Source organism: Neolamprologus brichardi, chromosome 23 (assembly GCF_056152115.1).
Source record: "Neolamprologus brichardi isolate AB-2024 chromosome 23, ASM5615211v1, whole genome shotgun sequence".
NCBI lineage: Eukaryota > Metazoa > Chordata > Actinopteri > Cichliformes > Cichlidae > Neolamprologus > Neolamprologus brichardi.
Window position 1 is genome coordinate 44,006,498 of NC_142125.1, and position 71,548 is coordinate 44,078,045.

The 71,548-nt window shown below is 41.8% G+C and overlaps 4 protein-coding genes across 5 annotated transcripts; 1 reads left to right on the forward strand and 3 right to left on the reverse strand.

The window, feature by feature from the left end:
- Positions 1-1,862: 1,862 nt before the first annotated feature.
- Positions 1,863-19,998, reverse strand: carm1l (coactivator-associated arginine methyltransferase 1, like). Its single transcript, XM_006802634.3, has 14 exons — positions 19,868-19,998; positions 16,190-16,316; positions 15,013-15,141; positions 14,771-14,925; positions 14,602-14,706; positions 14,210-14,320; positions 11,043-11,220; positions 10,484-10,574; positions 7,042-7,123; positions 4,085-4,170; positions 3,514-3,603; positions 3,155-3,292; positions 2,672-2,761; positions 1,863-2,569 (listed from the first exon to the last, which is right to left on the reverse strand). Exons 1-14 carry the CDS (start codon positions 19,928-19,930, stop codon positions 2,527-2,529), a joined length of 1,488 nt encoding a protein of 495 aa, XP_006802697.1. The 5' UTR covers positions 19,931-19,998; the 3' UTR covers positions 1,863-2,526.
- A 5,717-nt stretch (positions 19,999-25,715) lies between these two features.
- On the reverse strand, positions 25,716-42,412 carry rcan1b (regulator of calcineurin 1b). Of its 2 annotated transcripts, XM_087836859.1 has the most exons (5): positions 42,277-42,412; positions 41,985-42,117; positions 33,056-33,229; positions 31,142-31,301; positions 25,716-28,367 (listed from the first exon to the last, which is right to left on the reverse strand). In XM_087836859.1, exons 2-5 carry the CDS (start codon positions 42,105-42,107, stop codon positions 28,183-28,185), a joined length of 642 nt encoding a protein of 213 aa, XP_087692985.1. In that variant the 5' UTR covers positions 42,108-42,117; positions 42,277-42,412; the 3' UTR covers positions 25,716-28,182. The 2 variants fall into 2 exon arrangements, with proteins under 2 accessions (XP_087692985.1, XP_087692986.1); XM_087836860.1 differs by lacking the exons at positions 41,985-42,117; positions 42,277-42,412 and adding an exon at positions 33,824-34,401.
- Positions 42,413-48,802: 6,390 nt separating this feature from the next.
- On the forward strand, positions 48,803-59,164 carry LOC102799458 (uncharacterized). The gene is made up of 6 exons (XM_087836858.1): positions 48,803-51,200; positions 55,539-55,648; positions 55,732-55,857; positions 55,943-56,049; positions 57,881-58,062; positions 58,149-59,164. The coding sequence occupies exons 1-6, from the start codon at positions 48,840-48,842 to the stop codon at positions 58,299-58,301; spliced, it is 3,039 nt and encodes a 1,012-aa protein (XP_087692984.1). The 5' UTR covers positions 48,803-48,839; the 3' UTR covers positions 58,302-59,164.
- A 3,244-nt stretch (positions 59,165-62,408) lies between these two features.
- urp2 (urotensin II-related peptide) lies at positions 62,409-65,214 on the reverse strand. Its single transcript, XM_087836861.1, has 6 exons — positions 65,083-65,214; positions 64,720-64,821; positions 64,131-64,451; positions 63,598-63,632; positions 62,714-62,870; positions 62,409-62,440 (listed from the first exon to the last, which is right to left on the reverse strand). The coding sequence occupies exons 2-6, from the start codon at positions 64,814-64,816 to the stop codon at positions 62,409-62,411; spliced, it is 642 nt and encodes a 213-aa protein (XP_087692987.1). The 5' UTR covers positions 64,817-64,821; positions 65,083-65,214.
- Between the last annotated feature and the right edge of the window lie 6,334 nt (positions 65,215-71,548).

Consider the following 71,548-nt stretch of genomic DNA (forward strand, 5'->3'; position numbering starts at 1 on the left):
GTGTCAATAATTAATTAATTACATGTGTCATAACTATTTATTTAATTAATTATTTCCCATTTTAATTAATTATTGACACATTTAATTAATTATTTAATGGTGTATTTAATTAATTCATTATGGCAGTCCTGGCGTTCCATAGGGAGAAGTGCTTTTGTTTTAATTAAATGTAATTTCATACACAAACAAAAAATATCTTATTTATTTATAAACAGAAGGGGTCTCCCAAGGCAAATTGGTCCTGGGTGAGGGGCCAGACAAAGAGCAATTCAGTTGACCCCTAAGGAAAGAATAAAATCAAGGGACCAGTGTATCCTGCCTTGCAAAGCATTACCAGGGCCCTACCCTGGAGCCAGGCCTTGGGATGGAGCTCAAGGGAGAGTGTCTGGTGGTCAGGCCTTAGCCCATGGGTCCTGGCTGGGCACAGCCTGAAGAAACATCCTACCGGGAGACTTCAACACTAAACATGGACAGCAACAGTGAAGATGGTGGAGAAGACCTCCCTGATCTGAACCCGAGTGATTTTCTGACTTTTGTGAATAACAAGGACCATGTTCAAACACAGGGATGTCCATAAGGGCATGAGACACCAGCTGATGGGTAGAACAAGTGCAACATGGCGCAGGTGGGGAAAGCAGTGCTGCCCTTACATGGTTGTGCAGTAGAGGTGGGGTGGTGCTGACTTCAACTGGGGATATAGTTGGGCAGTGGAAGGAATATTTCAAGGACCTCCTCAATCTCACAGACAGCCTTCTGTAGAGGAAGCAGAGTCTAGTGACAAGGGGAAGACCCGCCCATCACTGGGGACGTGATCACTGAGGTAGTTAAACAGCTCCTTGGTAGCTGGGTTTGACAAGGTTCCCCCTGAGTTCCCCAAAACCTCTGGATGTTGTAGGGCTGTCTTGGTTGACATGTCTCTGCAACATCACATAGAGATCTGGGGTGGTCATGGTCTTCAGCCAGAAAAGAGTATATAGTGCTCACTTCAGGTCAGGAATGACTTGCTGCCCCAAGTAGAGGAGTTTAACCCTCTGAGGTCCAGGGTATACTTGGCTGTTTAAACTACTTTGATTTTACCTCTATATTTCACCTTTAAAAACTATTTATCTTGCCTTGTTTGGTATCAACGCAACCTCACATGTCTGAATTTACAGGAATTTTTTCAATTTTGACAAATTTTATTAACACAGTTGATCTAAAATCAGACATAAAACATAAAGTCAGTGTAAAAAATGTATATATTTTACTGTAAAAACCACAAACATGTTTAATGAATTATTTTTTGTTAAAAATGAAAATAGAAATTGTACATTTTAAAAACCTATGCACAAGTTTTGCAGACAACAAAGTTATATGCAACTATTTTCCTAAAAATGAAACCAAGGCATCAGGCGTTATTTTTTTTTTGTAACCATTTAAAACAATTTACAGAACAATCAGGTGTTTTGTATCAAATAAGACAAATTATTTGTGCCACTCCAAAAAAATCATTTCTGTCCACCATAAGACAGAGGAGCACATAACCAGCCTGATACCTGCAGGCCTGGAAGCAGGAGGTATTTTGACACACAAAACAAAACAGACAACTACACTAAATACTAACTACACAAGACAACAGACTACCTTCACACTCCAAACACACTAAACGTCACAAACCTCTCACATTTCAAAACTCGCTGTCTCGCTCTTTCTTATGCTCTTCTTCCTGCAGTAAACATTATGATAGTATTCAGGAAAAAACATTGCATATTTATTTTTATCATAACTCTGGTTTTACCTGGTTTATCAACACAATTTAAAAACTGGTATATAGTTTGAAGTCCACATTTTCAACACAAGTTGAAATGGAGACTCAAGGTGGCTGCAACTTATTGCTCTGTCATCTTAAATTGGTCATGTGATTTGGATGCGCTGGTTAAATATCTTAGGGTCTTGTTCCTGAGTGAGGGGAGAGGGAAACAAGAGGCTGACAGAGCGATTGGGGCTATACCAGTTTGTCATAGTGTAGAAGGCTAAGCTGTCGCTTTGCTGGTCCATCTACATCCCTATCCACACCTATGGTCACAAGCTCTGGATGGTGACTGAAAGAAAAACAAGAACGCAGAAACAAGTGCCAGAAATTATTTTTTTCCAAAGGGTAGCTGGCCTCTCCTTAGAGAGAGTGTGAGGAGTTCAGTCTTTTGAAAGGGACACAGAGTAGAAGCATGGAGCCAATTGAGGTGGTTCTGGCATCTGATTAGGATGCCTCCTTGGTGAGGTGTTTGGGCATGTCCCAGCAGAAGGAGGCCCCAAGAAGACCCAGGACATGCTGGGGGAGATTACATCTCTCAGCTGGCCTGGGAAAGCTTGGTGTTCCCCTGGATAAGCTGAAGGAGGTGGCTGGGAAGTGGGAGGTCTTGGAGTCTCTGCTTAGGATGCTGCCCACGTGACCCATGCCCAGACAAACAGAAGATGATGGATGGATGGATATTTATGAACATAGAACTTACATGAACTGTACAAATTGTACTCATGTTTAAATTTGGTCTACTGACAAAATGAACTTTGAAGATTTCCACTTGGGTAACTTCTGAAGTTGAAAGCAAACAAAAAGAAACAAATCAAGGTTTCATGGGCAAATTTTATAGCAAAATAATGAGCATGTATGCATTAAAGAGTAGAGAGAAGTGACCTGAAGAAAGGATTCTTGAGATCCAGGATGTTCCCAGATCTGAAGCCTGATTGGTCCACTGTAGCTGTGATGTGGATGTCATAGCTTTGTCTGGAGTGAGAAAGATAAGGGTTGAAGTTGAAATCTGTAACCTGGGAAAAACTTGTTGTTGAACCTTTCTTGATCCCCAACCCCACTGACTTGTCTGCGATAAGTGCCTTTATGCCCACAAAGGTACATAAAAAGTGATTAGGAAGGCACCTGACAGATAATTCACGGGCAAATATTGTATCATTTATATTTGTAAGTAACAAGACAGTCTGAATTTGCTGATTATGTATTTTTCTGTGAGTTTCTCTCTTTTCTTGTGAAAACTTGTCCACCTGGCAACTCGAGCACTTTAAGCACCTAACTCATGTGGAACTAAAGCAGGGTATTAAGGCTCCTTTGCTTTTCCCTCTTTGCCCTATTGGTAATGCAGTCCTATGGTCAGCACAGCTATACCTGCTGTTAGCAGCCAGTTGGACTGTCCCAGACAAAGTCTGTCCAAGCTTGGCAAAGAGCGGCGTCTGAAGTAGACATCTGACCTGGAACCAGCGGGTCAGAGGCTCTGTGGGAGCAGTGGAGAACCAAACTGTGGCCCTACGAAGAGAGTGAGAGAGATCACCTCCATACTGAACGACTTCAGGTGAATATACCTACTGAGGGGGACATAATCTTTTGTTTGTCAGATCCAAATTTTCTGTGTGTTTGAATAATCAAAGTTTTTCTGTTGCTATAACATATTTTCGTTCCATGCATCCTTCCATTTGGTCTGCATTGAAAATCCTTCTTTAAATCTTAGAAAGCATTGGATTACTCACTTGGATCCCAGGTAGGCCACATCAAACCAGAAGGCAAGTCCATGGATCAGACCCGACTGGAGCAGAGTAAACACAAAGGGAATCTCTATTCTGTAAACACAGATTTTGTTTTTCAATTTTCATCAAATAGTTAAAAACATTATAAGAAAAGTGTTTTTGCATCCAGTGTTCGTTAATATGTCATTAACTTGTGTTTTTGTCAAACTGTTTGGACTATCTAGCATTAAAAACATTAAGTAGTAACATATGTAAAGTTTAATAAAGTATTAAATCATAAAGTAAGTCAATGATTCAACTTTGAACATTAAAAAATAAAATGGCAAAGCTATCATTTATAGCACACTATAACAAAACCAACATAAAGGAATTCTTAGAGTTAATTGATGTACGCTGTGTGTTTACTCAGGTATGATTCTTTTATTTATGTAACCACTTATCTGTTTTCTGCCTATAAGTCCATTCCAGTCACATCTTAAATCATCAATAATGTGACATAATCACTGCATAGATGAGGTGTAGATACAATGTTCCTGATCAGGCATTAGCAATCAAATATGATTCAGTGTATAACCTGAGTAAATCCTCTTCTTTAGCTTCCATGAAGTTGATGCAGTGCTTGACAGACCTGGCCATCAGGATATGAACATCGAATGTGTCCTGGAACAAACATTTACATTTATTACAATCTTTTCATGAGAGTATAACATTTAGGAGGAAAAAGAAACTACCCAAGCAACAATTATCACACAGAGTGATGACAAATTAAAAGAGAACACATTAATAATGTCACAGTAAGTGTTCGTCCACACGGGGCTCCTTTGATTCTCTTTGTGCCTTCAGGCTTGAACTTGAACTTCTGGCTCTGTGGACGCATTCGTCCAATAGACGTTTCCTTGTTTTCCTGTTTTGATGTCATGCACAGAGAGTGCTCAGTTATGTTGAGGAACATATTATTCATGGTCCTGGGTGAGTTCAGCATTTTGCATCACTTTGATGTTTTTGTTTTAAATTGAAAAGCTTATTGTGGTTGCTGCTTTGTGTAATGTTTATACTTCAGGAAGTCCTCAGTGTGTTTAGTTCTCAGTTCCTAGTTTCCTTAGCTTTATTCCTTGTTTTGTGTCCTTCCCTCTGGTGACAGTTCTCTTGTATTAAGTTTATGAATATGTGTTTTCCCTCTTCAGGTTTCACTCTTCCTGCTTTATTTTGTGTTTGTTTTGTGCACCTTGCCTTCAGCTCCCTTTGTCAGACCGCCAGTTCACCTTCCCCTCATGCAAAGTTCCCTCTAATGTTTCACGTGTCTGAACACACAAACTCCCTGAGCTTGGACCACTGTGAGCGACAGCAGACGTGTGCACTGTGGTCATGCCAGCATCTAATCATCCAAGTTACATGTTTATTAAAGTAATCAGATTACAGCATTTATGTTAGACTACTTTTAATTAACTGCTTTAGCCCACTTACAATGAATATTAAAATAATCTTGTTCATGACCTGCAGCATGTTCACACTATTGGAAGGAAAAATAACTTCAACTCCAATAAAGCTCTGACTGTATGATGAGTCTGTGGTCTGGGAGAGAGTCTGTAACTCTGTCTGCAAAATACAGTAAATAATGACCAATGTTGGGCAATTAATTATATAGTTACTTCTTCAAAAAGTTACTGAGTTATGCAAACTAAGTTTTTTGCAGCTGTTTACCTAAAAATGCAGCCAAGGCGTTTTTAAACAAACATTTCAAACTATTTCCAGAACAATCAGCTGTTCTGCATCAAATCTGATGCCACACAAATTATTTGTGCCACTCCAAAAAATAATTTCTGTCCACTCTGAAATGAAGGAGAACAACAGCCTGATACCTGCAGGCCTGACAGCAGCAGATGTGTCACTGCTGTAACACCTGTAACACTCAGCAGTCGCCTCATTGTTCTGACACACAACAAAACTATTGACTACTCTACACACTAACTACACACTAACTACACGCTAACTACACACTCACTACACAAGATTTGCGCTGAACGTCTCAAATCTCTCACGTCTCAAACACGCCGTCACTCCTAAAACTTTTAAACTCTAATTTAAAAACTGGTACAAAGTCCACACTTTTCCCGTCAGTTGTTCGTCTGTCCTGCTCACGTCTCCAATGGTTGTACACGTTGTCATTAACTTCACTCCACATCAGCCGCTTTGCTAAAACACCGGTGTTGCACATAAGGACGCTGTCAGTCAACCACGTTGATCAGCTGCGTATATACGAATGTGAATCGCATCATTGGCTGGACTTTGGGATAAGGTGGCATCGTTCTGATCCCATACAGGAGCAGCCAGTCACTGACTAACACTGCAGAACAGGATTGTTGAAGTTTTTATTTTAATTTCAATTCAGGTTAGATTTTTTATCTGTGCGCAGAGACCGTGCCCACAATTGTGCACGTGTGCAGCTTAGAGGGAACATTGCTCTGATGTCTCCCAGCTTCAGTTCTCCCATCCAATCGTGTTCACTCCCAGTTTAGGTTTCTGTTTGTAGAGGTTTTTAAGTCCCCTTTAATATTTTGCATTTCACCTTTTATTTAGTATTTTTCCATCAGTCTAACAAATGGCTTGCTTTGTGTTCAACACAATCTACCTGCTTTTGTCTGCTTTTGGGTCCTCACACTCTTTGGACTCCACGATTCTGACAATATTATCCAATGAGCCCTCAAAAAAACAGCTTTGTCTTTTGTTTTTATCATAACATGACGAGGAAGACAATCAAAACAACTGGGAATTGATCTGCAGTCAATTGAAAAAGCTAATCACATGCTGACCATATTATTCCCTGCCTGGTTCAGCCTGTTCAGTAAAACTCATGATGGTCTCTGGGTTCAAGCCAATGACCCATCTGTGAGAACGATTTTCATTGCTCAAAGTGGAGTGAGTTTAACACAGCATTTGGCATTGATGACCATAAAACCCTGAGCATGATTGATCTCGTCCAAACTCAATGCTAAATACGATCAGGCCTGGTTAGGACTCGAATCGAAGAGCACTTTGACGCCATGATCCAACCGCCACAGGCAGAATCTGGACTCAGTGCTCATGGACTGTCTCTGACACCTCCCATTATATGAAACTTCACCTTCAATTTAGAGATGGTGCTAGGGCTCACTTGAAATAATGCTGCAACTTGATTTTGCAGAAGACCAAATTGTAGTTGCCAAATCAGCCAAATGTGTCGTGCTTGGATAAGATATCTACTGACTGTTGAAACGGGTCCATGCTAGCAGGTCCTGATAATCAGGCACCAGTCAGCCACCTGTTAGCATGGACCAGAAGCTCAAAACAAGAGTCAATCATACAACAAGCTGACTGGACATGGTAGCGCAGATTTGGCACGTTTTTCATGGGTGCAACCCACTAATGCATTTTCCTTACATATGTGGCACCATCTAAGATCACAAATATCCTTACTTTTTGTGCTAATTTAATGTTTATTACACATTTTCTATTCATCTATGTGTCTGTTTTGTATCATACAGTGCACCATACCACTATAGGCTGCCTGAATAACTCCTCCACCGCAGCATTGTGAAGAGCACTCAGGTTCACGCCGTAGAAGCTCCTCTGCTGCCTAAAGGGAAACACGTAAAGAGCAGACATCAAGTTATGTGCAGTCAACTGATTGGCACAACTGGTGGTTACACTGTACCTGTAAGTTTACCCCTCAGTTTCTAAATGCAGCTCAATTAGTCTGAGCAAAATATTTAACAATAGCTTATATATACTGTGGTGTAGAAAAGGTTTGCCCTCTTCCTTTTTTCCCATTTAGATAAAACAAAAGTAAACACAACATGCAGTTTCTGAATGAAGGTGTAAAACAATCTACATCTACAACCTACAAAAGTAATTACCCCCCCCCAACCTAATGACTGGTTGGGCCACGCTGAGCACCAACAACAGCAGTCGAATGTTTGTCATAACTGGCAATGAATGTTTTAGAGTGGAATTTAGACCCACTCTTTGCAGAATGGTTGTGGTTCAGCCACGTTGCGGGGTATTTTTAAGGTCATGACAACATGTCAGTCGGACTCAGGATTTTGGATGGTTGAAGAAAAACAGAATGAAGACTTTGGAGGGTCTAGTCAGAGGTGGGCTTGCTGATGTGTTTGGATCATTATCCTGCTGTAGAGTCAGGGTCACGAACAGATGTCGGACTCCTTCAGTATGTTTTGGCAGAATTCATGGTTCCAGTTACCACAGCCAGTCCTCCAGACCAGACCCTCAGGGCCATGAAGGCTTCGATTTTTTCCCCTTAATAATAAACGCCTTCATTTTGTGTTCACTTGTGTTAACTTTGTCTAATATTTCAGTTTGTTGGATCAGAAATGAGAAATACACAACCCCACCCCCCAAAAAACAGGAAATCATGCAGAACTTCAGAGAATAATTAAAGTTGTTGTAAATGTGATTACAAAGATTAAAATTGTCAAATGTGTTTCTTCTACTGCTGAAAAGTGAGGGAAGTAGAAACTGATGGAAAACGTTTACAGTCATTCCTCAGTACTGACGGAGCCTGACCGGCACATAGTGGTGAAGCAGTGAGGGGAAGCACAGCAGCACTCACACACACACATGGTGGTGTGCATGCATGCACATGCAAACTCCAAAACAGAGGTGGTATTGTTTGCAGGCTGAACACATCAAAGGCACGATCGTCACCAGAGCTTTAAATGACGTCAGAAATCTTAAAAACGTGTTCTGTGAACTGGCCAAAGCACGCTGGTACATACGAGCAATGATCAGGCCTGAGGGCCCAGTAATGAGGGCTGTATCCACATGAGTCAGGTGCTCAGAGTCTCCTGTATGACCTCTGGTATTCATGTCGTTTTCCACTTTGTCCAATATCACATCAAACAAATGAATCACAAATGTTATAAAAACAAGAAAGGCATGCTGTCTCATCATAAAAGTTCTTTCTGTTCCTTTTTTGTTTCTTCAAAGTATATTTCTCCCTGTGTTAAGATGAAATGATGGCTCTAGGTCAGCGGTCTCCAACCGTTTTTGTGCCACAGACCGGTTTATGCCCGACAATATTTTCATGGACCGGCCTTTAAGGTGTCGCGGATAAATACAACACAATAAAACTAGTACCGGTACCAAAAAAAAGAAGATTTATTCATAAACAGTGTTGGGGAGTAACGGAATACATGTAGCGCCGTTACGTATTTAAAATACAAAATATGAGTAACTGTATTCTGTTACAGTTACCGTTTAAAAAGGTGGTATTTAGAATACAGTTACTTTGTTGAAATAAATGGATTACACGGCGGTACTTCCCTGTTTCATATTGTGGCGGGTCAGGACTGTTTGGGTTTTGTTTGACAGCTACGTTCTGTTGTTCCAGGCAGCGTTACGGTTGCCATGGTTACAGGGTGACGCTCTCTCTCTGCGTGTTTCCTGGGTGAGAGAGGCCTTTTTGTTGTTGTTGTGCTAAGCTAACAGGCAGAATCGGGAGCTGGAAGCATGTAAATATAATAATAACCACTGCAGCCAAGAAGAGAGCCTGACGAGCCCAGCTGTAAGTAAGCTATTAAGACTCGACTGTACACCGTGTTCGTGTTTTCCTCTGAAACAATAAGTTCTGTTGGAGCAGCCTTTCAACGCCTCTCTCTGTCTCTGCTAGCAAAGTTGACCCAGACAACAAAGTAAAGCTAGTTTTCAGCTACGAGCCGACACAGAACCCACCGTATTAGCCAGAGGTCCCTTTACTACGGTTCGGAGCCGCGGACCTTCAGTAACAGTAATAAATCACAGCAATAGTACATTCATGTAGTTGTAAACAGCATGATAATATATTAAGTAATCCAAAGTATTCAGAATACGTTACTCTCATTGAGTAACGTAACGGAATACGTTACAGAATACATTTTGGGGCATGTAATCTGTAATCTGTAATGGAATACATTTTAAAAGTAACCTTCCCAACACTGTTCATAACACACGTGAAAAGACCCAGGAAAACCGAGTTAGCGATAAAAACGATAACAAAATAACGCTGAAAACCGATAAAAACCCTGAAAACTAAACATTTCACACCTGAGCCTCAACTCTCATGGACCGGTACCAAACGACTCACAGACCGGTACCGGTCCGAGGCCCGGGGGTTGGGGACCGCTGGTCTAGGTGATCAGAAATATTCCTGCGTTAGCTTAAATGTTTGTGGTTTGGGGTTAAAAGACAAAATAAATCAGAAGGTCAAGACTAGGGTCCAGTTGTGTTTCAGAGAATAAGGTTTAAATACTGTTTTGAGAAAACAATTCTATTTGGGAATTTGTGCTAATACGCAGATTACAGTTGTTGTTTCAACATAAACTGCCATGGATACCCTCACGCCTTGTGTAGATGATTAGCTGTCAAAATACGTCCTTTATTGCACGAGGGTGGAACCGTTGATAACTTTGCATCTGTGCATTACCAGCCGTTTCATTGTGTACAAATCCACTCGTCCTAGTTTGTGAGGTTGACCAAACGGAGCTTTTTGCACCATCTTATTAAGCACGCTGTGTCTCTGTGCAAAAAGATCATTTCCTTCTTGCTACTAAAACCGATCTCACTCACTCTGAGGGTACAGCAATATTACTTTCTATGTGTTATTTAGATTTTTTTTTGTGCATTTGGTTTTACTTCCCCTTCTGTCTCGTTGGTCCGGTTCAGTTCACCAGTGCATTGTTTTCCCAGCTGTGTTTTCTCTCTGATCACCTCCTGTGCATATTTAAGCCCTCAGTTTGACTTGTTTTTCCCTCGTTTGCACCCTACTATATGTCCCGTACCTCTTCAGCTTCTGACTTTTCCTGCTTTCTTTATGGATACAAAAAAACCCAAATCCAGTTTGTTTCACAGCCTGCCTGTCAAACGTGTGAGATATAAAAAGGAGCCGGTGTGTTCGTGTCCTCAGGAGTTATGTCTGTGCGTCTGTGCGTGAGTGACAGACCAGAAATTGGCCCGTGCGTAGTGCTCAAAGTACAGCTGGTCATCACTGAAAGGAGCCACGTGAATGTCTCCACAGGAGGGAAACATCACACCTGTGGATAATAATAGAAAGGCAGAGAAGATGAATAAGTGAAAGACAAAAACGCTAACAGAGGAAGATAAAGTAGCTCCTGTTCACTGCAGAATGTCGGGGCTGCAAATATCCACAAGAACAGTTTCATAAAACTGCTTCAGCAATGAGCTTCTGTCAGCTTTCACCATAACATCGAACCAAAGCTTGTCAGTTAGAAAAACAGGAAATCAAGGTTTCACTGCATTGCTGTTTATTACTTCCACCAATAAAGTGACAGCAGCAGCTTTCATTTGTTGTTCCTCTCATGTAAAGAAAATGCACTGAGCTGAAGAACTGATCAGTCCAGCCCTGCTCAGCACTTTTTGAGGTACCACTTAGAACAAAGATCTTCTTTTTCTCAGTGTTTTTAATCACATCAACAGTGGGTTATACAAATGATGCCTCATTACATTAAAACATAGTTTAACCTCAATATCTGGATTCCTACCATTGGGTTTGAGCCATCGCCTGGCAAACAAGAAGTTCTCCATGAGCCTTTCGTTAACTAACATGTAACCCATGGGCTCAGAGATGATGACATCCACCATGTCAGGAAGAGTGACCTGCTCCATCTCCCCCTCAAAGACCCTGATGTGCTCAGAGAGACGGTTATCCTCCACCAGGATCTGAACAGGAGACAGAAAGAAAGACTGCATGACTGTTAAAGAATATTAACTTCACTCTGTAGCACCAGGACACTGTACCACATGCTGTACTGTGCAACACTCTGGAAACATGTTAGCAGACGTTCCTATTTTGTCTTGTGTTTGTATCCCAGTCATTATGAATTTGTTTCATAATAATTAATCATTTTAGCCATTGTGAACCCGCTTTGTAGAGAAGTTTGTCTCCAAATAAACTTATAGTTTTCTCAGGTTTTGTTAACAGGACTTTAGCTACGGTTTATTAAACTCATTTGACTCAGGAATGGAGTACTAAAGTACTTTAGCCTACAAGCTACAGTGGCCTGCAAAAGTATTCGGCCCCCTTGAACTTTCCCACATTTTGTCACATTACAGCCACAAACATAAATCAGTTTTATTGGACTTCCTCATGAAAGACCAACACAAAGTGGTGCACACGTGAGAAGTGGAATGAAAATCATACATAATCCAAACATTTTTTACAGATAAATAACTGCAAAGTGGGGTGTGTGTAATTATTCAGCCCCCTGAGTCAATACTTTGTAGAACCAGCTTTTGCTGCAGTTGCAGCTGCCAGTCTTTTAGGGTCTGTCTCTACCAGCTTTGCACATCTACAGACTGAAATCTTTGCCCATTCTTCTTTGAAACAGCTCCAGCTCAGTCAGATTAGATGGACAGCGTTTGTGAACAGCAGTTTTCAGATCTTGCCACAGATTCTCGATTGGATTTAGATCTGGACTTTGACTGGGCCGTTCTAACACATGGATATGTTTTGTTTTAAACCGTTGTTGCCCTGGCTTTATGTTTAGGGTCGTTGTCCTGCTGGAAGCTGAACCTCCGCCCCAGTCTCAAGTCTTTTGCAGACTCCAAGAGGTTTTCTTCCAAGACTGTCCTGTATTTGGCTCCATCCATCTTCCCATCAACTCTGACCAGCTTCCTGTCCCTGCTGAAGAGAAGCCCCCCCAGAGCATGATGCTGCCACCACCATATCTGACAGTGGGGATGGTGTGTTCAGAGTGATGTGCAGTGTTAGTTTTCCACACAGAGCGTTTTGCATTTTGGTCTCATCTGACCAGAGCAGCTTCTTCCACATGTTTGCTGCGTCCCCCACATGTTTGCTGTGTCCCCCACATGTTTGCTGCATCCCCCACATGTTTGCTGCGTCCCCCACATGTTTGCTGTGTCCCCCACATGTTTGCTGTGTCCCCCACATGTTTGCTGCATCCCCCACATGTTTGCTGCGTCCCCCACATGTTTGCTGTGTCCCCACATGTTTGCTGCGTCCCCCATATGTTTGCTGCGTCCCCCACATGTTTGCTGCGTCCCCCACATGTTTGCTGCATCCCCCACATGTTTGCTGCGTCCCCCACATGTTTGCTGTGTCCCCACATGTTTGCTGTGTCCCCCACATGTTTGCTGTGTCCCCACATGTTTGCTGTGTCCCCCACATGTTTGCTGCGTCCCCCACATGTTTGCTGCGTCCCCCACATGTTTGCTGCGTCCCCCACATGTTTGCTGCGTCCCCCACATGTTTGCTGCGTCCCCCACATGTTTGCTGCGTCCCCCACATGTTTGCTGTGTTCCCACATGGCTTGTGGCAAACTGCAAACAGGACTTCTTATGGTTTTCTGTTAACAATGGCTTTCTTCTTGCCACTCTTCCATAAAGACCAACTTTGTGCAGTGCACCACTAATAGTTGTCCTGTGGACAGATTCCCCCACCTGAGCTGTAGATCTCTGCAGCTCGTCCAGAGTCACCATGGGCCTCTTGGCCTGTGAGTTTAGGTGGACGGCCTTGTCTTGGTAGGTTTACAGTTGTGCCATACTCCTTCCATCTCTGAATGAGTGCTTGAACAGTGCTCCGTGGGATGTTCAAGGCTTGGGAAATCTTTTTGTAGCCTAAGCCTGCTTTAAATTTCTCAATAACTTTATCCCTGACCTGTCTGGTGTCTAAATCCAATCCAGAATCTGTGGCAAGATCTGAAAACTGCTGTTCACAAACGCTGTCCATCTAATCTGACTGAGCTGGAGCTGTTTCAAAGAAGAATGGGCAAAGATTTCAGTCTGTAGATGTGCAAAGCTGGTAGAGACAGACCCTAAAAGACTGGCAGCTGCAACTGCAGCAAAAGCTGGTTCTACAAAGTATTGACTCAGGGGGCTGAATAATTACACACACCCCACTTTGCAGTTATTTATTTGTAACAAATGTTTGGAATCATGTATGATTTTCATTCCACTTCTCACGTGTTCACCACTTTGTGTTGGTCTTTCACCTGGAAGTCCAATAACATTGATTCATGTTTGTGGCTGTAATGTGACAAAATGTGGGAAAGTTCAAGGGGGCCGAATACTTTTGCAAGCCACTGTACATGGCCAACATGTAATTACCAGTTCACCTAACATGAATGTCTTCTAACTGTGGTAGGATGTCAGAATCTTTGGAGGAAATCCATGCAGACACAGAAAGTCTCCTGTTGTTAAAGTTTGCATTAATTATTTAACCCAAAGAGTTTTTACAAAGAGCTGTTCCTGTCTGATTACGTGTTTAAAAACACTTTTGCATGACAGTAGTATTGTTTCAGTTACGAATGTATCAGCACCGGTGTAAGTCTGTACTGTGTGCTGCAGCGTTCTGCAGCCCCTATCCTACTAAACTCTTGGCCACATGTTGAAGCAATCCATTAACTCCTGAGAATGCCACGCTCTGCATCTCATGTATGTGCCCCATGTGCTTGCACGCATGACTCTCGTCTCACTTAAGACTTTATCAAAGCTAAAATGCATGTAAACTGTAATCCAGGCCCTTCATTTCTTTAACTCTTACACACTTCAAATTATGCTTGTAGGTTAGTTAGAGAATGCTAAACAATGGCTTCATTATTGCAAGAAAGGTTTCCAAACATAAACAAAGAGTTAAACCTGCACAGCTAAGGAAAACAATATAAACGGTAACAGAATTAACCACGCTGACCTGTGTATACTTGGCCATAGGGCTGGACTCAACAGCATACACTCTGGCAGCCCCTGCCTGGACTGCAAAAAAAGACAGAATACCAGAACCACAGCCCACATCCAGAACCACCTACAGAGACAAGAAAGCAGACGCCAAGTCAAACCTCCCATAATAAAGTCAAAGTGAAAACCTCAGACCAAAGTGAAAAGAAGAAGAACTGAAAGTGTCACAAAGCAAATTGTCGGTTCAAACTGTAGACAGCTTTTCGGCAAGAGCACAAGAGTTTATATGGAAACAATAAGAAACCAGGAAATGGGAACACACGTTTTCACAGCAGTGTAATAAACTGTATGGACCTTATAGACATAATTAATAACGTGCTATAACACTGTCCATTCATAGAAGTGCACCTTGTCTCTGAAGTCAGCCTCATTGACTAAGATGGCTTTCTGATAGGTGGCATTCCTCAAGTAGTCCTGAAGCAGGCTTTGCTGCTGGCTCAGACAACTGTGGAACTGCAAACACACGGAAGCATTAAACCATGTTTAAGGTTTAAGGTTCGAATTCTTGTTCGGTTACCTGGTAGCACTGTGCAGGGTTCGTTTCAATCCTTTTGTTAAACACTGTTGGTCCTCTCTCTGCATCCTCTTTGCCTCCCTGTGGTACTTCAGTCCAACCTTTCCCCTTCTCTTCATTTTCCTCGGTCTTCAGTAATCTCTGGAAGTTCTGCATATCTGAAGAGTCAAAGACAAGTTTGTTTCAGCATCCTACAAATCAGAACTTCTCATGGTTTGAATTATTATAGGATATACTCTACAAACCAGCTGGAGTTTTGAACTGCAGCAGAAGACTGAAGTTGTTGTTGTTGGTGACTAAGAAGGACTGACCTCCAACCTGGCAGCAGTCCATCTCCTCGGAAACAGTAAACTGGAAAACCAATGCTTCGTTGGCTGCAAACACGAGGACATTTAAAAAAGTAAGACTTGTATCCACAGGGTTTTTTAAGTGCCTTGGTACAACCTTAGTGATTACCAGTGTGGACTTGTCTGTGAAGGTTCTCAGTCATCCAGGTCATTGTAGTCAAAGGAGCTTGCAAAGAAAAGCGTCTGGACTTCTTTGAGTTGCTTGAAGTCGTTTCACCTCTCATCCGAGAAGCAGAACTGAAGAAGCTTCTCGGATGAGAGGTGAAACGTCTTCAAGCAACTTAAAGAAGTCCAGACGCTTTTCTTTGCAAGCTCCTTTGACCCCAGTGTGGACTTGGATTCACACCGTATCTGAGGGGGACGCACTATGCTCTCTTCTCTTTACACCGAACGTCACTGAGATCAGCAGCTGTGAGTCATTTAAAGAACACGTCATAATGACTGCATTGACACCACACATGGTGCAGTATTCAGCTTCTTCTTCTTCATCTCCCCTCTGGGACTGCACAGAAGCAGGGGCGACCTTGTGAATCAGAGGGGAGGATGGAAGTCGACTGACTGATGTGTGGCGCGAGGTTTTGCTGGCCGTTCACTGTACAAGGTCTATGCTGGTCTGTCCTTTTGACTTGTTCACCATGAAGGCTGCTGTAAGGGCTTCCAGGTGACTCAGGATTAGGAAGAATGATTCATTAGATGAAACACTGGCTGGGCCACCTAAGTGAGCTTGAACTGAACCAAAACCCATAAAGACCTCAGAAACATCACTGAGGAAAACTAAATACGAGGCAGAGCAACATATTTCCATGAACTTAAACAAAAAACATAAACTGCTAATGCGACCCACTCACATGCAACGTGTTACAGCCGATGTGTGACCCACCTGCACTGGGACACAAACTTCAATACAAGAGCAGTAAAGTAAAGTCAGAACCACCTTCTGTTGCCTGATGATATTTTTATATAAATACATACTTTCAATTACTAACTGACTTTCTGCTATTACTGCAGCTAAGCACTGGTATAAGCAAACACAGTGTGTTTGTATATTTGTGTATGTGTTTCCTTGCGTACTTACCATCCTGCACAGTTATCTGCTGAACTTCCTGTCCTGTGGTGAGATGAAGAGTGAGTTCTTGGTCGTTTCTCTGTCCGCACACGTTCACGTGCTGGCCTCTGCTCACCTCTCCTTGAACCTGCTCCTCCTTCAGAACCACAGCAAAGTGTTCAGCTCTGTCTTCTAGATCTTACGTTTGCCTACAAGCAAACTGCATTATGTATCACTGCATTATTAGTTATGGAGCAGAATTTGCTAACTGAACAGAAAAAACAATATCTATCTTGCACGGACAAAACTATATAAAGTTTTTGCTTTTGTTCACTGGATAAATTCTCAACCACGGCGATTTCAGTGATGGGAAATGCCATGGTGGGAATTTCCACTTTCAAAGGTTCAGCTGGTCGTTCTGATGCACTTGGCCAATGCAATCCCTACAGTGAAGCATGGTGGTGCGGCATCATGCTGTGGGAATGTTTGTTTTTGCTGCAAAAACAGGGACGTCAGTGAGTGGTCCAGCCAGGACCCAGACTCCAGTCAAATGTTCATGTGATGCCAGAGCTACAGGGACACGCCCAGCTTGTGGGCAAAAAGTGCTGCAGTGCTTTGCCCTCCAGCCATCCTTTGAACAGTTTTGGGTTTAACTTGACCAAAATTCCAGATAGCTGCTGTGCTATGCACTACTCAGCATTTATTTATAGCTACCAGAATGGCGTCGACCATGGCACTAACATGTGAACACACCTCTCCTAACTAGGGATGGGTACCGGTATCCGGTGCCATGATGGCACCGTTTCTGACATAAACGGTAGTAACCAGACCGAAAAGCAGCGCACATTTCGGTGCTTTTTTTCCTGAGCTGTGATACACTTTAGATTCCAGCCAATCATTTTACGTTTCCGTGGATAGTAGGCGGGTCCAGGTACGTACGTTCTTTTAGAGCAGAGCTACAGATTAAAAATGTCCAAGGTGAAGCGGTCAAAGTCTGGCTGTACTTCACAGCAAAAGATGCAAACTCAGCAGCTGCAACAAGTGCTTTAAGCTGATACTGTGATACTGTCAAAGGAGGTAACTCCTCAAATCTGATGAAACACCTGGCGACGCATAGCGTTTTTTTAAAAGCCGAGAAATGCGCCGTATTTGATAGCTTGCTGCGAGACCTCACACCGAGCACATCTACTGCGGGTGTGGTGCCTGTTATCGACCCGGAGTTAGCAACATCCCCCAAAAACCCGAAGAGGAGAGTCCTGGCCCCTAGCCCTGCCAGTGTAGCAGAAATGATGAGGATGATGATGCAGCAGCAGCCGTTCTTCTCTGCGTGAGTAGCTTCATGTTGTTCGTGTGTAATTTACGTTGAGTAGGCTAACCACGTTATTACATTAATGCATGTAAGGTGAACTAGCAAACACCATCATAGCTACATGCGGCTGTCTTCTTGTTTGATGGCAGATACTCCCTTCACCCTGGACAAAAAGGCTAAAATGACCAAAGAAAAAGTGGAAAACAGTTAAACATGAGAGGTTTTTGGACAAAGTTTGTGTTTTTTCCATTGTTTAAGCTGCGTCCAGCCAAGAGTGATACCATATATGCCCCATAGCTGCAGAAAAGGCTAACATTGTTATCTTTTTACAAAAAAACAGCTGAACATGAGAGGTTTTTGGACAAAGTTAGTGTTTTTTCCATTGTTTAAGCTGCTTCCAGCCAAGAGTGATACCATATATGCCCCATAGCTGCAGAAAAGGCTAACATTGTTATCTTTTTACAAAAAAACAGCTGAACATGAGAGGTTTTTGGACAAAGTTAGTGTTTTTTCCATTGTTTAAGCTGCTTCCAGCCAAGAGTGATACCATATATGCCCCATAGCTGCAGAAAAGGCTAACATTGTTATCTTTTTACAAAAAAACAGCTGAACATGAGAGGTTTTTGGACAAAGTTTGTGTTTTCCATTCTTTAAGCACCGGTTTGAGCACCGTTTAAGCACCGGCACCGTTTCAAAAGTACCGGTTTGGCACCGGTATCGGATAAAACCTAAACGATACCCATCCCTACTCCTAACCCTGCCTTACAGGCCATATTGCACCGATCCCTGCTTCTCCACAGTAACACCGGCTGTCAGGCTCATTTAAACTGTAGGAATGATTTACCTGACACTGGAAAAAATACTCTGTCAACCTTGCTGTTATAAAGCGACATTAATATGACAAATTAACACTACTGGAATTTTCAGGCCCTATACTGTAAATGTTCAAGTCAACAAGACGTAAGATTTATGTGCATCTGTTAGTTTAACCTTGCTTTAACAATGAGCAGTTTCTTCTTCTTCAGCCTTTGACATTGCGCCATCATTTACCCGACAACGCCGAGAATGCATGCTGCCGTTGGTACTTTGAAAGCTTTCATTTTGGCAGCAGAGTAAGGTAAGGGACGGCGGTCCCCAACCCCGGGCCATGGACCGGTACCGGTCTGTGAGTTGTTTGGTACCGGACCGCGACAGTTGAGGCTCCGGTTTGAAATTTATGGTTTTTAGGGTATTTATTGTTTTTTAGCGTTATTTTTTTTTTATATATAATTTTTATCGTTAAGTCGGTTTCCCTGGGTCTTTCCCGTGTGTTATGAATAACTAACTTTTTTTGGTACTGGTTTTATTTTGTTGTATTTATCTGCGACACCTTAAGGGCCAGTCCGTGAAATTATTGTTGGACATTAACCAGTCCCTGGCGCAAGAAAGTTGGGGACCGCTGCTCTACGAGATACAGGTAGATGTCACTGAACAGGAGCTCTGGAAGAGGGATTTTCTGCATGGATAGATGACCCAAGTAGTCTCAGCTTAAGAAAACGTCTGCACTTTAGTCCTGCAGTATTGCCAACTGTCCACTACTTGTGTTCACATTGGAGTAATGTTTTCCCGTCAGGCACAAGACTGAACTCTATGGATCATCTTTGGAGAGAGCTGAAAACAGCTGTGGACCAGCACTCCCCATCGACCTGATGGAGCTTGAGAGGTTCAACAAACCAGCTAAGCTTGAAGCATCACATGCAAGACTTGAGACTGTAATTGCAGCCAAATGTAGCAAAAGTATATAACAAAGTACTGAGCAAAGGTTGTGCATACATATAAACATGTAAAATCATTTGTTTGTTTGTTTCATTTTTTAAATAAATTTGAATTTAAGCAACATTTTCACTTTATCATTGCAGAGTATTGTAATAGTTCAGTGCTGTGAATACTTTCACTGCACTGAACTATTACAATACTCATTTACATTTACAACATTTACAACCTCCCTTTACAACCTCCCCAAACATCTGGCTAAACTGGTTTAACTGCAAAAAGATGACAGAGCCTCTGCTGACTTTTACAGATGACTGTAGACACACATCGACGACTCTCCAGACCTCCTTTGTACTGATGAGGATTTGAACAGAAACTTTCACTGATTTTCAGTTCTTGTGTAATTGTTCTTCTTAACAGTTCGATAATAAATAAAAAGGCGTTTTTTAGAATTAAACACAGCTGATCCTACGTTCTCAACAGCTGCAGCCTGTTTGCTTTCACTTCCACAGCAATAGCAGATTGCATTCATGCAGAATTACAGCTATAGTAGCCAATGCATGCAAAACACTTTATTGAAGGTGAAAGAGTCACCTCTGTCACCTCCAATATCACCTCTCTATGTGTATCCATGCTTCAGCTCTCACCTTTTCCTGCAGAGTGAAGACCCTGACAGAGAAAGCCAGGGAATGATCACTTCTCGCCTCCATTTTTCAGTGTAAAAGGAAGCTGCTCTTTGGAAAGAGAGAAAAAGGGAGGAGGAGGCATAGAAGGAAGAAAGAGGGAGGAGGGATGGATACAGGGAGTCCAGCAGGGAGCATAAATTACGTAGAACTAACCAACTAACATAACATCTGAGCAGTAGCCTCGCTGACTCAGCTGTACATTGTGGTATAAGTTAGTTCTGGAATACTGAATGCAGTATTCCAGAACTAACTTACTGGAATACTGCATTCAGTATTCCAGAACTAACTTACTGGAATACTGCATTCAGTATTGCACGTTTAAGATTTGGACAAGACGCGCACTGAAAGTGTATTTGTGCTCTTTAAAATCCTGTTGACATGAATCATTACTATTGCATTTTTATAAAACAAATATGATTTATGGTGACTTGACAATAGTGAAAATAGTCTTCTTACATTTTTAAATTAATCAAATAAACTGTTAAAACTCTTTATTACTAGGGGTGGGGAGAAAATGGATACTGTGTAGCATGGTGATATTTTGTTTGCTAATAATGTATGGATACAGGGACAGCAGAAATCGATATTTTGTTACAAAAAGGTTTTTGTGCTCTGACTTCAGAGCATGTTGATCCTTTTTCTGAGCAAGAATCCTGACATTCCTTCACTGTCCAAATGTGTTTAACTTGTTTTTGGCAGCAATAAACATGACAGTTTACTTATTTTAATTTAAGACATGTTTTATTTTAATTAAGTTTAAAACTTTTTTATTTAATGTAAAATTATATTTTGTTTTAATTTACTTTCAAATTCTTCAGTTGCTGAAGGGGCTGCATAGTTTTCATAAACTGCATAGTTCAGAATAGCTATAATTGTACCAGATGGTTGATTCAGTTAAGTTGGACTAGACTGTAATACAAACCGTTCAGTTTGTCAACAATCAAACTGAAACGAGAGAAAGACTGAGTGTGAGACTTTGATATTAGATAAAATGAATATTGATAAAGTTTACCTTTATGTACAGAATCTGAATATCGCAAAATATTTTAAAAAATTGCAATAATATCGTATCGTGCATTAAGTATTGTGATAATATCGTATCGTGGGATGTATGGTGATTCCCACCTCTATTTATTAGTATGATTAAAATGATTATGTTGATGTCTTTGTGACATTTTCATTGACTAATCACAGTGTAAGTAAATCCTGGTCTTCTCAGTCAGAGTACAAATGTTGGTGTAAAACGACTCTCTGGGACCTGATAGTTTTATAATTTATCGTGAGCAGATGTTGTTTTTTTACAGTGCTTGCAAAGAATAAACTATTTAATTAATTAGCCCAGTGTCATTTGGGGACAATATAAACCATTAAAATCTTGATACTTGCACAATATCAACAATATCCAAAGACCTTACTCTGAAACACCAAAGGTTTTGTACACAAGTTACTCAGACATGTTTAATTCAATTCAATTTTATTTACACAGCGCCAAATCACAACAACAGTCGCCTCAAGGCGCTTTATATTGTACAGTAGATCGTACATTAATAGATACAGAGAAAACCCAACAATCATATGACCCCCTATGAGCAGCACTTTGGCGACAGTGGGAAGGAAAAACTCCCTTTTAACAGGAAGAAACCTCCAGCAGAACCAGGCTCAGGGAGGGGCGGGGCCATCTGCTGTGATTGGTTGGGGTGAGAGAAGGAAGACAGGATAAAGACATGCTGTGGAAGAGAGACAGAGGTTAATAACAGATATGAGTCAATACAGAGAGGTCTGTTAACACATAGTGAGTGAGAAAGGTGACTGGAAAGGAAAAACTCAATGCATCATGGGAATCCCCCGGCAGCCTACGTCTATTGCAGCATAACTAAGGGAGGATTCAGGGTCACCTGGTCCAGCCCTGACTATATGCTTTAGCAAAAAGGAAAGTTTGAAGCCTAATCTTGAAAGTAGAGATAGTGTCTGTCTCCTGAATCCAAACTGGAAGCTGGTTCCACAGAAGAGGGGCCTGAAAACTGAAGGCTCTGCCTCCCATTCTACTTTTAAATACTCTAGGAACAACAAGTAGGCCTGCAGAGCGAGAGCGAAGTGCTCTAATAGGGTAATATGGTACATGTGATTTCACATATTTGACAGATATTTTCCAGAAGCGTTTTGAATTCATCTATACAGCCTCTCTGGATTTCTGGTTCGTGAAAAGACTACACCCTCTCAAACTAGGCCACACACTGTGTTGCCATCAGGTGTTCGATTTTAATCTGAATATAACTGATGCCTGCTTATCAGACCGCTTCCCTGTCATTTGTATGCACTGCTCCATGTTTCCTGTACCTAACACTGTATTGGACACATTATGCTGATCAGGTTGTATCTTGGTGAGGCCTTTGAAAGCACCTGCCTCCAGCTCCCTCGCCTTATCAACTTATTCAGCACCACCACAGTTATTGAAACCATTGCTGCGTATAAACTGAGTAAACCCAGGCCTAAAAAGTCACCCTGGATCAGTGACACTGCTGCAGCTCTCAGGACAGATTGTATAAAACCAGAGAGACAGTGAAGGAGGAGCAAGTTTCAAGTTCTGTTTTTAACTTTGTAAAACAACCCAGAAGAAATCTGTAAATCTGCTGTTGTAAATATTTACTTTACAAAATCACAAAAACCTCCAATAATCCCATTATGAAGATTTTGTTCTCCACCACCAACTTTATGTTATCTCTACCTCCTCCAGTGCCTTTTTTAGTAAAGTTGAGAATATTAGGAGTATTTCTACCTCCCCTCACATTTTAACTGATTCTTTCTTCTGATCTGTTTTCAAACCACATTATCCTTCTTTCATCAAATCCACAACCTCCACTAGACACTGGTCCAAGCATTCTCTCAATCATCAACAGTTCAGTCTTTCAGTTCTGGTTCAGCTCTCTTCAAGCAGGCAGTTGGACCTCTGATGAAGAACAATAACCTAGAACCCACCTTACCAAAACACTACTGACCAACCTACAAACTTCCAATCCTCTCAAAAGTCTCAAAAGTCGAGTTTCGGATAGTGACGGCCAAATGACACGTTCTGAAGCTCTGAAGCTTGTATTGGAAAAGGTTCATTGATCAAAGCTTTTCAATACTTTGGTGACATCTGGTGGCCAGAAATATGAAGAGCAGCTTCATTATTACTGCCCACTCTACCAAGTTTCTGCCCACCAGCTTCAGCTTCAAACAGACCATCATTAGTATCAAGGCTACCTGCAGCATAGAATAGAAACCACAATAGTCTTGTACAACGCCTGCACGTCAGTGCTGGCGTCAGCGGCACAGCACTACACCGGCTCACCTCATACCTCAACAAACTATTCGTCTTCGATGGCAGCACTGCCACCATCACACTGCCACCACCATATTTTAATGTTGTTGTGATGTTCCTCTTCTGAAATTATGCATTCAATTTATGTGAGATGTAATGGGACACACACCTTTCAAAAATTACAAATTTTGCCTCTTCTGTCCACAGAGTATTCTCCCAAAAGTCACTGAGATCATCAAGATATTTCTGTCTGCGACAAGCCTTTATGTTCCTTTTCAAACAACTGTACAGCACTTTGTTTGAAAGTACTTAATTTTTTTATCTTGGAGCTCTGCCATGCAGGCCATCGTTGCTCAGTCTCTTTCTCATGAACACTGACCTTAATGACACAGATGAGGCCTGCGGTTCTTGGGATGTTGTTCTGGGGTCTTTTGTGACCTCTTGGAGGACTCGTCACTGCGGTCTTGGGGTAATTAGTCGGCCTGCCACTCCTGAGAAGATTCACTAGTTCATGAATTACACGACTGTAATTCATTATTATCAGGAAGTCCTAAAAACTCCCTGAAAAGCCTTCAGCTAATCCAAAATGCTGCAGCAAGAGTCCTGACAGGGACTAGAAAGAGAGAGCAGATTTCTCCTGTTTTGGCTTCCTGTTAAATCCAGAATTCAAAATCCTGCTCCTCACATACAAGGTCTTAAATAATCAGGCCCCATCTTATCTTAATGACCTTGTAGTACCATATCACCCTATTAGAGCACTTCGCTCTCGCTCTGCAGGCCTACTTGTTGTTCCTAGAGTATTTAAAAGTAGAATGGGAGGCAGAGCCTTCAGTTTTCAGGCCCCTCTTCTGTGGAACCAGCTTCCAGTTTGGATACAGGCTCAATCAGGTGACACTGAATCCCTGAGGCTGCCGGGGATTCCCATGATGCATTGAGTTTTTCCTTTCCAGTCACCTTTCTCACTCACTATGTGTTAACAGACCTCTCTGCATTGAATCATATCTGTTATTAACCTCTGTCTCTCTTCCACAGCATGTCTTTATCCTGTCCTCCTTCTCTCACCAACCAATCACAGCAGATGGCCCCGCCCCTCCCTGAGCCTGGTTCTGCTGGAGGTTTCTTCCTGTTCAAAGGGAGTTTTTTCTTCCCACTGTCGCCAAAGTGCTGCTCATAGGGGGTCATATGATTGTTGGGTTTTTCTCTGTATGTATTATTGTAGGGTCGACCTTACAGTATAAAGCACCTTGAGGCGACTGTTGTTGTGATTTGGCGCTGTGTAAATAAAATTGAATTGAATAGAATCAAATAGATGCCACTCATAAGATTGATTCCATTCGCATTTGTCAAAAAAACATGTTTCATCTATCGCGCTGTCCTACTGAACCTGAGCACTCAGTGCTTTATACAACATTCCTCATTCACCCGTTCACATGAGCACTTTTTAAAAATGCTTTTTCTAACATTCACACACATTTATACTCTGATGTATGAATCGGGGTCAGTATCTTGCTCAAGGATATCTGAGATGCAGAATGGAGCATCCACAGACCGAAGCAATGACCTGCGTTTGGTGAACTTTTGTCTGTTTTGTTTTAAATGTATTTTTGTGTGAAGACCTTTGTGATGTTTGTCTTGAAAGGTGATATATAAATAAAAGTTTACTAATGTTACTGATCTACCACCTGAGCTAGAAAAGCCAAAAAGTTGATTCTGTTCATGTGGAAGTTTTCTGTGGGAGAAACGTTTCGTCATCCAGGTGACTTCTTCAGTCTGAAGAAGTAAATAAGGGAGACAGCTGGATCAAAGAAAGGCCTTTTAAAGGAATGGTTTAATAACGTCGAAAGCATGTCTAATCTGTTAGTAAAGAAAGCATTAATCAAAGCTAAAATGTCTTTGAGAAGTGTTGAACGAATGGAGTCTAGAAGGCTCATTAATGGTTTAGAGCAGCGGTCCCCAACCCCCGGGCCTCGGACCGGTACCGGTCTGTGAGTCGTTTGGTACCGGGCCGTGAGAGTTGAGGCTCAGGTGTGAAATGTCTGGTTTTCAGGGTTTTTATCGGTTTTCAGCGTTATTTTGTTATCGTTTTTATCGTTAACTCGGTTTTCCTGGGTCTTTTCACGTGTGTTATGAATAAATCTTCCTTTTTTTGGTACCGGTACTAGTTTTATTTTGTTGTATTTATCCGCGACACCTTAAAGGCCGGTCCGTGAAAATATTGTTGGGCATAAAGGTTGGGGACCGCTGGTTTAGAGGAAGAGATCACTGAAGTTAACACAACAGAGTGAGGATACTTCTTTCTCTGATTCTAGTCTGTGGAAGGCTCTCGGTGTTTATTTACACTGTCAGCCCACTGTGACCAAAATATTACAAAATTCACATACAGGAAAAACACAAACCTCCTTCAAATGAGTTCAACCAGGAGTCCTTTAAACAGTTCAGAAATATACTCAAACTTATGTGTGTAATACAGACATATACTCTTATTACAGGACAATGACACAGATGGAATTAGATGGTAAATATTTATTCACGGTAACTTATTACTTATTTCAAAAATAATAAAATTCTAGTAAAAAAGAAAAAAAGTAGCCAAACTACCAAACTGTCCAATTGTGTCCAAATGAAAGGGAAACAAAATAGCCGGACTAAAGGTGCCGTTACAGCCCGTTAAGATGCTCGCCTGGCAAAGACACGTTTTCATTTTTAGATCCTTTCAGTATCAAAGCGTCACGTGGCCCTTAAGTTACAGGCTGAAACAAACATGTTGTGATTCCTATTATACAGAGTTAAACTGGGATATACAGCATCAGTCCAGTTCTGAATGTTCATGTAGAGGCGAGTCCTGTGAATTAGCTACACAGATTTGAGACACAGCGTTCGAACATCTGCAACTGAGGACTATATAGCAGAAAAAGCTAAGCTAGTCTTATAAAAACTTCAGAAAAGCAGACATATTAAAAAAAGATAGCCAGTGCTGCCCCTCATATAGATACACTTATGGCATCAATGTGAAACAAGCCAGTTCAGTCAGCGAATACTTCGGTGTGCCCGACGTCTGCCGGCCCAAACTGGCAGGGTGGCAATGATGCCGCGTTCACGGCTGCAACATTTTTCAAAGAACAATTAGTTGGAAATTGCTGTAACCCTACTGATGCAACAGCAACACAGCAGTTCGTACATCTTTGAAAACACACAACAGAGCCCTGTACTACGAAGCAAGTCCAGTACATCCCATCCTTTATTCTCTTACTGGAATATCTGAAACCAGGATACAACTTCCCATCGCTGGTCAACCCGGGATTTCTCTGCACGATCACATGAAAAGGATGATGTTGCCCAAACATGGTACGTAAACAGCCAGCAGAGCAGCTGATTTCACAGTGCTACCCCTCAGCCTCCTATGTCGCCTCATTCTTGAGTTATCGCTTCACAAACTTGGGCCTGTCCACTCGGCAGGGTGACCACAGTACCCATCAGTCTATTACGGCTGAGTTAAAAAGGAAGATAAAAATATGTTAAACACATACAGTAACAGAGGTGCTGTACACTGCTTTAGTATTAAAATAAAGTTTAGCCTATTTGAAACCAGGAGGGAAAGCTGCCAAAGCTGCTGACTGTGTAAGTTATCAAACTTCTCAACATCACAACTCTTTAAGACATCAGAGGATCTGATGGATCATAATGTAATGAAATGTGTTTGAAAGAGTTTTTATTGTATCAGCTGCAGCCTGACAGAGAATCAATACAAGAGCAGAATTCATCTGATACAAACTGAGCGAGTACAACAAGGAGCTCCATTCTGGGACCGTACACTCATCCTCACAGAGCTGAAACTGTTTAAATGCAGCGAACATGTAGACTTCACACACTAAAACATAATTTAGACCCTCCCAGTATCCACACTGAGGTCTGAGGGACCGCACAGATCGGTAAGCAGGTGGTGATCTGCGATCTCTATCATAACCTTTTATCAGAGGTTAGTTACCATGGGTACCACGTCTCACTGCACCATCAAAGTAAAGAAAAATCCAGGGTTAACCTGAGATGACCTGGATAAGACAGTTTTTATCTCGACCATCCTGCTTCATAGTAAAAGCCACAGGACATGAGCTGGATGTGCCACGAGTACAAAACAGGCCCGAAACAGCCGGCAGCTTGTTGGAGTCACTGGTTGAACAGCAGCGCACACATTGGCAGAAAGACATTTGTCAGAATACTGTTTAACCCCCCCATGGCAAAAAGTGTCATGTTTTTTAAAGCACGGCACGGTCAGTGACACTAACAGGTGAGTGTGGCGTTCTAGAGTAACAGATAAACATTTGTTGGATTTTAAGTCAAAGAGTAAACGGCTACGCAGGATGTGATCACGGTGTTGTTGAGTCAGCGGCCTGCAGACATCCAGGTTCTCGAGGGTTACCTCCAAACGTCACGTCACCAGCAGACATCTTGATAGTTGTTGCCTGAAGGTCTGTCACTACAAATCACTTCCTATGTGGGCGCCTTTAATAACAGCTGTTAGCTATGACAACCAAAACACACACAGCAAACTTCAAACACTACTTTGAAGAGAATTCCAGGAATCAAAACTGAGTCGCAGCAAAGACTGTAAGACAGCAGCTTCGTTTAGGCCAAGCAGATACATCAGACAACAGAGCAATGGACGCCGTCATGACTCCATGCTAGTGAGCACACGAGCCACAAAAATGTGAAAAAGCTGAAGCGGGTTGCTTCACACCTCAATAACAGACAAATGGAGCACCAGATATCAACAGTCGCACAGTAAGTCCATTTAAACCATTTCCCTCTTCGGTCTGTCGACACAAATGCAGCATGCAATTCTAATCGTTTGCTTCAGCCGGATGTTGCAGCGCCCGCAGATGCCTTCTCTCGCAGCTTCATCCCAACCTCTGCGAGCGTGTTCGGCTGCTGATCGTTGGCGGCGCTGACACAGCACAGATTCCCCCGTAAACACCGCTCACTGCTCAACTCTGGGTGTGTAGTCAGGCCGTCGAGTCTGAATGATCTTTGGTCGTGGTGGGCGGGGCTTGTCATCCTGGTCGCTGTCGTCGGGTGCCGAGCTGTCGCCGCGTTCGTCGTCGCACACATGGACGACCACGCTGGGAGTGGTTGGTGTTGCTGTGTGAAGCTCGTACTTCCCCCCTAAGAACAACACAAAAATGGTCAAATTGGAGGACATTTCCCACGCGGCGTGCTACAATGTAGCAAGTCACTGTGCAGTGATGATGTTTCCCTCTTCAGCGACAGAGATGATGCAAAATGGAGAACAAAGCTGTCAAGATCCCGACGACCTGATGATCTCAGGCTTAGACGTCAATGAGGACATTTTGTCCGACATCAGCTGGTAACTTCAAATGTATCAAGGAAACTATTTTAATCAGTTTCAGGAAACATTGCTTTTCTATCTGGAGGCAGAATCTAGATGCTTTAGCCACATCAGCCGACACAGCATCAGCACACCAACTCCTAACCCCCACTACCTTTACTTCTTAACTCTGACATTGGTGGTGTGAACATAGCATTAGCATGTGGAGCTGCAACAGGACCAGTCTAAAGAGTTTCAACAGTCAAATAGTCCATATGTTATACGTTTGTAATTTGTAATGAACACTCCAGTGACATTTAAAGTAATAGGGAACGGCTTTACTAAGTGACAAACGTGTTTCGGGGTGTGGCCTTCATCGGGGTCATTGAAGGCCACACGCCTGAACGTGTTGGTCACTTAGCAAAGCCGCCCCTATCCGGTCTGTAAGTCTGACGTCATTAGCCGTTCCCGGGCCTAAACTCTGCTGCAGGTCCCAAAGTCACATGATCACTGCGACATTACGGAGAGTTAAAAACTGTCTAAATTCTTTCATCTTTAATAAAATGATCAGTGTTGCTGCTTTACCAGGTGTAACATTTAAGTTTAACATCGAGGCATCCATGAAAACAGAATTTATTACATTTAATGGAGTTAGAAGTCAGCAGGAAGTTAGCAGGACGTTAGCAGGACGTTAGCACGCTAGCTTCCACCTAAACATGATATAGCATGTTCTGACTGAGAGATTTCTGAAACAATTCAAACGTACAGCTCTGCTATCACTTCAACATAAATGAAGACAAAACTAAACAGCAGTGACGTTTGTAGGGTTACTGAAGTTGGGCTAGCTGCTATATAATGTTGTGCTACGTGACCGCTAGCGACACAGCTATGTTAGCATAAACACAGTGAAACTGGAGGATGAACGCTAACTTTTTCCCACTCGATGAAAGTTAACGTGAGTGTTCTCGGTGGTCAGGAACAAATGCAGTCGCATGGCAGGATGCTGTAAAAGGACCAAACTTCAGCAGGAGAACAACTGAGATAATCCATCCACAACACGAGGTTAGTCATTCATATACTGCTGCATGGGCTGTAGTTACACTGTAAGGGTTTAAAAACTGAACTTTAAAATGATTAGCGGTAATAAAAACCGAGAGAGGCCGACAGTGACCACTGACTGTTTGTAGGCTTGCAGATTACATAGAACAAGATAAAAAGCATTAAAACAAGTTAAAACACAACAGCCTTAGTGAACACAGCAGTTTGGAAGCAGGATTCGTCACGTCATCACTTAAAGACCGGATTACTTTAAGTGTTGCTGGAGTCTTCAGGTCATCAGATCTTTGTCTTCTCCGTGCACCTTGGAAGAAGGTGAAGTTGTGCCAGAAACATTTGTTGATATAGGTTTCTAACCCTCACTGCTTTTAAATGTGCTGTGTCTATGCTAGCAGACGTGCATGAAGTGTGGGTTTCCCATCACTCCCCTGAGCTCAGTGCCCCGTTCTCTCGAGGAGCCTGTACGGCTATACAAAGCTGTGATGTTGACTTTCACTAACACATAATAACAATAACAATAATAATAATAATAATAATAATAATAATAATGGATTGTGTGACATGCACAAGACAAGCATTAATTTATAGAACCTCCCCCACATTTCATGAAAGTTTGACCTTGAAAAAGAGGTCAGAGGTCAAAAGTAACGTGATATTTAGAATCCCTATATGTATTCAATATAAACAAGAGCAGTAAGAAACATAATAAAGTGCCATTTAAAACTATGACTTTTACCATCAGATCTATCTATTGACCATGAAAAAGAGATCAGAGGTCAAATGTGACATATTTTAAATCTTTAAATCTTTTAAATCTTATCTGCAATACCTTCTATATGTTCACACTGTGTTTGTAATAATGATAGTTTCTAAGCCTTTTAGTCAATTATTGACCAATGATCATTAAACTGACCTTGAAGACCTCAGTGTGAATGGTTTGCATCATAATTCAGGGCTCAGCTTCCTGAGTAATCTAGTATGCACTGTTGCTCTATTTACGTGATGTCATCGATACCTGTGACATCTTTTCTCTTAGATTGTTTTGTGTTACATGGTCCCTGCTAAACAAAGTGGAAATGAAACACTGCAATGAGAACCTACCACAGCGCAGCTCCTGAAGTGCAACAGATGCTTCTTTTGTCCTTTTTAAATCTCATTTTATAGTTTTTCTCTTTATTATTTTTGTTCTTTTCAGTGCAGCAGGGACAGCACTTAATTTTGTTTCAGTGACGATGCTCTGATCGCGGTGTTTCCCTCTAAACACGACGCCTGTCTGCAGTGCTGCTGGCAGTCATTGCTGCCTGGCTCCTGACTTTGAGTTGTAGGCGTTGATGTCAATATCAGTGTGGAGACAATCTCACACACTTGTAATCAGTCATGATGAATTTATCGAGAATTAAATGAAGGAAGACATAAAAAGGTTAAAAGAAGAGGAACGCCGCTTTAAATCATGTACCACTCCGCTTCAGTTTGCATTTGAGGCTGCAGGAAGTGTCGATTGTGTTTTACAAACCTGTCACACATTCACACACAGATGGAAAATCATATTGTATACCTGGCCCCAGTTTAGAGATGGCACAAAGCAGGTCATAGTTGATGACCGGTGTGGCGTCCTGAGCCTGCTCCCAGCCAACTGGAGGGGAAGCAGGAGGCGAGATCAGGAACTGCTTCTCTGGCTTGGGAGGCTCCAGACGAGGACTCCCTATGTGAACAGACTACACAGGGCAAAGGCAGGGAAGCACTTCATAGTAACCAGCAATATATCACAGGTTTACTGAAACTGTAGCATCATGTAGAAAGAAACCAAAAGTTGGTCATTGCCAAAGAAACGGACTGATGATTGTGTTTGTGTCACCTACCTACCCAGCTAACTAATGGACTGATATTTATACAGTGCTCTCTAGTCGTACCACTGAAACCACTCAGTCACATTAAACCGTAGATTCAGTGATTTATTGGATATTTCTTCCTGTGTATTTCACCAACTTTAACTACAGAGAGAAAATTATTTATTCGATCCCCTTCTGACTTTGTAAGCTTAAAAACAAATGAACAGTTTCTCATTTTTAGGGTAGTTTGATTCTAGTAGAAGAAGACGGAACAAACAAACGTTCTACGTTGCATGTGACTGGCATCAGCTTGTCCCACTGCTCCAGCGTGAGCACCACCCAAAGTCCCCACAGCAGACATGGAGGTGGAAATCCTGTGCTTCTGGGATCCGCCCTACTGTGAAGTGGCACGTCTAATCACTGCGTCATTCACCACAGGGCAGCAGATGGCCCCGCCCCTCCCTGAGCCTGGTTCTGCTGGAGGTTTCTTCCTGTTAAAAGGGAGTTTTTCCTTCCCACTGTCGCCAAAGTGCTGCTCATAGGGGTCATGTGATTGTTGGGTTTTTTCTGTATGTATTATTGTAGGGTCTACTGTACAATATAAAGCACCTTTAGGAGACTGTTGTTGTTGGCGCTGTGTAAATAAAGCTGAATTGAAATGTTTATTATTTTGTAGCATAGAAAGGATGAATTAATCAGCTAGCTGACATAAAGCAAGCTAACAACATTGTTTAGGTAGACAGAATGTAACTCTCTTATAAACTACACTAGGTTATTCTTATAGACACATACAGAGCAGCAGCTCCATTCATATCAAACTGAAGCTAACATGTCAGATTTAGTCTGGAGGACGAGATCTGCAAAGAGTGGTGCGCTCAGCCGAACGGATCATTCAATCAGAGCTCCCTGACCTGCTGTCCATCTACACCAAGCGGTGCAAGTCCAAAGCTAGGAAGATCATGATGGACCTCTCCCATCCCAACAATGGACTCTTCTCACTGTTGAGGTCTGGGAAGCGCTTCTGCTCCCTTAAGGCCAAAACAGAGAGAATGAGGAGGAGCTTCTTCTCCCAGGCTATTCAGCCCTGAACCAGGTGTAGGACTGGACTCTCACACACATCACATCACCACACGCACCACCACACATTTCCTATAATCCTATAATTCCTATAATTTATAATCTTTATAATCTCTTTCTGCTATTTGCACATTTCTTACTGTAAATTTCTAAGTTAATTTGTACATTTTGTAGTAACCTGTAAATTGTAAATACTGTAAACCTATTTTTCTGTCATTTAACGGTCGGGCATTGCACAGCTACAAGCATTTCACCCCCATGTCATACTGTGTGTGGTTGTGTGTGTGTGACAAATAAAATTTGAATTTGAGGACGCTGATCGATGTCACAGTAAGTGAAAGTTCACACATCTCTATAAGAGAAGAACGAACACTGCTATAACACACAAGTTCTTCCACAATGTAAAGTTGTTTTTTAGTTATTATTTCAATTTTCATGTATTATTCCAAACTCTGGGACAACCATAGATGACATCCAGAAAGTGTATCAGGAGCTCCGCCTGGTTTAGTTGAAGGTCTGAAAAAGCTACATGTGTCTGATAGATCTCAGCCTACAGATGTTACCTGAGCGAAGTAAAGTCTCATTTCTTTGCCGTTGAAGTCCGTCTTATGTAGTCGGAGTCTCGCCTCCGCTGCAGCCAGAGCATCTCTGAAACTGATCCTGATGCGCCGAAACGACTTGAAGTACTGGAACTGCACTTCCGAGTCGAACGAACGGAACAAGGCCTCGAAGCCAGCCTGGAAACACAGAGGAAGCAGACAGCAGGAGGAGACTGATGACGGACATCTCTGAACCATCTTACAGCCCATTCAGCACTTTCTTCACTTTCTAGCTAAAAATATTGAGCAAGAGCGAGGTAGAAAGAGTTATTTGAAGACTCTATGAATAAAGCCACAGACATCTGATCATGCAGACACACTGAAATGATCGATATTACCTAAACGCCGAGAGATTAGCACACATTAGTGCAGATGTAGGATTCATCTTTTTCTTAACACTGTTTTATTATCGAGTTGTACCAACAGCTGAAGGAAATCATGTTAAAAAGCTGCAAAATCCCCATTACTGTGTTTCACAGTCAGTCTTGGCTGTCCATTACTACTGAAACACAGTTTTAGAGGGTAGTTGAGCTGGATGCTTGGGTTTATTCAGCTGTGAAATCAAGTTTAAGCAGACCTCTCAACAGCTACATTACACGATGAACTGCACATAAAGCCTATATACAGTCAACACAAATGCAGTTGGAAGCTGCTGGTAGATCCTGTCTCACGCACACGGGGTCAGCTGCCTCGCTAGTCAAATTCCAGGAAATCCTTTAGTGACACTGTTACCTGCACCTCAGAGTGGTGGAATAATTCCCGGTTGGTCACCGAGGCCACCAGGCAGAACCGGTTACATTTAGTGGTCTTAATGTGCATGACAGGCGACCCGCCGATCCGCAATCTTTTGCACCTGATAACTGAGTTCAGGGTGCGATGCAACGCTGTAACAGTCAATGAAGTTGAGGAGGAGGAGGGACGAGGTTGGAGGACTGTAGCTTTCCCCAGGGTGACGAGCAGAGACAACAGGACCGTGGTCGGGTTCTTCCCCTGCACTGGCTTCAGTCTTTCTCCCTCGGTGCCCACAGTACATCAAGTCCACAATGTTAGAGAGGCAGTGCGGCACATTCCAAGATTACGAAACAAGAATCTAAAGTTAGAAATTGAAAACAACACCTAACATTTGCTAATCTGCGTTTTCTGCTGCAGCTTGTTCCTGTCTCGCTCGCAGCAGACTGAAAACTCAAGGAATTTTCCAGAGATTTGGGTGTGGAGAGCTGAAAATGTCACTCACACTTTAATCTCTCTCTCTCTCCCAGATCCAAAGCCACTTAAACGAGGCCCTGCCAGCCTATGACGCATTAGCCACAGTCCCCTCCTCTCTTTTTCCTGGTCTCATTCACTGCAGGCCAATCATCGGTGGAAGGAGGAGGGAAATCTATTTTCTTCTCTCTTCCTATTCCTCCGCTGACAGATACAAGCCAACACTGACTAATCATACAGAATGAAGGGCAATGACTGCGTCTGTGCGAGCGAGTGGGAGACAGAGCGCAACGCTGACATCACTCCTGATACTGTTTATTAGTGGAAACTATGACAGTGAGCCTCACTTTGGATTCCTCATGCAGAACAAAAACATTAATATCTTTTCTCTTTGTACTGACAGACAGAAATGACACATGCAGCTGGGAGACTGACACCAAAGTAAAAAATAAAGGGGTGAAGGACGAGTAGAGACAGGACTAGTGAGAAGCATGAAGGGATCCAGAGGCAGGTTGATAACATGCTTCTGTGAGGTATTAATAGCAGAGAGCTTAAAGCACAATGACAGACAACACTGTTCCTGACTGCTCACACAGTCAATATCTTCATCATTATTGATAAAGCACTTTAAAACAACCAAAGGGCCGTGCACTGGAACTAAATAATACAGTTACATAATTAAAGCCAAATAAAAGAAAACTTATAATCTTTAATTAGTTACATATTAACTAATTTAATTACAAGAAAAACTACGTCCCTGAGGCCAAAAGCCAAACACTAAACATGATGGTTGACATAAACAACATGATTTCTTCTTTTCATTGAGGGGAAAAAAGTCACAACATTTACAAAGATCACCAAGAAGCACTTAGAGTGCAGATGTCTGCTAAATCAAATGACTGACCTTGAAGGAGAGGTCAGAGGTCAATGTTTTGAACAATGACCTTGGAGACTTTGGTAGATCTGAGCCAAATTTGAATGGATTGTTAAGACTCTGAAACATCATGTTTACGGACACCATGAAGCTACCAGCAGATTACTCCAACCTGGAAGCTCCTCTCATTGTAGCAACCAAGCTGAGTAAGCACACGTTTCATTTACACTGTACAAAGCTAGTAACACACTGATAATATTCATGGGGAACTCTGTAAAAACAACACTGGACGCCAACTGGCCAACAGAATGTTCTGCTGCTGTTAGACCTCAATCCCCTGATCATCACCGACATCTGTCACACATCTGTCACACATCTGTCACACACCTGTCACACACGGGGTGGCTGCAGCTAGGTAGAGCAGGTCATCTACTGATCGGACGGTTGGTGGTTCAATCCCTGGCTCCTCCAAGTCTGCAAGCCAAATATCCTTGAGCAAGACACTAACCCTAAGTTGTTCTCCGGTGCATCAGAGTATGAAAGTGTGTGAAGCTTAATTAGGTTACTTGGGTAAGTCTAAATTGCCCGTAGGTGTGAACCTGAGTGTGAATGGTTGTCTGTTGGCCCTGCGACAGACTGGAGACCTGTCCAGGGTGTACCCTACCTCTTGCTGCCCTGCGACCCCGACAATGAGCATGGATGGATGTTGTATAAAGCACTTTGATAGTAGAAAAGCACTTTAAGAATCAGTCCATTTACCATTTAACAGTGGACATGGCTACACATTTTGCAGTGGAGCAACCATCAGCCAACTACTGTACATGGGTGACAAGCTATAAGCCAGGACACTGACTCACTGATCCACATCACCAGGATGTACAGTGAAGGCATCAGGATGTTATTCAGACTGGATAAGACCCACACCCATTTTCACACCTTGACTCAGGCGATTAGAGGATCATCAGGGGTCCTTTTGTCCCTCTGTGGGGGGAAACTCCCACTAGGTTTATATCTGGGACTCTCCACCATTTGACCTTAGAACTGAAGAAGCTTCTCGGATGAAGGTGAAACGTCTTCAAGCAACTTAAAGAAGTCCAGACTAGGGATGGGTATTGTTTAGGTTTTATCCGATACCGGTACCAAACCACTACTTTTGAAACGGTGCCGGTGCTTAAAGAATGAAGAACACAAACTTTGTCCAAAAACCTCTCATGTTCAGCTGTTTTTTTGTAAAAAGATAACAATGTTAGCCTTTTCTGCAGCTATGGGGCATATATGGTATCACTCTTGGCTGGAAGCAGCTTAAACAATGGAAAAAACACAAACTTTGTCCAAAAACCTCTCATGTTTAACTGTTTTCCACTTTTTCTTTGGTCATTTTAGCCTTTTTGTCCAGGGTGAAGGGAGTATCTGCCATCAAACAAGAAGACAGCCGCATGTAGCTATGATGGTGTTTGCTAGTTCACCTTACATGCATTAATGTAATAACGTGGTTAGCCTACTCAACGTAAATTACACACGAACAACATGAAGCTACTCACGCAGAGAAGAACGGCTGCTGCTGCATCATCATCCTCATCATTTCTGCTACACTGGCAGGGCTAGGGGCCAGGACTCTCCTCTTTGGGATTTTGGGGGATGTTGCTAACTCCGGGTCGATAACAGGCACCACACCCGCAGTAGATGTGCTCGGTGTGAGGTCTCGCAGCAAGCTATCAAATACGGCGCATTTCTCTGCTTTTAAAAAACCCGCTATGCGTCGCCAGGTGTTTCATCGGATTCGAGGTGTTACCTCCTTTGACAGTATCACAGTATCAGCTTAAAGCACTTGTTGCAGCTGCTGAGTTTGCATCTTTTGCTGTGAAGTACAGCCAGACTTTGACCGCTTCACCTTGGGCATTTTTAATCTGTAGCTCTGCTCTAAAAGAACGTACGTACCTGGCCCCGCCTACTATCCTCGGAAACGTAAAATGATTGGCTAGAATCTAAAGTGTATCACAGCTCAGGAAAAAAAGCACCGAAATGTGCGCTGCTTTTCGGTCTGGTTACTACCGTTTATGTCAGAACCGGTGCCATCATGGCACCGGATACCGGTACCCATCCCTAGTCCAGACGCTTTTCTTTGCAAGCTCCTTCGACTACGATGACCTGGATGACTGAGAACCTTCACAGACATATGTCCTGTAACAATAAGCAGGCACAGAAAGAAACAGGGGAAACCCTCCACCCAAAGTCCATGACCACGACACTCTATTTCCCTATAAAAGAGGGAGGACGAGGATTAGTGAGCGTCAGAGCCACAATCCAGGACCTCAGCCCCAAACTATGCAAACCTGCCCCGGAGACTATCCAACACATCGCAGCAGGATGTAAGATGCAAGCTGTGACAGTGTTCACTGAGAGGCACGACCAAGTAGCTTAATTGATGTGCAGGATCATCTGTGTGGCACATGGACAACACAGTCCCAAGTCCTGGTGGGAGCCATCATCAAACGCTGTTGAGAACAATGAGCTAAGGTCCTGTGTGACTCCAGACAAGCAGCTGTTGGACAACCAACCAGACACAGTGGTGGGCAGAGAACCATAGACCAAGACGGAAACAGCATGCACAGTTTGTGGCCAGCTGAGCATGGGTGTAAATGCACAGTGACTCATGTCACTATCCTCTGTGTGTGTGTGCTGTAATATTAGTGAGTCTCCTGACAGTCTGCTGATGCTCTGTGTCCATCGTTGTGTGTTGATGTTAAGCAGCACAACAGAAACTACAGACAAACTTGCACTAATCACCTGCAGGTCTCAGCCTCACCCTGCTGCAGCCGCTGTGTGTGCAAGCCCAGCCCTGCATTCTTTCCATCCCACTGTTTCTGTTTCATCTGCACATTTTTTTCCATTGCCTCACCAGGCAGACACAAAACAAGAATTTTTATTGCACCATGCTCTCCTTTCTAGCGCAGAAACAAAACTTGCACAGCTCAGCAAACATTAGTATTTAAGTTCATACTGGGGTACAGTGATCATGTGGAGACAGGCCTCTACTGCCCTCCTGAGGCCAGTAGGCGCATAGCAAAACTATAACAGAGGATTTGGAAAATCATCATTTTGCTGATAATACTGAAACCTTCAGGTCTTAGAGAAAAATGAAGTTAGCGTCCAGCTAACTAGGTTAGTAGAACCAAGAAAGTTTAGAAAACTCAGCAGAACCTGACTGTGTCCAAATTTGTGTTTGTTAAAAAGAGTTTTCAGTGTTTTGCACACCTTTGTAGGGCTGTGCAATATGACCAAAATCTCTTATCCTGATATAAGACATTTATCGTCCCGACAACGATATATATCACAAAAATTTAACATTTTTAGTTAATTCTGTGAATCTCGGGCAACTCGACTTGCGTGAAGTGTTTTCAGCTGCGTGTTGTGTACCAGGAGTCCAGTGTTAAGTTGAAACAGGCGCATTTTTCTTTGTGAGTGTTTATTACACAGCATGCTGCGGGGAAAATCCTGCTCTAAGGTTTATTTTTTAGCACCTGGCGGCTCTTTATGGCCTCTCATTCATAAACACTCTGCATACCATTTCACATGATTCAGTTTATTTTGAAAAATCTCAACAGGATCTTCAGCTTTATTGTGAAAGGTTTATGTGGAACATAAACAAGCGGACGGCGGAGCCAGACGATCGTTGTTGCTAGCGATAACGTATAAAAACAGTCGCTTGTCTGTCCGTAGTGTGGTTATATTAAATATGAGAGACTGAGAGAACTTTAAGCAGCTGTACAGTGACCATCAAAACCATGAAAAAATATTGCCGTAAACACTTTCATTTGCGACACCACAAAACAAACGATAGACGTTTTTATATCGTGAGCCGATATATATCGTTATGTCGAGCAGCCCTACACCTTTGGCTAAAATATATAAGAGGATCTATTAAAAAACTGCTTCCTTGGTAAAACCTTCACAACCTCTGTTTGAGCCAATCTGCATTTTTCTTTTCATTTTTCGTACATTTTAAAGATATTCAACTTGTTTCCAGTTTTTAAGCTTTTAAAACTCAATCACATTATGTTATTTCCTCCTGCATCATTTATTTGTAGGCCAGAACTGCATGCAACTATGCTTTTTGGCAGTTTACAAATTTAATAGTGCACTCTTAGAATACTTCCATGAAATACACATTAAACATGACCAACATCAGTATCACTATTGACAGCTGTGACTTATAGGTGAAAGACTCCATTCATAGCAGCAAATATGTTTTTAGAAAGTAGAACAATGCAATGAACTTAGGATCTTTGTTTGAGAACTTCTTTAAATCCCAGTGTCAAGTCTTCATGGATTGGAATGTTTGTCCAGCACATCCACTGATGTTGGACTGAGATCTGGAGAATTTGGAAGAACACTTAACACCTCAAACTCCTTGTTATGCTACTCAAACCATCACTGAACCTTGTTTCCCCCTTTATGGCGGGGAGCATTAACCCACTGAAAGACACTGCAGTCATCAGAGTTTCCATGAAACGGTGCACATTTGTCTGCAACCATGCTTAGGTAGGTGTTATGTGTCCAAGTAGCATCAACATGGATGACAGGAACCAAGGTTTCCCAGCAGAACATTGCCCAAATTGTGATATAATATGAACCTGAGTGCTCCTCTATGCTCACTCAAACACAGTTTCATGTCCTCTAGTGGGGAGTGAGGCTGCCACGATGGCCTTCAAAAAGGTCAACCTATATAAAGCTCCAGGACCAGAAAGCATTCCTGGTCATGTTCTCAGAGCACGTGTGACCAGCTGGCAAAGGTGATTGCCAATATCTTCAACATCTCCCTTCAGGGCGTCCACCATCATTCCCATCGCCAAGCAACAAGTGGTCTGTCTAAATGACTACTGTGGCACTAACATCAGTCATCACAAAGCCAGCAGACAGACTACACATCCAGTCTACCTCCCTTACACGCTCGTCCAATTTGCCTACAGAAGAAACGGAGCCACAGACGTTGCATTGGCCACACACACTGCCCTGCCCACCTGGAAAAAGGGAACATATATGTGTGAATGCCCTGACTACAGCTCAGCATTCAACATGATAGTGAAAGTTGGAAAACACACTTCCTCCTCGCTCATCACAAACACAGTACAGATGATATGACCATCACGGGCGACGATGACACAGTCTACAGAGTGGACATGAAGGGACCAAACAACTAGTGACAACAACCTCTCTCAACATCAGCGAAACAAAGGAGGCGACAGTGGACTACAGGAAACAACAAAAACGAGTACAGAACAAATCTGATTGGATGGTAACATAACCCCGGACTACACTACTTCAATTTCATCAGAATTCAAAACTTTTGAGCTGTCACGTATAACAGCGGTCTCCAACCTTTTTTGTGCCACGGACCGGTTTATGCCCGACAATATTTTCATGGACCGGCCTTTAAGGTGTCGCGGATAAATACAACAAAATAAAACTAGTACTTGTACAGAAAAAGAAGATTTATTCATAACACACGTGAAAAGACCCAGGAAAACCGAGTAAACGATAAAAACGATAACAAAATAACGCTGAAAACCAATAAAAACCCTGAAAACCAAACATTTCACACCTGAGCCTCAACTCTCGCGGCCCGGTACCAAACGACTCACGGACCGGTACCGGACCGAGGCCCGGGGGTTGGGGACCGCTGACGTATAAGAAAAAAAAAGAGAAAAAGAAACAGATGTTGTGTGAGGAAACGCCACAAACAAGTCACATAGGTTCATCTCGAGTTCAGCCACTATCAAACTGAAGCCACCGGTTATTGTTTACGAACTTACCGTTGTTGAAAGCGTTATGCTTAAGCTAGTTACCATGAGGATGTCTCATTACTGAAATCACAATAGCAACTAATTAGATGAGCATCAAACATCAAAAGAGACGTTTTTGATGTTTGTGTTGTTACTCAACTGAGTCTCTCACCAGCTGCTGCACATTGCTGCACCCACAGGAGAAACTGCTCCCAAAGGTGAAAGTGACGTAACTGCACAAATTATTAGTATCACACAGTCCTGGCTTCACCGGCACAAATCTGTTTTTCCACACAGCACATGTCCGCTGGGACTGAATACTCCCTCAGAATGATTCTGCTGGTTTTATTATGGCCATCCAATATTAATGCAGTGACATTTCTGATTTACAGGATGGGGAGTCCATGGAAATGCTCACTGATTTGGGATTGGCCTTGGTGACAGAAACACCTGTTAACCTGCTCACCTCCTTCCCCCAAGAAGCTGCAGGAGATGTAGGAGACCATCCATTAAGCATTTCAGCCATGTTCCCCTGTGTGACATCATGACCCTGACTACTCAGTTTAATCCAGGAGCATTTTGGGTCTGAACCCAACTGGACCTTCTTTTCTGATTAAAGCTAGCAAACAGACTACAACCCAGAGGAAAGTTGAACCTCAGGAATGAACTAAAGAGACGTCCCAGAGACGGTTTCCAATCAGTTTAGGGGCGTGACTATAGCTGTCACTATACTAGTCTTTAATGGAGCTAATTCATTGATTTTCATGATGCCAGTAATCCCTCTGCCACCACATAGACCTGTGGCTCTCCTACACACACATCTTTCTCATTTAAGGCTACTGTGCTCCATAGATACACGTTTATCTCCTAGGTAACCGTGTGTGTGTTTCTGTCATACTATCAGATAATTTCATGTTTTGGTTTAAAAACAAAGAGCTGTCTCTAATGAACTGCACAAAAGCACCAAAGCTATCGGTTCATATGTAAGCACTGTTTAGCTGTGCCGCACACAGGCCGGTGCCTGACAGCTTACCTTGAGCCTTTCCTCGTTGAATAAATCCTCCGCCACTTTGCAGGCCACCAGGGCGTCCGGTAAATCCGTGAACTGAACATCTACCGGGGCCGCCTCCTCGCCGCCATTATCCGCCTGCTGCATCACCAAATATCTGGAAACATCGACAGCCTTCCGTCAGCACCGACACACACTGCTTACTGCCTGACTCTACACCTACCAACACCTCTGATATGCCGCGGACCAAAACCAGGACATGAAGCTATTTTTGTGGATAAACATATTATGACAAAGGCGTCGCTGCGCTGTTTACCCGCCGGTGTTAGCAGCGATGTCCTGTCTGTGTGTGCCTTCAGGCGGCCGCTGGCTCCTCACTGTGCTCGCAAACCCGAACTGCTGTCAGCTGTACTTACAGCTACCTGCAGCTACGCGGAACAGCGGAAGCATTTCCGGGTTTTCTTCTTCGCCGGCCTTCGCGGCAGTCTACATCCGGTCACGGTGCGTTACTGCCTCAGCGGTCCGATGACTCACCTCCACACAGGGGCTGTATCCCAATTCAGGGTCTGCAGCAGGGGCGATTTTAGCCCATTTTTGGGGGTGCTGAAGCACCCCCAAAATGAATCAAAGCACCCCCAAAGATTTCTTACTTTTTTTGACAATATTTGCTGTTTGTGTGACACATTACTAAAAATATAAAAAGCATACAGTACTGTACTTGTTTGAGACGTAACATTTTAACAACAAAAGTATAGATAACCCCCCCTCCCAAAATGGTTTGTTCCAGCTCTCCCCTGCTCTGGCTCTAGCGCTCTTGCTGCCAGAGCCATGGTGGCTGAGACACAGCGGAGCGGAGGTGTGAGTGCCTGGCTTAAAACAGGACATATTAGCTGCATTTAACCTTCAGTTACTCTTTATATAGTTAGGTAGGAGTTAGACCATGTTTCTTTTTAACTGAAAAACATTACACCAGGTAACCTGCAGTGTTGAAAACGTGTTTCCCGACAATGTTTGCTACCCTACAATCCGTCCTGCTCTGTAGTAAATTCAGCGACATTTCACCGTCCTGTTCCTCCCATTGAAATGTATACAGCCTATTTAAAAATCTAAAACTTTAAATTTTCCGTAGCCTAAAGTTGTTACCACTGTCCTGTTTTAAATGGATACTAACTAGCTAACTGACTGAATGCCCATTAACCTTATAACTCCTGTTGTGTGTGTGCGTGTGTGCGTACAGAGAGACAGCCAGGTTCATAATGGATATAAGGAAGTTTTTTCAAAAAAAAGGAGCCACATTCAGGTAAAAGTGTAAAATCAAATGATCCGTCAATCAAGAATAATGTTGGATCAGTGTTTCAATATTTATATCTTTTATTAGATGTTTGTGTGGTTTGGTTGTTTGCCTTTTGGTTGAAAGTACACTGAGAGAGGACTTTTTGTTAGTGATCTTAATATAATTTTTTTCATATTAATGTAATTTTTCATCTAATTTAATACAATCTATTTGTGTATGATTGTCAGTCCAAAGAGGGAGAGAGGAAAGAGGGGAATGTGAGGAGAAAGGGCAAGGTCAGGAAGAAGCAGGTAAGAAAACAGACAGGGAACAGTGACAGGCACAACAGAAACTCACACAATCTGGAAGTTGTGTCCTCCCTATATTAAAGCTGCTATACAGAATCTGCAAAACAAACTGGGTTGAAACATTTTGACCCTCTTTAACAACATTCCAACATAACATTATCATTGATTGGGGAGATTAAAATTAAGGATATATTTTTATGTGGTTCAGCCACAACTCTACTAAAACCTCAGCCAGTAATAGGTAGGCCAACTTTTGGACCGTCCAGTTGTCTGCATGTCTGCTGCATTACGTACATCACATTTGCACACTATCAGAGCCAAACAGCCCTGGTGGAGTGAGGAGCTGTAAAGAGAAGCAGATGCTCTGTTTATATTCTAAACATGTTTTAAGCTTGTTTCAAAGATTCTGTACAGCAGCTTTAAATGTTTTCCAAAAGCACACATACACTTCTCAGTGTTTCTCAAACTTTTTACAGTGTGGACCACCTGATAAAATGTCAAGCTCTCCTAAGGACCACTATGAAAGCATGAAACTCATAAATCTTACAACAGAAAATTAGTGTTATTAAATTAGTAAAAATTAGTATCTGCATACATTGTACACATTGTATACATTCTACCACAGGCAAAGTTGCCTCCATTTTTATAGTTTTTATTAATATTATGTAATAATTTATTTGTAACAATTTATTCTGTTTCGGGAGTGTTTTTTATGTATCTGTATTATATTATACATACACATTAAATGTGAATCTCTGTCCAAAAAATGCACTCAGTTTACTTTTTACTCACTATGAGCATCATTCATTATTCTCACCCAGTAATTAAGGTTAGAATATGTATTTTGTTTTATTCCAATCCATTCTTCTTTTGCAGCATTTAAATAACCTTGATCAGATTTGATGGTTTTGTTACAGACTTTTCAAAAAAGTGTTTTGCTTTTCTTTCACAAATGTGGGGATTAAATTGTTAAAATGTACAAAACAGTGATGTTATGTTTTGTGACGAGGACCCAGGCACAGAGAGACTTGATGAATTTAAGAATCTTATGATTTAATAAAGAAATTTGCAGACTTACACAGAGATGGTAAAATTATGATGACTGATAACGGAGACGAAGACAGCAGATGATGAGGACAGGGAGGAACAGGGGTTTAAATGCACCAAAGTGACAGTCAGAGAGAACTCGGGACAACATTTAAGGATGCAGGGACTGACAGAGACAGGTTTATCTTGCCTGGCTGGGCAGCTCTCTGGGTGCTCAGCACCCCCAAAGCTCTGATCCTAGAATCGCCCCTGGTCTGCAGCCTTTCTTTTTTTACTTTGTTTATCACATTTTAGACACACAGTTAAGTAAAACAGGAATCACATAAATATGACATTGTGGTATTACAATGAGGAACAACGAGAGTGACAGGGACAGTGAAACAAAAGTGAGTACAAAAATAAAATAAATTAAGGGGAACATAAATAAACAAAAGTTTGCAAGAGCCAAAATCAAGTTAGTAGTTTCAAACAGTTACAGATGTTAACAGTCTCGATAGCCTCAGTGTTTTTTGATGAGGAGATTGTCCTTATTTATTGAGTTCAATTTTTAATACAAGAAGTTCAGGCTTTCTGCCGAGGACTTTGCTTTTGTGTATATGAAATTTTGCCAAAAATAAAACCATATTTATAAAGAAGAAAGCATCATTGTCTTTGTCTTTAAAATTATAATAGCCAAAGATAACATCCTTGTAGTATAGTTGAAAAGTAGGTAGAACAGAGTCAGTAATAAACTTGTGGAAGTCCTTCCAGAATTTACATGTAAATTTACATGACCGAAACAAATGAGTAACTGTTTCAGGTTTCAGGTAAGGCTGCAGCCTTAAAGGCCGCATTTTAAGGCCGATTACGTCACAGCAACGCGACCATGTCCCATTTCAAAGGCTGCTCGAAATGCGGCCCTCAAATGCGTCCTCCATTTCCCTGAATTTTAAGGATGTGGCGGTGTAGACTTGGCCCAACATATCCCAGACTCCATAGCGCGGCGGTGGGTGTGGATAATTTTGCCGAAAAAACGGCGGACGGCTGAAGCGGGGCAGCCGAAGAGTAAACTTTTAAAAGTAAGTACTGAATATTATGTAACTTATTTATGTGCAAATATTTAATAATGAAGAGCATTAAAACATTACTGTTGGCCACATGTCGGCAAAGTTATGTGACATTAGTGATGTTTGTACTTTCAGCCTTATTATGTTATTATAAAATATAATAACGAATAATGATTAATATAATAACTATAATATTGGCCATATTATATTTACATGACCAAAGTGAGATGATTTAAGTCTCATGAACAACATCAGCTAATTGTTATTTACTAACCTGTTTACCTCAGATACTCATTAAATCACACAGAGCTGATGTAGAAACAAATGAACAAAAGATTTTCTCCTTCATTTCTGTCAAACAAAGCTGTATGAAGCGTTTCCAGCTGTTAGTATCATGGTTGCTAGGCAACCTGGGCAGCGCAACAGAAGCTAGACCGTCCCATTTCACAAGCCTACAAGCCTCGCACTTCCGGCCTTAGCGGTGTTTGAGTACGCGGCCCTTGAGGACTGTTGAGGCTGCAGACACTGAATTGGGAAACAGACGGGGGCTTATAGAATATGATGTAACACTATAGATCAACTTAGCTCAGAATATATAAAGCATATAAACAATTACAGCAATATGATGCAACAAACACAGCAGCTACTGATCCAAAATACTCAAAGCTTCATAGAACTGAAACAAACGTTTATTTTTAGCTCCATTCTGCTGCTGATACAGACTTTAGGTTTCTGAATATTAAACTTGTTGCTGCCTTTCATAGTGTGTAACTTGAAGGCCCTGAGTACTTTCTCCCACACTGCAAACACTGGATGATAACATTATTTGAACATTACCTAATAAGACTGATTCAGGACAGACAGTTAGTGATGTTAAACTTTCCTAGCAGTCCTTCACAAACAGGGAACAGTCTGTCTATTCTCTCCATCTGTCAGCTGCTGCTTCCTCCTCCTCTTCCTCACACACTGCTGAGTTTGTCCTGGTGGATCATCAGGGCTGCAAAGCCTCACAGATGATGTGCAGCAGTGGGTCCCTCAGTCTGTCCTCACTCTGGACACTTGCAGTCGTCACACATGGAAATCAAATGTGTGATAAGCTGCAGGATTCAAACACAAGTGTAACTTATAAACACATGTTCATCCTTTTATTCCACAATCAGAGAGAAAGAAACAGAGAGAGAGTGCAGGACAGACAGGTGACAGTCTCAGGTGTACACACTGCTACAAACAGGAGGATTTAGTGTTATTACGAGTGTAAACAAGAAGAGTTCCAGATGGTAAAGTGGACACATGTGTGACTGCTGTGATTAAAGCATCTTTCTTTCAGCTTAACGAGTGAACCGTCAGCTCGTTCAAACACACGTTAAAGTCCGTTTGGCTCGACACCACCGAACAGAGGCAGCAATATAACATAGCTAACATTAACAGTGCAGTGAATCCTGCTTGTGCCGTGATATTCAGGACTGCAAACCGAGCAGCATCACTGACTTTCAGCTTGTTGTGTTTGTGGATATATGACTGACTTTAATTATCCACAAAATCATCACATTCTCTGTAAGATTAAGGTCGACTATTGGGCGGCGTATAAAGTAAAGGCTCTAAAACCAAGTTAGTACAAACGTCACTAATGTCACAAACTTTGCCCACAGCCACAGGCTGATTGCCTCAATGCCACGGCGCATTGAAGCAGCGATTAAGGCAAAGCGTTTCCCAACCAAGTATTGAAGACTGATGTATCATTTTGAAAGTACCACATTTTGATTGATTTGATGTAATCCTAATTTCTTTCTTTTTTCCTGCAAAAACTGAGAACTAAACAGTGATGTCTTGACAGTATTCTCATTTTTTGAAATCCTGTTTTTGAGTTTTTTATGAGCTGGAAGCCCAAATTATGTACTTAAATAAACAACTAAGTACTTGGAAACCTGAATCTATAATATATGAAAGTTTAACGTTTTGAATGGAATTATGGAAATAAATAAACTTTTCCATGATATTCATTTTTTTGGAAAGGGTCTGTATATCTTTAGCCTCTTCCTTCTCGAACCTTCTTACTCAAAAAGTAAGAAGGTTATTATTAATTTATTATAATTATAATTTATTTATGATAAATTATAATTATAATAAATTAATAATTTATTTATAATTATAAATAAATTATTAATAATTATTATAATTTATTATAATAATTATAACAAATTAATAATATATTTATTATAAATATTAATAAGTTGTTTACTAATAATAATAATAATAATATATATATTATTATTTATTATTAAATATTTATTATTTATTTATTTATCTTTTATTTGTTTCAGCTGAATTAAAACAACAACATTTTTCTGTTTCACATGTCTGTGAAGCTTCTCAGTCATCCAGGTTGTCGTAGTCTAAGCTTGGAAAGAAAAGTGTCTGGATTCATTCAAGTTTCTTTGATATCATCTATTAAAGATACTAAGAAGCAAAATCACTGATAGTATGACAAAATGAAGACAGCATTTAAACACGTTCATGTAGTAAACTGGGCTGAGAGTGCTTCAATAAAATAGTTCTGGTGAACCTGCACTGTACAAATAAAACTGAAGTTTTTAGATGTTGTATATATGGCGTTGTCTATCTACTAGAGGGTGTGTTTCGTAGATGTAGCTGTGCTGTGTGGTTGAATGTGTTAAGAAACTCCAGATCAAATGGTGCTGGCCTCTGGGTGGCAGAGTTTAAGCTTGTGATCCTGTGGGATCAGCCTTGGTTTAATCCCTCAGAGTGAGAGAGAGAGAAGAAAGCGAAACGTACTTATTGATGTGGAGCGGTGCCTGAGGCACAGGGCTGATGAGAGAGCCCCATAACCATCTTACAGGGGGAATCTGGATTTTTCTTCTTGCTTTACTTTTAAATTTGGAACCTCGTGTCGCTCCTACAGCTGTTACAGATGTCAAACTTTGGTAACCATTCATCTTTACTTTGTGGAATCTGGACTCGTCTGAAAATCCTTCACCGTCAGAAATCCTGTGAGACTGTTTTCATTCGTTTTCTATCAGTGCTTTGATTTCCTCTGGGAGTGTAAGTTTTACTCTTCATACCCATCTTTGAACTCTTCTAGAACGCCGGATCGTTTTCACAAATTTTACATGTTATAAAGCTGCACATTTATCCTGGAAACGTGGACACTATCATTTCTTTCTAAATAAGTTGTGTTATTTTCCTAATGGCTCAATTAAGTTGTAGCCAAAATGCAGACCTGCCAAATGGAGCCATTGCCCACAGCCCACAAGGTTTGTGTTCAGACCTGGATACACTCAGAATCAAAGACGACGCAGAGGAAGAAGAAGATGATGATGATGAGGTGGAGCTGGCAGAGGAGGTTGGGGAAGATGTTTTGATGGTTGCTGAAGCAGAACAAACTGGAGATGAAAGTAAAAAAGACGACGATTGGCAGAAAGGAGAGATTACACATGTGACCCTGTTATCAGAAATAGGGGAGGGGGAGGATGAATGTGAAGTACTGGAAGAAGAGGGGGATGGAGAAATGGGAGATGGACATCAAGAAATAACAACCACACTGACAACAGACAAAGAATCTGAAGATACAAAGATGGCTGAAAATCTGTCTCTTTCTCCTCTATTGGTTGTGGTTGAACGAGGGAAACGGCAAATATTAAACAGCACTGGAGATGATGAAAAAGACGAGGAAACTGAAGAAAACAAACAAGGTGGAGAAACAGCAAGCGCAGGAACAGATGTAAGGCAGGAAAACGTGGACAGAGGCACCGACGATCACGCGTCCGGTCTTCAGGACAGAGGTACTTCTGTGTGGGAGTCAAGAACTGGTTCCAATACCTGTACTGGTGACCAAGGCGAAACAGAAGCTGCTGCTTTGCCCACTGCTGGCAACGTAACAGAGGTTAATCTGAACATAGAGGTGGATCCTTTTTCTTCTGGAATAAATGAACAGGCCAGCATCCAAGCTTCAGCTCTGGGCTCTGATCACATACCAGTCGATAGAGTTGTTACAGCTGAAGAGGCCAATCAAACCTACCAGTTAGATACTGAGAGTCCAAATGAAATAAAAAACAATGATGGAGAAGATCCCTCAGAATCCATGAAACAGGAGGTTGTTATTGATAATCTTACATGGCAATGCCAGGAAGTCCAGGAGTGTGTAAATCATGGCTACGAGTTCCCCGTGAGAGCAGGAACCAATCAAACGGCACAAGAACCAGAGCTGACGGCCCTAACTTCTGAAGAACAGCCACAGTCAGATGGAGACACTAAAGCTAAAAGGATTGAAGACGTCACCCAGAAGGAGCAAGCAGAAGAGCAAGTTAACAACCTGGCAGAGATGGACGGGGGAGGAAAGAGTTCAGAAATGGACGAGACGATAGCCAATAATGTTGCTGGAGAGTTAATGGGCCAAGAAGAGCACAGAACAAGAGATGATCTAGAAATGCAAGAAGAAGTCCAAGCTATAACAGCTCCTCCAGAACCAGTGGGCCAGACTGGAGAAGAGGTACATACAGACACAAAGGACCAGGTGGAGGAAGCTTCTCTATCTGAGAAAGGCATCGAGGTGAAGCTTGACGGGACAGAAGGAGAGGACAAATCTGAGGAAAACGAATCCACAACAGAAGGAGGAAGTGCTTTACAAGAGCATCCTTTGCAGCTCCTGAAAGAAGCCGACACAGTTTGGAGAAACAACACAAAAGAACATCCACAGACAGAGATGCTTGTAGAATTTGAGACTGGAGGAGGAGCAGAAGAAGAGTCAATGGAAGGAGAAGTGGAGATGGCAGAAGAGCCGGTCACCGTTCTTGATGATGAGACTGAAACGATGGAGGAGACGCCCAGTGAAAAAACAGAAGAAGTACATCCTTTCACCATTATGAGCGGTTCTGATGATGCCATAGAGAAGATAACAGATGAAGATCATCAAGTGCTGCCAGGAGACGAGGCCATGCTGGGTAAAGAGGACATGGAGACACAGGACGTGAAGCTGAAAGTGCACAACAGTGAGGCAGATCTAAATGAGAGCATTAAAACACTGGAGCAAACCATGGAGAATGGGTTCTTGTGTCCTGAGCCACAAGGTCTTAGGAAAGACGAACTGGGGAAAGTAAAAGTGCTGTCACCCAGGAGAAAAGATAGCGACTGGATTAAAACAGATCAGCCAGAAGAAGAGAAGACGGCTGCTGAAAGGAAGGACTGGAGTAAAGAGCGGCGGCACATCAAAAAAGAGTTGTGGGAGAATGAGTGGGGAAGGAAAGAGTGGGTGGATAAAGAAACGTCAGCAGAAAAGATACGTTCACCGAGGAAGGCGGATTGGATAAATGAGCTGAAGTCAGTCATCAAAGACGAATCCCTGCCCAAAAAGAAAGACGAGCAGGTGAAGAAAAAGAGAGTGGTGCTGCTGGAACATGGCTGCTCATACGTCCCTCAGCGGGAGGCGATGACGGCAGAGGCGAGGGAAGAGATCAAGGTGACGTCCGACAGGAGAGCGGACAGTCCTGTGGTCCCTGTGGACAGCAAAACACTGGACAACCAACCCTATGAAATCGCCCTGTATGTCAAGGTAATCAACTCATGGTTCCTTTGGCCTGTGATGAATGCCAGATGGATAGTTATTATCATAGTGGGAATTTACAAAGAGCATTTTGTCTTAATGAATAGGCTCTATGGAGAAGTTCATGATACAGCAAAGTGAAAGAAAATAAGCAGAGAAATATGAAGTTCTTCTGAGAACAGGGAGGACGTTAGTACCAGAGAAAATCTGAACATGAAGAAAGGAAATATGGTGTAAATACACAAAAGAATTAGGAATGTGGGGAACAAGAAACACAGATCAAACTAATAAAGACAATGATAAAACGTTATGAAGTGTTAGCTTCATATATCAAAGACTTTTTCTTTAGAGGCCCATCCAACCATCAGGCCTCCGTCTGTGTTTGAACCTAACCCTGATACAAACCTGGAGATGACTTCCTTAACATCAAGATCAGAATACTGGCTCCATAAAATATGACGAAAAAACTTCAAGCTGTCCTGACTTAAAATAATTTTGATAAATATGAGACCTACGTTATAAAAATAGATTATTTGATTGTTTTTTTAATTATTGTAAAATATTCGATGCTTCTAAATACTTGTGTAAAAAAAAGTGTCCCAGAATCTGCAACGGTAAATACCTCATAAGTCATAAAGAATATGCATTATCTTATTATTTGTTCTTATTATGTTTTTGGTAAGCAATTTTATAAGATACTAAGCCATCAGTGAAATTAGCACAATTACAGCTTTTAATAATTTTCCATGTTACACCATTCTTAGTGAAAACTTAATTACACAACATATCAGTTAATTAACAAATAAATCTACACAGAGACTAAACGACCTTTATTGTTAATATTTCACTGCCTCATATGTTATAAATGAATTTGTCGTATTAAGTAGAATTTATGCTTAGATGTGTTTTTACAGTCTTTTTATGTGGTACGAAAAGGATCCTGATTTTTCCACGGCATTAAACTTGAGCATTAAACATACTGATTCACTGTCAGTGTAATTTACTGATATTTCATGTACTGTCAATTTGTGTATCCAAGTTTATTTATAAAGCATTTTAAAATAGCCAGCACACGATCAAAGTGCTGTGCAGTAAATAAGTTAATAACAATAGAATAAAATGAAACACATAATACATAAAAATTTGACTTAAAACACCCTTATATTATTTTAAAAACCCCAACAACATAAAACAACGTAGAAAAAACTAAATAAAATATAACTAAATAAAACTAAATAAAACTAAATAAATAAAATAAAATAAAATAAAATAAAACTAAATAAAATAAAATAAAATAAACCAACACTGGATCTGCTACAGCAAAAGCACAATCAGGGGCAGCTGATCAGCTGACCTGAGAGCGGGTGGGTGTATGAGGCTGTAGCAGCTCAGAGATAGGATGGGGGGAGGCCGTGGAGAGCTTTAAAAGCAAATAAAAGAATTTTAAAATGAATCCTAAAAGAAATGGGCAGCCAGTGAAGTGAAGCTAAAACAGGGGAAATGTGCTCAAACTTCAGACGAGCTGCAGCGTTTTGCACCCTCGGTAAATGACTTCAGTCCACTTTGACCCCCAGGTTTGTGACAGCTGGCTGAACATATTGGGTCCAGGCATCTAAATACAGATTGGGGTTCTCAGTGGGGCTACCAAACACCATCACCTCAGTCTCTTTATCACTGAAAGTTAAGCCTTAATGTCATTGAGACACTGAAGTGATGGCTGTGTGGAGTATTTGTTCTGTAGAGGGACATAGATCTGATCATAGATGCTGCGTTTTCTCATCAAAGAGGAAGCAGATACAAAGAAAAGAGGGGCTGAGAGCTGAGCACAAACAAACACTGGCAGTGACAGACGGCAGACACACACATGCAGTGCAGCAGAGAGGGCTATAGAGACCACGAAGGCCGTGGCAGCAGCTCAGGTGATACCTGCTCAGTGAAGTGTGTGGAGATGTCACTGGTGTCTATGACGTGTTACCCACATGTAGTGTCACTGGTGCCTGAAACTTTGAGGCTGTAGCAGCTTCATCAGTGTGTTAATCAAACTGAGAGTTTCTGTTCCAGAACAGCTTCAATAAGCTCAACTTTGTGTGAGTACGCAGAGCCATGACCGGTGGAGCTCCACCACACCATAGGAAGAGCAGTGACTCCACTTTAACACAACATGCTGAAATAAATACAAACTCTGAATAATTAGTCAGTAAAACTGAGAGAAAGTTATTTTTCTATATATAGAATAAGATTATTTCTGGTTGTACTGGATAAAAATCTGTAACAAATATAGAGAAAAGTGCTTAAATAACTAATATCCAACCTTCACTGACAGATGGTGCGTGTGACTGTTGGTGCTCATAGTTCACTGAAAACAAATGCAGGGAACTTTCCAGGTCTTTAGTTTTATCAGTAAACGTGCTGTAAGAACTTTTACAGAGTTTAAATATTTAATATAGTTTTGGGAGATCGAGCCTGGTCTTGGCCCGGCACATTGACACACACTGTTTCAGTATTCACAGTGTTTGTTCACACAGTTGCCTGTTCAGGCCGGCGTTGCCCAGCAGCTCCGCCGTCAGCTGCCAGCTCATCTCCCTTCTCCTCCAGGACATCCATGTCTAGACGAGACCAGATCTAGACAGGATGAGCTGGGAAATGACCAGAGCCCAACTGAATCTGGTCTGAATGTGTGACCCATCCATGCCATGCAAGTGGAATCTGATTTAGATGAATTTCAGTGGGTTTCCATGTTCAGACTTCAAAATGTTTTTTGATATCATGATCTACAATGGAACCTCGATCCGTGAACACATGTCAACATGAGAAGCTAGCATCACGAGAGTTAGCAGGATGGAGACTACATCGATGTTATTCTGAGCTGTTTCATTGCAGGGTTGTTATCTTACTATATAAAGATCCTGGAAGCAACTGAACTGAGGGGATGATTAATCCATGACTGCTGATCTCTGCACACAAAATAGTAAACTAATATCTAATTGGATTTTTGTAAAAATATAAAATGTGAGTTTGGCAGAAATGAATAAGCAGAGATGTCTGTCAGCTGGTTCACTCACACAAACTTGTTAGCTGAGCTTCCTGGAATAGATCAAAGAACGGGCTGCCTGTCAGAGTCACTGTGATTATTAATGTGGCAGAACCACAGTCACAGTCAGGTGTCCGAGTGGACAGGAAAACAAAACAAGAGCTGAGCTCGAACCCTGAGATCCACAATCTGCAGTGTGAACAACCTGGAGCACCACCCCAGGACCGTGACAGAACCAGCGAGTGAAAAAGCTAATCTTGATCTGCTTATCTCATCCCATTAAGACAGTGCTGTGCTAATCCATCGCCATGGTAACCTACATTACTTAATGCATGTCATTTTAAATGAGATTTGAAAAAGATTCAAATAAATAAAGCTTGCACCTTTGAGACCATTGTGTGCTTAGCTCTGCGCTCTGGTTCAGCAGCATCCTGAGAATAATATCATTACCTGAGAGATTTAGCACAAATACCCGCGTCCACGTAACAAGCTTGTTCAAACAAAGCCTCCCTTTGTCACGGCCCTGTGGGCAGCACAGATGGAGGTAGATACAATATTATGTAAAGTTCAGGTTTCCTTCTCTGTGGTCTGAGCTGCTCACATCTGAGGATTTCTTTAAAACAGCACGATCATAAATATCTTAAAACAAGCATTTTACTTTCAACTTGTGCTGAAACGCAGTTTCTGCTTTTGTTTGTAAAAGAGTCTGAATAGTGCTGGTGTGCTATGTTAATCTGAGCAGTCTCCCTGGGTAAGCTGATTATCCTGCTGTTTGTTACTGAGAGCTCAGAGCTGTTGCAGCAACATTCACCTCCCGTTCTTTACTCACAGGAAAACTGCTTTACACAACACTCACAGCATAAACATGAAGCACGCTGCTTAAACAAGTTATTACTCTTTACATTACTCCTCTGCGAGATAATTTCTTTCCAGTATTGGATCTCTGACAGTGACCATACTGAGATATTTATCCCAGTTCAGCGAATAATGGGACACATTTAGTTGTGTTAGATTCACCTGAACAGATAGCTGATGTGCTCGTGCATTCACATGGGAGAGAAACAGGAATTATCATACAGAGGATGTTCACCTGTACATCTCTGTTAAACACAGTCCAGATTTATTCAGTTACATTAATTATAATATGAAAAAAGAGAAACAGAGATGTAAGAGCTACACTTACACCGTATCGTTCTTTTGGGGGTTTATTTCTTTATTTCCTTCACCCACCCATTTGTTCATGAGTGAAGCTACAGTCTTTATAATGTCCATAGATCAGCTGCAGGACAGGTGATGACTGGTCTTTGTGTGTGCAGGCAGGAAGTGATGGGCAGAGCATCGGAAACTGTCCTTTCTCTCAGAGACTCTTCATGATCCTGTGGCTAAAAGGAGTCATTTTTAATGTCACCACAGTCGACCTGAAGCGGTAACACGGTGCAGACGCACACACGTATTCATACAGTGACTATGATACACATGAGAGTAACCACCTGACTTTTGGGTTATCAGGAAGCCGGCTGACCTCCACAACCTCGCTCCAGGGACCAACCCTCCTTTTGTGACCTTTAATGGTGAAGTCAAGGTTGATGTCAACAAGATAGAAGAGTTCTTGGAGGAGAAACTAACTCCACCCCGGTATGCAAGCACACATTCAAAGATATGCGTTTGCGATGGGAAGCCGTGTTGAGGTTAATTTCACATTTCTCCATTTTGTCTGCAGATATCCCAGACTGGCCCCCAAACATCCTGAAGCTAACACAGCTGGCATCGACATCTTTGCCAAATTCTCAGCGTACATCAAAAACACAAGAAAAGACACAACAGCTGGTAAGAAGGGACACAGCTAGGTTGGAAACATGTATTCAAGAAAGTTAGTAAGGTGTGTGTGGTTTGTTTGTGGCTGCAGCATTGGTCTGTGCTCACTGACCACAGTTTTCCTGAATGCATGAACCACAGTGGTGGACTTACAGGTCATGGCCAATGTTCCCTCTAAGCTGCGCACATGCACAATTGTGCTCTGCTGACACGTCTCTGCACACAGAAAAAAAGTCTAACCTGAATTGAAATTAAAATAAATGCTTTAACAATTCTGTTCTGCAGTGTTAGTCAGTGACTGGCTGCTCCTGTATGGGATCAGAACGATGCCACCTTATCCCAAAGTCCAGCCAATGATGCGATTCACATTCGTATACGCAGCTAATCAACGTGGCTGACTGACAGCGTCCTTATGTGCGACACCGGTGTTTTAGCAAAGCGGCTGATGTGGAGTGAAGTTAATGACAACGTGAACAACCATTGGAGATGTGAGCAGGACAGACGAACAACTGACGGGAAAAGTGTGGACTTTATACCAGTTTTTAAATCGTGTTGATCGGCCAGTAAAACCAGAGTTATGATAAAATATCTGCAATGTTTGTTTTTCTTCCTGAATACTGTCGTTGTTTATATTTACTGCAGGAAGAAGCGGGAAAAATGGCGTTTTATAAGGAAAACGCTCGAAAGCCTGAGAGCAAAAACAAACACCTCAGCCTTTCCTATTGGTGGAAAAATGCACCATGTGGACCAATCAAAGAATGATATGGCATATTAGGTAAACAGCTGCAAAAAACTTTGTTTGCAAAACTCAGTAACCTTTTTGAAGAAGTAACTATATAATTAACTGCCCAACATTGGTCATTATTTACTGTATTTTGCAGACAGAGTTACAGACTCTCTCCCAGACCACAGACTCATCATACAGTCAGAGCTTTATAAAAATAGAAAGTTGTGTTTTCAAAATTGGAGTTGAAGTTATTTTTACTTCCAGTAGTGTGAACATGCTACAGGTCAACAAGCAGTTAATTAAAAGTAGTCTAACTTAAACGCTGTAATTTGATTACTTTAATAAACATGTAACTTGGATGATTGGATGCTGGTGTGACCACAGTGCACACGTCTGCTGCTGCTCACAGTGGTCCAAGGAGCTGTGTGCTCAGACACATGAAACATTAGAGGGAACGTTGGTCATGGCCATGCAGTGTTATATAGATGTTAAACTATATTGAACTATACGCAGACTTTTCCTCGTTTTATATTGGAAAATTGAAACTATTTAAACTAAAACTGTTTTCCCATGCCGTACCTCTGTGGGGAAACCCTCACCATAACTCTTCTTCTTCTTGAATAATCAGGCTCATGTGGCAGAGCTCATGGTATCACCCGAACAGAAAACCCTCAGACTGACTCACTTGTGCTTCTCAGGATATTTAAAAGTAGAATGGGAGGCAGAGGCTGTTGTGTGGAATCAGCTCCCAGTTTGGATTCAGGAGACAGACGCCCTTTTAAGATGAGCTTAAGACTTTGTGATAAAGCATATTGTTGGGAGCTAGCTCAGGTGACCCTCAGGTGCCTGCTTTGCAATCTTTGGCTGTTCTGCTCAAACCTTTTTAAAGGAAATTTAAAGTAATCATATATTTTTTGAAAAACAGTATTCAATATGTTTAAACTATAAATGATTTGCAAAAAAATCCAAACAAAGCTGCAGTTATTTGCATTTTATTAAAAGTCTGAAATGGTGAATACTGGTGTGTAAATAAGGAGCTGGTTGTTGTTGAAAACATCAGTGTTTGTTCAGATAGCTTAAGTCTGTCATTCACATCAGCGTGTTCTCTGACTGTAGCCTTACAGAAAGCTTTGCTGAAGTCTCTTCAGCGCCTTGATGACTTCCTCAGGACTCCCCTGTCTGAAGAGATCGATGCTGATGTCTTAGGAGATGTGCCAGAGTCAACCAGGAGCTTCCTCGATGGGCCAGAGCTCAGCTTGGCTGACTGCAACCTGCTGCCCAAACTCCACATCCTAAAGGTTTGCAGCTTCTTTAGGTTGCTAGAACGTTTACATGAGCCCGATCAGAAGGATCCATCATTGGTTATTTTCTGCCTTTTTCTCAGGTTGTAGCTAAGAAATATCGTGGCTTTGAGATTCCTCGGGAGATGACCTGCGTGTGGCGGTATTTGAACTGTGCCTACCAGAGAGAGGAGTTCACCGGCACCTGTCCTGCTGAGAGGGAGATTGAGTTCGCCTACGTGCATGTTGCAAAGTGAATGAAACACACTGTAGGGCAGCGCATAAGTCAAGGAAATCAAGAAATATGAAAAGAACATAAAGAAGACTAGTAAAGAGGAAAGCACTGTTTGTGTGTCTCTCTGTGTGTGTGTGTGTGTCTGTGTGTGTGTGTGTGCGTGTGTGTGTGTGTGTGTGTCTGTGTGTGTGTGTGTATGTGTGTGTGTGTGTGTGTGTGTGTATGTGTGTGTGTGTGTGTGTGTGTGTGTGTATGTGTGTGTGTGTGTGTGTGTGTGTGTGTGTGTGTGTATGTGTGTGTGTGTGTGTGTGTGTGTGTGTGTGTGTGTGTGTGTGTGTGTGTGTCTGTGTGTGTGTGTGTGTGTGTGTGTGTATGTGTGTGTGTGTGTGTGTGTGTGTGTGTGTATGTGTGTGTGTGTGTGTGTGTGTCATCTCTATCTTGACCATTTTAAAAATGATGACAACACAACTACTTCACTTTTCAGATAATGGCAGGACCATGTCACTGCAACACTGACTCTGACCGTTGTATACTCGCTCTCTCTCACACACACACACACACACACACGCACGCACACACACACACACACACACACACACACACACACACACGCACACACACACACACACACACACACACACACACACAGACACACAGACACACACACACACATACACACACACACACACACACACGCACACATACACACACACACACACACACGCACACACACACACGCACGCACGCACACACACACACACACACACACACACACACACACACACACACACACGCACACACACACACACACACACACACACACACACAGACACACACACACACACAGTGAGAGAGGCAGTCTCAAAGATAACAATTATCGCAGCCTTCACTTTGTGATCAATAAAAACTCAGTTTATAAGAAATCAAAATGATTTTTTCATCTTTTATTCTATTTAAAGTGAAAATGTTAATAATGTTCATGCACACCATTGAAATGCTTCCCAACATGGAAAGATCTTATTCTTCCAGTGTGTTTACTCCTCAGGTAGGGATTCAGTTCTATCACTGCTGATTTATAATCGCTGCTCATGATTCATGATAATAGAAAATGAAAACATAAAGCATGTGTTAGGTCTAGTAAAGAGCACAGTGTGTCTCAATGAAACAGATCAATAACACACTGATGTGTGCTCATGCAGCGGGACTGTTTAGTGTAATAATCTTGGAAATACTTTGAATCTTTGCTTGTCTGTGTGTGGCCATGATTCTGGATTTGTGTACTGGAAATGTGTGTTTGATGGATACAGTTCACTGTAATCAGGCCGTGTTTGTCCCAGTGTTAACATCACTGTGTTCTTCATGTACATGCTCAGTGCTAGAATCTGTATTAAACTGATTTCATCACTTTGTGGACTTTCTTTGCTGTCTGTGTTGCAGCCCTGTGTTGCAGCCCTTTCATGGGTTGGGGGGGGGGGGGGGGGGGGGGGTGTTAGGGGGTCTCTGTTTAAATAAATAAATAAATCTGGGTAAATTCCCAGATGGTAAACAAGTAACTATTTTGCTGGTAAAACCTGAAATGAGTAAAGAAAAGCAGCAGCCTATTTATGCAAGATAATTCATAATTTTATTGGGGGGGTTATATTGGTTGGGTCTGATTGTATATACACATATATATAAATATGTATATATATGTATATACACATATATATATACATATATATATATATATATATATGTATATATATATATATATACATATATATATATATATGTATATATATATATATATATATATATATATATATATATATATATATATGCAGCACGGAGCACACTGCCCCAGGCTACATGCTTTAGGGCGATGTGTGACAGGTTGAAGGATTACTGAATATAACAGGTTTCAGGTAATACTAATTCATATTAGTTGATATAAGACAAAAATAACGTAAATATTGTAACAAAATTGTTAAGAGGTTATTATTTTTCATGTTATATTAATGACTTTCATTTATTAATAGCTGATCACTGATCAGCTAGTAAGCCTTTTCTGGGATCGATTACTGGTGTCTCTATTCTCCACTAGGGGGCTTTCGCACGCTCTCCTCATTGCAATAAACAACTGCATGAGAGAAGCAAGTCAAAATCACTCTCGTGATTCTTTTCCCCTGTTTTCAGGTAAAAGTGTTTAAAAGTTGATATATTTGCTATCTGTAAGATATTTAATAGGTAACCCTTCATCGTTTTGTAAGCTTTAAAAGCATTATAATACAGTTGTTTTGAGCCTCAGTTTTATACTGTATAATGTCCATTAAGCTAACGGCAGGAGCTAGAAATGTTGCTACTGTCAACCACTTTGTCAGGAAACCTGTTCAGGTATATGTATAGTAAGCACTTTATTATTTTGGTTTATTATTTAGCTTTTCCTTCCATCATGTGACATTAAGCAGTACAGAATGTGAAACATTTATGTTCATTTTGATTGCAATAAACGACTGCATGAGGGAAGCAAGTCAAAATCACTCTCGTGATTCTTTTCCCCTGTTTTCAGAGGTGTAACATATGCCTGTAACACTCTGCCTATTGCCTTCAGATTAAATCATTTTAAAAAATATTTCTTCACGTCATTATGCAGGTCGCAAGTAGAGGTGACATGATATGATATGATTAGCGCTGCCATCCCCTCTCTATCGTAATCAGAGCTTTCCTTGTTACTGTACTAAAAAAAGTTATTAACGGCTTTTTTATTCTCCATCTTCTCTTCATCCCACATGTTAGCCAAACCACCGAGGCTGACAAACCACTGAGGCTCTTTTACTTGCTAATGCTGTATTTCTATATGAAGCGCAGATAGTAAGTGACATCAGAACAGTGAAAGCTCAGTCAGTGGTAGCTCGTGTCACATGCTGGTCTCTCAGTTTATAGTCAAAGGCCAGTGGTTTATCCACAATGCTTACGCACAAACCATCAGAAAAACCTCCTGGCCTCTCATCCTTCCCACTAAAGTAATTGACTGACACACCTTCAAACCAGCAAGGGTTGCATTCCCTTGCTTTAAGCAAGGGCAGCAGGCTGTAGCTAACTGCGGCCACAAGAAGGCAGCAGTGTAAAGGCTGGATGCACAAATTATTGACATGCGAGGATAGACTATTGTTTAGATATTTTCCTGCTACATCACTGCTACAGTCCACAACCTAACCAACTGTCCATGTCCATCATGTGCTCAAGCAGTGGTGTGATGTTTGATATAATCGCCTGCTCTTGGTCCTGTGCTAGACTTTCCAACACAGTGTGTGCTTGAATCATCGTGGTAAATAAAAATAGACAAAATGATTGTGATTGCAAGGTCGAGCACATTTAACACAGAGACGTATATATAACCACCAGCTGGATGACAATGACGCTGACGTCTGCAGAAACCCTTTGAATGAAGTGACCCAGGATTTACATACCAAATACTCACAGTTCAGTTTCCCCAGAAACGCCCGGTTGAAGAATTCACTGCTGGTCTGCACATCGGCTGGTGTGACTACTGCGGCTAGCTGGTGTCACTCATCAAACACTATTAACTCTGATGATGATTTAGTGTCAGATTGCAACACACTGCTGCTGAAGCTCTAAATAAAGTACTGTATTTGATTTCAGCTCAACAACCAGTGTTACAAAATCCTTTAAATACAAAGAAAAACCACAAAGTGAAGTTTCAGATCTCTGACTGTAGCAAATCAAATGTCAGCCTTTGTCGTCACAGTCAGTATTTGCTATGCAAATGATAAACTTTATTTAAAATATGGCACACACATTGAAAAACTGACGCGTGTCTGTCTTATAAAGGAGCGTAAGGGTTAACAGGTGTGTGTGTTGACCAAGGGTGCACAAGCTTTGCTTTGACTGGTCTGTCTTGTTAGTTGATGCATGAATGAAAAGGTCCAAGTAGAGGCTGGCGCCGGCCTGGTTCAGCACGGAGATCTTTCTGTTGTCATGGCCACAGTTTCTTAGCACTCAAACGTCAGGCAGGAGATACAGAAGAGGATGGAGGATGAATAAAAAGACGCATGCTTGGGTAGATGGAAGGGGAGATGAGCGAAAGGAAGAAGATGGGACACAAAAGTGAGCCGCGGCTGGAAAGCTGTCATTTCTGAGAGCAATACTTCCAGAAACACACTGTGGAAGAAGCAAAGAAGGAACTCGTGGTTATAAATCAGTCTGAAGACATGCTGGTGACAAAGCTGTGGCAACAAAGAGCAATGATAAATTCATGCACACACATAATTATGCACTCCAGTCCCCAATAACTGCTGCTCTGCAAACGTGCTGCATTAATCAAAGCTGAATGAGCAGCTTGGCTTAATAAATAAATAGGTTTGACCTGTTTGTTATTATGGTCTGTCAACCACATACACCACCTGTCAGAAGATATATACCAACTTTCCTCACCTCTTTTGTTGGTCTTCTTGGTCTGTGGTGGGAAGGACTTCCTAAAGTTTCGACCCGTCAGGCTTGGGATGACGTCTGCACTGGCTTTGGATGCAGTGCTGTCCAGTGATACTGGGCACGCAGTGGTGGGATTCACCGCTCCTTCAGCAGCCGTGAGCTTCCATCACAACGGTAACAAAAAGATTAAACTGGCTGTCAGCAATCAAAGCACGAGTCATCAGCTAGATACTTTCCTTCTCCCCCCTTTTAAGAATGCAACCACACAAACATCATTGGCTGTTTTATACGCCTATATGTGGAAATTGTTACATAGTAGCTTTGCTTGGATTTCAAGACATCCTCGTTTCTGCACCCTGTCACACTCTGTTTCATTTAGTTGTTCATGTTCTTAGCAGCGTTTTCCTTCATTTCTGCCTTTACGCGTGGACGGGATTATTTTTGAAAACGAAAACAGAAAATCTCTGTTTTCAAAAATACCCGTGTACGTGTGGACGTAGCCTCAATCCTTTGGTCAAAGTTCTTTATTGCTGGATTTAAGAAGTCATGTTCAAAATGCAACCAGCACTTCATTAGAAGTGCCCACTTTTGGGACAAAGACCAGTGTTTTGAATAAAACTAAACAACAAGCCAGTTTTCTCTTCAGATAGACTATTAACCTGCAAGCAACCAAAGACTACTGAAGCAGGGAGCATAAAATTCTCATTTCTTGTCAGCCAATTCATGTATCTGTTTTCTTTATGTCTAATTTGAGTTATTTTGCATGTTTCTAATCTTACTGACCACTTGAACCACTTCAGACTGCAGGCCCTACTAAATGACATTTATTCATACATTCATGCAGCACTTTCTTTAACTCAGATCTTTAGACTTTGGGTCTAACTTACCACTTTATCTTTCCCCACGGGATTTCTGCTGCTTACTGGAATGAAAAACAAAACAAAAATGTCAGGAAAGCAGTGGTCACTTCTTGGTTTAGGCCAAGCCTGCAAATACTGTGCAGTCCTGAATCTCTCCAGACATAAGGAGCTGCATGTTTGAATTAGTCTGATGTGATGTTAAATAGTCTTTAATGCAGCAACTCGTAAGGACAAAGTGTTTGGAAATGAACTAATATTTTTCTAGTCTAGTCAGAGAACTCAAAGAACTTTAACATATTCACACATTCATTCATTCTGATGGAGACATCAAGGTACATAGGGAGGGGCAGGTGATTAACTGATGCTCTGATTATCTGATCTCCTCCTTCGTGCTGTGATAAAGGCCAATGGTAGAAAACATCCCAGATACAAAGTCTTAATGTGGGAGATATTCTTTATGTTGAGACCGTTTTCTTTCTGCTAATGCTGGAACCTTAAAGAGTAATACATTTTATAATACGATGAAGAATGAAATGCATAAAAAAGAAGAGTGGTATTACCTCGTGGCATGATGGTGAGCTGAGAGCTCCGGGTTCTGTTAAACGCCCGGTGAAATTCCTCCAGGGCTGAGATCATCTTCTGCAGCTTGGCTTGTGCACCAGGACCAGCTGTGTTGCTGTTGACCCCTGGTTGCTTGGACTTGGTATCTGCAATAGTTCTTGCAGTTTGGTCAGTGGTTTGTGCTGTACCATCGTGTTGAGCTGCTGTGCTCTTGAGGAGCCTGTGCTTCAGGTATTGGTTTGAATTGAATGCTAAGGTCTTCTGTGGAACAGCTGAGACGTGAAAAAGACTACGGAGGGAACGTGGTTGTTTCACAAAGCCTACAAAACAAATCACAATAAAGTGATTAGGCTGGCCATGAAGAGCGTGCACAGAAACACAAGAAGCTGCGATTAGGTTCCAGCCATCATACACCTTCTTCTGAAATGACTGATGCAAAGACCTGAAGACTGACTTTTTTAAAAACTGTGATGTGCTTTAAATGAAAGCACCGTTTTTTAAACACAAAGAAACCTTTAACCAGTAACTCTTCAGGAATAAGGAAATGCCAGCTATGAGAATTAGTCTTGTATTATTAACATTTTTTACCTCTTTCATCAGCTGCTGCTTCCACTTGCATCCCTAGAATCACCAGAACGTGCAGGATTAACGCCATCGCCATCAAAACGGTTGCTCTGTTTAGCATTGTGGCTTTAGTTGAAAAAGAAAAAAAGATGATGCTCAGGCCTGCAGTCTATATGAATTTACTTTTTCTGAAAAACTTGGACTAGTTATCTTTTCCCACAGTGTTTTTGTTCTACGAGTTCTCAGTCTGTGATGTTTCTCCTGATCAAATTATCCAAAACATGAGCTCTGGAGATTTTCTGGGTTCTTTTAGTGTCTATGGAGATTCTGTCGTTCCCAGTGTACTCAAAGAGATAATCAGCGTTATCTTCAGGTGTGATACAGTACCTCAATTGGTATTTGTCAATTAAATCTCTGCAGCTTCTCTAAAACATCTACAGTTCAGCATCAGTTTCATCTGTGAAACAGAGAAAGTTTTTCTTTTCATAATCCATGGATGCACCTCTCAAAGAAGGCTTGTCAAGAGTGTGTTGCTTTTTCGGACACAGTCAACGTACTTCGCCTTTATAATCCTTGGTTTGTCCCAGAGCGTCAGACTGATTCCTCAGCATCAACCAATGAAAGGCCATGTAGCCCAGCCCTTCCTCCTCGATGGGTCGGTGACATTTGGAGAGTGTGGCGGCAAGCTTTGTGTGTTTGGTGTCAGCTGTATTGTTTTGTGAATCTGGTGTCTGTGTGTGTGTGCTTAGGCTTGTGTTTAATATGTGTGTCTTGTGTATGTGGACATGGCTGTATAAGCAGTGATAAGGTAGTTCTTAATATGTTTGCTCAGGGGCCACAGAAAAAGAAAAGCATTCTGACGCATGAGGGCTTGGAGCCTCCGACTGCACACACACACACACACACACACACACACACACACACACACACACACACACACTTGGAAGAACAGTGAAAACCACACACAGACTCTGAAAACAAGCGGGATGCACATCAAAGTGCACAGGCTGGGAATTCATGTCCAAAAAGGGCTTTTCAGTTGTTCATTGGAATGACTAACCCTTCAGACAGGAAGCCGACACCTTAGTGATAGCTACAAATATACATGAACCACATTAATCCGTGTGATGGTGGAAGGACACGATGGGGGGAAATATTGAACTTTGCAAAGAGATAGAATATAAGAAGGGTGAGAGAGACCAGGAGAGTTGCTGGGTGAAAAGAATTTAGTTTAAAAACATTCACTCATTGTCTCAATCTTTCTGACTAGCTTTGACATTAACACGTGTGTCCACATGTGAATGAGTTTGAAAGTTTAAGGGAAATATAAAAGTTTCTGTTTCTGTAGAAGCCTTTAGTCTCTCTTCTTATAGACACTTACAGGATGTGTCAAAGGAGCTTGCAAAGAAAAGCGTCTGGACTTCTTTAAGTTTCTTGAAGACGTTTCACCTTCATCCGAGAAGCTTCTTCAGTTCTAAGGTCAAATGGTGGAGAGTCCCAGATATAAACCTAGTGGGAGTTTCCCCCCACAGAGGAACAAAAGGACCCCCTGATGATCCTCTAATCGCCTGAGCCAAGGTGTGGAACTGGGTGTGGGTCCCAATCAGGGTTTCAGGTGAGCTCATTGTGAAACCTGGCCCCACCCTATCATGCGAATTCCTGAGGTCAGATGGTCCAGGATGTGAGTGGGCGTTAAGGCGTCTGGGGAGGGATCTCAAAACTGGACATCTTGGCTCAGGTGATTAGAGGATCATCAGGGGGTCCTTTTGTCCCTCTGTGGGGGGACACTCCCACTAGGTTTAAATCTGGGACTCTCCACCATTTGACCTTAGAACTGAAGAAGCTTCTTGGATGAAGGTGAAACGTCTTCAAGTCACTTAAGGAAGTCCAGACGCTTTTCTTTGCAAACTCCTTAGTCTACGATGACCTGGATGACTGAGAACCTTCACAGACTTACAGGATGTGTGTTTGCACGTTTCTTTCATTCATTTCCTTCTTTAAAAATCAAAACAAAAACAGGAATATCAGAATCTGACTATTTTCTAGTACGTTTTCATGCAGTTTTTCAGCTGGTGAAAGTCTCTGGCAATTAATAACCATGACATAGTAGAAGATAGTAGTAGCTTGATTTTTTCCCCTTTGTGTCTTTCTCTCTTGCTGTCGCTGTGTTGAGATTTCAGGTACTCTGAGACAGGCTCACAAAGGTGCTATAGATGAGAGATAAAAGTGGAGCCCTGATGTTAAGATGTGAAAGTCAACACATATGACCCGCTGCAATCTGAAGCAGCCAATGGAACAAAAATACGTTACACTGGATAGGTAGAGGTGAGATCAAACCTACTACTAATGATGACTAGTTACTGATACCCAGGATGGTACCAAAACTCAACCAATAGGCTTCAGTGTAATTTTGATACCCAGTTTTGAATAGTATACAAGATCCAACTGTGCAGAGAAGCCACCCACCCTTTCTCCATTTATAATGTGAGGAGAGTGGACCTGTCCTTGAAGTCCGTGATAAGTTATTTTGTTTCAAGGACATTCAGTTTCAGGTTATTTTCTGAGCACCTGTATGCTGTCTCATCACCATCACAGATGAGCCCAACCACAGCGGCGTCATTGGGATACTGGACGATGATGTTGGTGTAGAGTTATAGTTATACAGGGCGTACAGTCGGGGTCTGAGAACGCAGCCCTGAGAAAAGAAGTGAACACAAGAGTGTGTATTGATGTCATCATGATAGTCTGTGTTTAAGGGCACAACATGTGTGTCAGCTAGAGTTGGATGTCTCGAGGCCGAGACATCCAACGAGACCAAGACAAGACCAAGAACACTTTTCCGTGGTCCTGGTCTCGTCTTGGACTCAACTGACTTTTGTCCTGGTCTTGGTCTCGTCTTGGTCTCGAGACCTCGAGACCAAGACGAGACCAAGACGAGATCTCCAACCAAGACGAGGTTGGAGGTTGTTGTGGGGTTGAACTAACCTGGTTACACGATTGTGAACTGAGACAGTTTTGAGTTAGCTGATTGTATCATACCACATATTTGATCTACCCACTGCTGTCAGCTGGTATCACCGTATCAGCTGTTCTAATAGGGTAGATAAAATCTTATGGCGACAGAATACAATGTGAGACAGTTTGATGAGTCTGAATCATTGACTGTAGAAAACATGGACGACGCGTCAGCTCCCCAAAAATGAAGCCAAAACGTCTCTATCGCCCCCTGGTGTCTGGCTGCAGTATAGGTCATAAACCCCGCCTCCTCCATGTTAGCGGATGGGACTGGGGTCAGAATAAAATAAATTAGTTCTCCTTAGATAATTTTTTTCCAAAGATTCTTTCTTTTGTTTTCAATAGTTCTCATCACGCTGATTGATGTTCAAGGGGTCTCCTTTCCCATAAGTTTGATTCTAATTCCTACCGCGGTGACGTTAAATTGGGGTGAAACGTCATCATAAGAGCTTTGACTGACAGCTGCAGTCACGGAGAAACTTGCGTATCTCTGTTCGCGAATAGCAGATAGAGCGTAGGCTCTGAGAGGAGGGCCAGCGTTTACGCTACGAAAACACGACCGAGTGTTTTAACCTGACAGCCTGAGGTGTCCTGAGGATATTTGAAATGCAGACTGGAGCAGCCAGGGATTAAACTTCCAAACTTCAGTGGATGACCCACAGCCACCTCATGTTCGGTTTCCATGCCATATCTCAGAACAAATCCCAGAGTGTGATGGGTGGGCTCTTTTACATTTTGAGAGAGGCTGGTGTAGTCAAACAATAGATTAATTACTGTTTTGAGGCTGTGATTATTAGCATGGATATTAAAATCGCCCAGAACAATTATGTTATCTGAGCTTTGCACTAAATCAGATACAAATGTAGCGAAATCACACGGAAACTCTGAGTAGGGGCCAGGTGGGCGTGGTTAAGAGATACCTGGCTTTTGAGTTTTCCAATTATGGCAGACAAGGCTAAGAGTTAGGCTTTCAAATGAATTAAATCTGTCTGGGTTTATGGTTCATTAATAAGCTGGAGTGGAAGATTAAATCAATATATTGATCAATTATTAAATCATTTCCTAACACGGACTTAAAAGTGAGAAAACTAATGTTTAATAATTTTACTCTTTGGTGCAGCTGATGATGCTTTATTGTTCTTAGTGATTTTTTTAATGCTTTGGTTTTTTTTTTATTACATGGGAGTGGACAAAGTCTCTAATGGGGATGGGGTTTGGGGGAATGACAGGAGTAGTCAAGTCAAGTTTATTTATAAAGCACATTTAAAAACAACCAAGGCTGACCAAAGTGCTGTACAATAAAATACAAATATAAAATACAATAAAACACAAGTACATAAAACACCTCACTGATAAAACAATAAGTTAATACAGTAAGTTAAACCTTGCTAAAAGCCAATGAGAAGAGGTGAGTTTTAAGAGCAGTTTTAAAAGTTCCTAGGCTTGTGGAGAATCTGATGTGAGGAGGTAAACTGTTCCACAGTCTGGGTGCAGCCACAGCAAAAGCCCTCTCTCCCCTAGTCTTTAATCTGTACCTGGGAACATCTAAAAGCATCAGGTCTGCTGACCTCAAAGATCTCCTGGGGCGGTAAATGCTAAGAAGCTCTGCCAGGTAAGGAGGTGCAGTACCGTTAAGAACCTTAAAAACCAGCAGTAAAATTTTAAAATCAATCCTAAAAGCAACTGGGAGCCAGTGGAGAGAGCAGAGGACCGGAGTGATGTCTCTTTTTGGAACCGGTCAGCATGCGAGCAGCAGCGTTCTGCACCAGTTGGAGGTGATGCAGAGGTGTGTAAGCCTGCAACTCTGCTGCCTGGACCCAAGTCAAATGCCAAAGCCAAATGTTTCCTGGAGACTCCCCTGACACAAAGTAGACAACAGGAATGATGTCCAATCCTGAAAGAGGAACACCATCTTCAAGAAGTAGAACAGACTAAAAGCAAAATAAGTGACAATGAGACCTGTACCAGTAATTCTGCCATGGACCAAATAATACAAGGGATCGTCAACGCCAACGGAGAACCACAAGCCTCACAAAGAAAAAGAATGTGCACACCCCTTTCAGAATAGTACTGTTCAATGCCTCCATGAAGACTGCCTTTATGGATTCATTTATGCAGCTGGCCCAAATAGAAAGATATCCTGGTGTTCAGTATGTGCCATTCTGAGGGAGTTCACCAATGCCTTCTGCATGGGCTACACCTGCTGGTCCACAGCGGTTACTGCTGGGAATCAGGGAAAAATGTTCCATTCTTTATTCCTATTTAATGACAAAGGACAGTTGACCAAGGACAGTTCTTCAATTCATCAACAAACCTTTGGTAAGAATCAACATAGGCTGTCTTAACTTCATCTGAACAGAAGAAATCAAGTTAAGTCAAAGCTTACTTATATAGCACATTTTTAAATAATCTCCAATGACCAAAGTACTGTACAACTTATACAAAATACACACTATATAAAACAGTCACTAGATTAACAATAAATATAGACTAAAAATCAAATAAAACAAGTAAATAAACTGTAAAAAAAACCACCAGGGTATTCTGCTCAATTAGACCTGAAAGCTCATGAGAACAAAAAGGTTTTGGAAAGTGTTTTAAATGACTGAGAGACCGGGCAGTGCTAATGAGAAGAGGCAAGTTGTTCTAAAGATCAGGAGCCACCACTGAAAATGCTTGATTGTCTCTGCTTTTAAACCTGGATATCAGAATCTAGGCCTTTACCTTATTGAGGAGCCTTAGGCTATGTCCATACTAGCCTGGATGGATTTAAAAACGCTCCACATCCACGCTCGCGCTTTCAGTCGTTTTCACATAGGTGTGCGTCCACATTGAAATGTCCGAAAACGCTCACGTTCCATTCCTGCGCAAAAGCGAGTGAGAATTAAAGACTTTGAAGAAAAGCTCTCTGGAGCACGTACAAACTAACATTAATCTTTTTTAGGGCTGTCAAAATTGAGAGCAATCAAAACAACTGCTGTATAATGCCCTCCGCTATCTTTGTTTAATTGGTCACATGACTGCATCACATGACTACAATACGTCATATACGTTTAGAAAGTCTGCGTTTTTGTGTGTCCACACTGTGATGGGACAGCTGCGTTTGAAATGTATGCTTTTACAAGAGCGTTTTCAAAACACTGCGTTTTTCCTTGAGGAAAGCGCCGTCTCAGTGTGGACGGGAGGTCAAAACGGAGAGAAAACGATGCGTTTTCAAACGAAAATGCATTAGTGTGGACGTAGCCTTAGTTGAAAGAAACTTGTCCTAATAATAGAGCTAATCTGTTATTAAAGGACTGTCAAAAGTCACACCAAGGGTCCTTGTAACCAGACGCCAGTAAGAGGCTAAAAGACCAATGGCGCGTTCATACCCATCTAACAGGTTGGGTCACCAAAATAACATAATTAAAAATAATCTTTTACTTTTGTTCAGATTGAGGACGTTTATGTCGAGCCACCAGTTATTTCCAACCATGATTGTACATCTGTTGGCTTGCATAGGCAAATATAGGTCATCTTCAAATTGGTTTGATTTTTGAAGGTGCACAGTGATGTGAGATAATAACTACCCTCAAATGTCTTAAACCAAAAGTAACAAGCCTGTTTTTGGAAATGTAAGGAGTAGAAAGTTAAGATATTTGTGTTAAAATGTAGGGAGTAAAAAAAACAAGCTGCCAAAAAAAATTATTCACCTAAAGTACAGATACCTGAAAATTCTACTTAAGTACAGTAACAAAGTATTTGTACCTCGTTACTTCCCACCTCTGCCTCAGTGTGATCATTCATCCTAATGCACATGAAGACTATTGAGTCAGGCATGTTAATGTGAGCTGAATGT

Coding starts and splice junctions, on each gene's coding strand:
- LOC102799458 (XM_087836858.1), top strand. CDS start 48,840: ATGGCTCAATTAAGTTGTAGCCAAAATGCAGACCTGCCAAATGGAGCC. Junction 51,201..55,538: donor AAATCGCCCTGTATGTCAAG/GTAATCAACTCA, acceptor TTGTGTGTGCAG/GCAGGAAGTGATGGGCAGAG. Junction 55,649..55,731: donor ACCACAGTCGACCTGAAGCG/GTAACACGGTGC, acceptor TTGGGTTATCAG/GAAGCCGGCTGACCTCCACA.
- urp2 (XM_087836861.1), bottom strand. CDS start 64,816: ATGCTAAACAGAGCAACCGTTTTGATGGCGATGGCGTTAATCCTGCAC. Junction 63,633..64,130: donor GCTCACCATCATGCCACGAG/GTAATACCACTC, acceptor TTTTCATTCCAG/TAAGCAGCAGAAATCCCGTG. Junction 62,441..62,713: donor CAAGAAGACCAACAAAAGAG/GTGAGGAAAGTT, acceptor CTTCTTCCACAG/TGTGTTTCTGGAAGTATTGC.
- carm1l (XM_006802634.3), bottom strand. CDS start 19,930: ATGGAGGCGAGAAGTGATCATTCCCTGGCTTTCTCTGTCAGGGTCTTC. Junction 14,926..15,012: donor GCAGTTCAAAACTCCAGCTG/GTTTGTAGAGTA, acceptor TTGACTCTTCAG/ATATGCAGAACTTCCAGAGA. Junction 7,124..10,483: donor TACGCACGGGCCAATTTCTG/GTCTGTCACTCA, acceptor GTTTCCCTTTAG/GCAGCAGAGGAGCTTCTACG.
- rcan1b (XM_087836859.1), bottom strand. CDS start 42,107: ATGCAGCAGGCGGATAATGGCGGCGAGGAGGCGGCCCCGGTAGATGTT. Junction 31,302..33,055: donor TGAGACTTTACTTCGCTCAG/GTAACATCTGTA, acceptor TGCCCTGTGTAG/TCTGTTCACATAGGGAGTCC. Junction 28,368..31,141: donor CATCTCTAAACTGGGGCCAG/GTATACAATATG, acceptor TGTTGTTCTTAG/GGGGGAAGTACGAGCTTCAC.